The following is a 72,089-nucleotide window of genomic DNA, read 5'->3' as shown; positions in this document are numbered from 1 at the left end:
TCCTCCCTGCTTCGTATTCGCCAAGAGAGTCTCAACGTGGGGAAATATGCCTTATGGTTCCGTACCCTCGATTCTGAGCTTGCCTGGGACAGCGAGGCCCTGTCCATCTTCTGGGAGGGTCTTTCCGGTCGGATTAAGGACGAGTTAGCCGGTCGGGACATTCCTACCACCCTGGATGATCTGGTGTCGCTAGCTACCCGGATTGACATCCGTTTCATGGAACGTGCTAAAGAGACTACCCGGGAGCGAAGATTTCCTCGTCTTGCTCCCTCCTACTTTCCAGAAACCTGCCTCTCAATTAGCAACTCCCCGGGCACGCTCGCCCGAACCCATGCAGGTCGACCAGACCAAGATGGTTGAATCTCGCCAAGAGTCACGCCGAGCCGAGGGGAGCTGTTTCTACTATGGCAGTAAGAAGCACTTCATCCGTTCCTGCCCGGTGAAGCCGGGAAACGCCAGTGTCTAGGACCGCTCGGAGAGGTCATCCTAGGCAAAAGTAAACCCTCTCCTTCCCTGACTTTGTCTGTCTCCATCTCCTGGGGAGAGAACCACTACTTTGAAATTGCACACCTAGATTCCAGAGCTGCTGGGAACCTCATTTCCCAGTCCCTGGTAGAGAAATATCACATTCCCACCAAACCTCTGGCTGAACCATTGGCAGTCGCCTCCATGTATGGAAGACTTCTTCCGGTGACCATCCTGCTCGTCACTGAACCTATAACCCTGCAGGTGGGAATGCTGCACTCTTAGAGGATCTCCTTCCATGTGCTTTCCGGTCTCTCTCACTCCCTATTGCTAGGTATACCCTGGCTTCAGAAACATGAACCTGTGCTGAATTGGCAATCCGGTGAAGTTCTCCGTTGGGGGCAGGATTGCCATAAGACCTGCCTGGTCCCGGTCCGCCCGGTTCGTCCTCCACTCACCCCGGCCAATCTACCTGGTTTACCGGCACCTTACTGGTCCTATGCAGATGTCTTTGACAAAAAGGAAGCAGAGACACTGCCACCTCATAGGCCATATGATTGCCCGATCGACCTGGTACCCGGAGCCACTCCACCCCATGGGCGTATTTACCTGTTGTCGTCGGCCGAAACCCGGGCCATGTCGGAGTACATTGAGGAGAATCTGGCTAGGGCAGGGGTCCTCAAACTTTTTAAACACGGGGCCAGTTCACTGTCCCTCAGACCATTGGAGGGCCGGAATATATATTTTTTAAAAAACTATGAACAAATTCCTATGCACACTGCACATATCTTATTTTGACGTAAAAAAAAACAATACAGGAACAAATACAATATTTAAAATGAAGAACAAGTAAAGTTAGATAAACCGGTATTTCAATAGGCAGGTAAATGTCCCCAATAGGCAGCATAGGTCCCCAATAGGCAGGTAAATATCCCCAATAGGCAGCATAGGTCCCCAATAGGCAGGTAAATGTCCCCAATAGGCAGGTAAATATCCCCAATAGGCAGCATAGGTCCTCAATGGGGAGGTAAATGTCCCCAATAGGCAGCATAGGTCCTCAATGTGCAGGTAAATGTCCCCAATAGGCAGCATAGGTCCTCAATAGGCAGGCTATTTCCCCCTTATAATGCCCCATGCAGGCTGTTCCCCTGTTATAATGCCCCATGCAGGATGTCACCCCCCATATAATGCCCCATGCAGGATGTCCCTGTCTCCCACCATATAATGCCCCATGCAAGATATCACTCCCCTGTCTTTATAATGCCCCATGCAGGATGTCACCCCCCCATATAATGCCCCATGCAGGATGTCACTCCCCTGTCGTTATAATGCCCTATTCAGGATGTCACCCCCCCATATAATGCGCCACACAGGATATCACTCCCCTGTCGTTATAATGCCCCTTTCAGGATGTCACCCCCCCATATAATGCGCCACGCAGGATATCACTCCCCTGTCATTATAATGCCCCTTTCAGGATGTCACCCCCCCCCCCCATATAATGCCCCATGCAGCATGTCACTCCCTCATATAATGCCCCATGCAGGATATCACTCCCCAGTCGTTATAATGCCCCATTCAGGATGTCACCCCCCCATATAATGCCCCATGCAGCATGTCACCCCCCCATATAATGCCCCATGCAGCATGTTACCCCTAATATTATGTCCCATGCCTCCATACATTAAAAAAAATGCAATACCCACCTCCCTCCTCCTCACCTGCTGCCGCTGCTCAGGTCTGTACTCCAGCGTCGCCCCGCTCTGCGCTGCCTATGATGGCTCAGGGGAGGGCGCGGTGTAAAGACGTCACCGCACCCTCTGACCTAAGATGTCACAGGGAGCGCGCACCAGGAAGACAGCAGATCTGCGGAGGCACGAGGAGAGGTAAGTATCCGGCTGCCGGGGCCCTGAGCGAGCGGGAGGGAGCGGGCCATGACACCGCTCTCCTCTGCCCACAGCCCGGCGGGCCGGATAAAAATCCTCCGCGGGCCGCATATGGCACGCAGGCCGTAGTTTGAGGGCCCCTGGGCTAGGGGATTCATCTGGAAATCTACCTCCCCTGCTGGAGCCGGATTCTTCTTCGTTAAGAAGAAGGATGGCTCGCTACGTCCCTGTATTGACTATAGAGGACTCAATCAAATCACGGTCAAAAACAAATACCCCCTGCCGCTCATCTCCGAGTTATTTGACCGCCTTAAGGGTGCCAGGATCTTTTCCAAGCTGGATCTACGTGGGGAGTATAACCTGGTCCGAATCTGTCAAGGAGACGAGTGGAAGACGGCATTCAATACCCGGGACGGTCACTATGAATACCGTGTGATGCCCTTCGGTCTCTGCAATGCTCCCGCCGTCTTCCAAGAATTGGTCAACGACATCTTCTGTGATCCTCTTTACTCTTGCGTGGTGGTGTACCTGGACGATATCTTGGTCTTCTCTCCGGATCTTCCCACACACCGGAGGGATGTTCGTCAGGTCCTGCTTAGGCTCAGGCAGAATCACCTCTATGCAAAATTCGAGAAGTGCCTCTTCGAGCAGACCTCTCTTCCATTCCTGGGCTATGTTATCTCCCAGACAGGCCTACGAATGGATCCCGAGAAGCTCTCTGCTGTCCTAAAGTGGCCCCGTCCGGAGGGGTTGAAGGCGATTCAGCAATTCCTGGGCTTCGCCAGCTACTATCGTCTCCTCATCCCGCACTTCTCTTCCCGGACTGCTCCCATATCTGCGCTCACCCGTAAGGGAGCAAATCCCAAGGAATGGGCGCCCGAAGCGGAGGAGGCCTTCCTTTCCTTAAAGCAAGCCTTCTCCTCTGCCCCAGTGCTGCACCGTCCGGACTGCAAAAAACAGTTCTTCCTGGAGGTTGATGCTTCCTCCTCCGGAGCTGGAGCGGTGCTCACCCAAAAGTCTTCATCCGGGAGAATGGTAACCTGCAGCTTCTTCTCCAAACTCTTCTCCTCGTCTGAGCGCAACTACTCCATAGGAGACCGAGAACTGTTAGCCGTTAAATTGGCGCTGGAGGAGTGGCGTTACCTGCTTGAAGGGGCGCTATACCTGGTGATCATCTGTACGGATCACAAAAACCAGGCTTATCTCCAGAATGCCCAAAGACTCAATCCGCGTCAGGCCCGGTGGTCTTTGTTCTTCGCCCGCTTCGACTTCGTCCTACATTTCCGCCCGGCGGACAAGAATGTCAAAGCCGACGCCTTGTCCCGATCCTTCCTGTCCTCCGATCAAGCGGAGGAGCCTATGCACATCATCGACCCCTCCAAAGTAATGAATGTGGCCCCCTTGGATCTGACTCGTCTTCCACCCGGTAAGACGTTTGTAGCAGTACCAGATCGTGAGAAGGTTCTTCACTGGGGTCATTCATCTAAACTAGCCGGCCATGCTGGCCAAAAGAAGACCTTCCTGCTCATTACCCGGCATTACTGGTGGCCTACCCTGCGCAAGGATGTGGTAGACTTCGTCTCGGCCTGTTCATCCTGTGCCCGCAACAAAGTTCCCAGACATCTTCCAGCCGGTCGCCTCCTGCCTCTTCCCGTACCTGCTGCCCCGTGGCAGCACATTGCCATGGACTTTATTACTGTTCTCCCTGTTTCTGCCGGTTGTACAGTCATTTGGGTGGTCACCGACCGCTTCTCTAAAATGGCCCACTTCATCCCTCTGCCTGGTCTCCCGTCTGCATCGGAGCTGGCCAAGGATTTCTTACGTCATATCTTCCGTCTCCATGGCCTACCCCTCCACATTGTGTCGGATCGAGGGGTTCAGTTCACCTCACGTTTCTGGAGAGCTACCTGTAAGCTACTGGATGTCACCCTGGATTTCTCCTCCGCCTACCATCCACAGTCCAATGGCCTAGTGGAGTGAATCAACCAAATCCTTACCAGCTACCTCCGGCACTTTGTTAACGCTCACCATACCGATTGGGTGGAGCTCCTACCATGGGCCGAATTCTCCTACAACAACCATGAGAGCGAATCTACTTCTAAATCCCCGTTCTTCGTGGTCTACGGTCAACTTCCTCGGATTCCGTTTCCCATCTCCGCCTCGGTGGACAACCCTGCCGCGGAGGCTCTTGTCAGCGAATTCTCCTCCATTTGGGAAGATACTAGGTCTGCACTTCTTCAGTCCTCCGAGCGGATGAAGAAACATGCTGACAAGAGACGTCTGGATCCGCCTCAATTCCGCCCAGGAGATAAAGTCTGGCTCTCTTCCAAACATGTCCGACTCAAAATACCCTCCTATAAGTTGGGTCCTCGGTTCATGGGTCCATTTGAAGTTCTCAAACAAATCAACCCAGTGGCCTACAAGTTAAAATTCCCGGCCACCTTACGGATTCCCAACTCCTTCCATGTATCTCTCCCCAAACCAGTTGTGTTTAACTCTTTTTCCCACAATCCAGGTACTCCCCCTGCTCCGGTTTCCGCTGAGGACGTTTTTGAGATAGAGAACATTCTGGCCACTAAGAGGGTAAGAGGAAAAACCCTTTTTCTAGTGGATTGGAAGGGGTTTGGCCCAGAGGAGAGAACTTGGGAACCCAGGGAGAACATTCATGGCCCGCTTCTCCTTGAAAAATTCCTTTCTGGCCTAAAAAAGAGGGGGCGTAAAGGGGGGGGTACTGTAGCATCGGCGTCTCTGCCCCCTGCCAGGCAGAGACGCCGTCCCAGTCTCCTCCTCGCTCCCCGCTCTGCGTTCTCCAGCGCTCCTCTTCCTGCTGCCAGCGCGCACAGCTCCCCGGGCACTGTGCTTAGGGCGCGCGCGCGATCCCTCCCTCTTACAGGGGCCGCGCACGCCGTCCTAAGGAGTCCCCGACCAATAGCCGAGGGTCCTCCCATATATAAGGCACCTCCTCCAAAATGGAGGTGCCCGAGCAATAGTTGTCGCATAGTGTCACTTACCTCTGCTTCAGCCCTCAGGTCCCTCTGCTTGCCTGACTACTTGTCCTGCCAGCCTGTTACCTGCCTGTTACCTGCCTGGTACCTGCCCGGTTCCTGTCGTGTCTGCCAGCCCGCTTACCTGGAAGCACCTGTCTGTTACCTGTCTGTTACCTGCCGTGCCTACCTGGAGGCCCCTGCTGTCACTTGCCATGACCACCTGTCAGCCTTCCCGGAGGCTCCTGCCCGTCACTTGCCGTGACCACCTGACAGCCTACCTAGAGGCTCCTGCCATCACTTGCTGTGACCACCTGTCAGCCTACCTGGAGGCTCCTGCCCGTCACTTGCCGTGACCACCTGACAGCCTACCTAGAGGCTCCTGCCTGTCACCTGCCGTGACCACCTGACAGCCTACCTAGGGGCTCCCGCATGTCGCCTGCCGTGTCTGCCAGTTCATCCACCAGGACCACTCGTCAGCCTGCCTGCTGTGCCCATCCGCTATACCAGTCAGTCCCAGCTATCTGACCCGTGGGAGTCACCGGCTCTCTTACAAGGTCGTCCCCAGAGTAGCACCTGGTCCCTCGGCTCGGTCCCTCCCAGGTCACGGAGTCGTTAGCCGCCGTACGACCTGGGTCGGTCCGAGTTGATACTTAGATACGCCCCTCTGGGTCCCTCCTTGCACCGCAGAACAGAGGTTCCACCTCCCGGATCCGTAACAGTAGCTCCCAGAGAGATAAACTGAATTAGAACAACATGGCTTTCCACTGCTAAAGGTCTTCACTGCGACACATGCAGTATTCCATTTAATCAAGCTTTTTTTCTGAGGCTGTCATTTTGAATTAACCCTGGCTTGGGTAACATGTTCTCACTATCCATGGCATATTGCAGTGTTTAGGAAGGAAACCATACTTATCAAAGCAAAAGTACTATGCATGGTTGTGTACCTAATATGCTATATAACTGTCATGGCAACTCCCAGAGAGATATACTGAAGCCCATTATGACATTATGGCTTTCCACTGCTGAATGTCTTCATTGTGACACCTACATTGTTCCATAAATATGCTTTTTTTTTGTGGAGGCTACCATTTTGAATTAACCCTGGCCTGGGTAATATGTTCCCATTAATCATGGCATACAGTGTTTAAGAAGGAAACTAAACTTAATAAAATAAAAGTACAATGCATGACTGTGTCACCTAATATGCAAAGTAACTGTCATGGCAGCTCCCAGAGAGATATACTGACTTCCGTTATGACATCATGGCTTTCCACTGCTTAACATCTTCATTGTGACACGTGCAGATTTCCATTTAAACAAGCTTTTTTGTGGAGGCTGCCATTTTGATTTAACCATGGCCTGGTTAACATGTTCTCATTAACCATGGCATCTTGTAGTGTTTAAGAAGGAAACCATACTTATCAAAGAAAAAGTACTATGCATAGTTGTGTTACCTCATATGCTATGCAATTGTCATGGCAGTTACCAGAGAGATAAACTGAAGCCTATTATGACATCATGGTTTTCCACTGCTAAAGATCATTGTAACACGTGCAGAATTCCATTTAAACAAGCTTTTTTTTCCGGAGGTTCTCATTAACTATGGCATCTTACAGTTTTTAAGAAGGAAAGCATACGTAATAAAACAAAAATACTATACATGGCTGTGCCACTTAATAAGCAATGTACCAATCATGGCTGCTCCCAGAGAGATAAACTGAAGCCAATTATGACATCATGGCTTTTAACTCAAGGTCTTCATTGTGACAGGTGCAGGGTTGCATTTAAAAAAGCTTTTTTGCTGGAAGCTGCCATTTTGAATTAACCCTTGTTTGGGTAACATGTTCTCATTACCCATGGCATATTGCAGTGTTTAAGAAGGAAACCATACTTAACAAAACAAAAGTACTATGCATGGTTGTGTCACTTAATAAGCAATGGCAGCTCTCCGAGAGATAAAGTGAAGGCCATTATGACATCATGGCTTTTCACTCTTGAAGGTCTTCCTTGTTAGAGATGAGCAACTATTTCAATATTCGGTTCGGATTACAATCGTCAAAATTACAATATTTGCCGATTTATTTGTTGTATATACGCCAAACATAGCTGAACCCCATTGGATTCAATGGGGGCAAAACCAAACGCATAGGCAACGCCTTCAAACAGGCCCAAAAGCTGCCAAAACACATTAAATTAGGGGTAGACACCAGGAAAGTGGCCTCAATTGACCTACAGTACAAATTTTATTTTGGCACAACAGCAATCGGTCATGTGCCATGCATGAGGTATCAGGGTCTGGGCCAGCATTTTCAGCTTTGAATTGAAGTTCAAATTAAGATGAGGTGGGTGAGGGATCGGTATAGGTCTGCTGTGCTGGGATCCCTGACACCACATGCAACAGCTCAACTTGCTTTTATGCTCAGCCACACTCAGATGGCAGAAGAATCAGCTTCATAGATTAGTACTGGTACAAAAATTTAAGGATAGTAACACGGGTGACTGGAAGTAAGTGGAGGCCTGCCGGTCTCAGAAGCCTATTGCTATAGGCAACACACATGAAGGAGACCCAACAAGGAGTCTCCCCATTTCCAAAAATTAAAGGCTGACACCACCAAAGTGGCATCAATTTCACCACAGTAGAAATATTATAATTAGGACTATAATAATATAATAATAATAAAATAACAAAGCCCAAATCTGTTCTCCCTCTGATATCTAACAAACAGGTCATGCTGGAGAAACTTGCACCTACTACCCCTCAGTGTCTTCAGCTCCTTTGTGAGAAACTAATCTTTGGGCAGTGTAAGGTAGCTAACGGACACATAGTTGATGGGAGGTATGTATCCCAGAGATGACTGTCGTCTAAGCACTAAGAGAATTCTTTGGTGCATCTAGGCCCAGGTTTTACGGGTAGCCGGAGAGATGGGCGGGTCTTGCTACCCACATACCTCACTTCTGGGTGTGGTTAAAAAGTTAAATGGAGTCCCGTTGTTTGACATATGGTCTCTGTGTGAGGAGGAAGAGGTCCTCCTGTGTGGTATCTGCAAACTGAGCCGGTGTACTGGATACTTTCCAGTCGGTGTGACTAGGACTGGTTCTCAAAAGACTTTGCCTAAAGAACTGTTTACTTTGCCTAAACTGAAGGCCGTTTATTTTCCTTTGCTTATGGCTGATTTATGACACCGCAATAAACCAGAATGGACTTTTAAATGGAAACGCTTCCTGTTTTGCCTACCAACGCTCCCAAGGGAGTAGAAACCCCACAGCAGCCAGTCTACCAAATAAAATTCCTGAGATATGGAAATTGTGGATGACTTTGCTTCTGGTACTGGGTGCTAATACCAAACCATGACGTGCCATTCACTGGATATTCCTGGCTGGTTGGAGACAAACTCATTCCCACAGAAAAGTACCAGCAAGCTAAACAGATGATGGCCTCTGTCATGGAGGAGTTTGCTTGTTGTCTAGAGGACCAACCACTGCTGCTGTCTACCTTGTGAACATTGTGTTGAAGCTTGCAATGATTAAAAGGTTAAATTGGCATGTCTGTTTTTTTCTACTAAAGATCCTGCAGTGTTTTTATAGTTTGTTTTTTATTTATTTGGCCTTATGTACAAGTCATGACCCTGAAAAGAATGTTTGTTAACATTTCTTTCAGAAAAATGCATTTTAGCTTAGGTTTTGTATGTTTTGTCAGTCCGTAAAAGTGGCGTAATACTCTGACAACATTGTTCACAGATATGCTATTGGTTAGCGACCAACTGTGAATAGGCTTGAGCACACACTTGCCAGATTTTAAATAGAGTATAATATTTGACACATTCCCAAAAATGTCAGGATTATTACGGCAGTAATATGGGATCACATCTGATGACCACGGTTTTAGGAAGTAGCCTTTGTGGTAGATAGACTCACTCGGCTTCATAAAGAGGCAGACAAGGAACCGTTTCTATTAAAAGTGCGGCTGATTTATTGCAGTCCTCATCAATCACGTCACCAGAAAACATAAATACAGCCTTTGTCCGGCAGAAGGTAAAACATAAAATAACAAGTCCATAAGTCCATACAATAGTGCTGGTTAGCCCACCTGGCTTAGAGTCTACTTTCAATGTCCGTTAACAAAGGGATTCACACCAGGAGACATGCAATCTCCATATAATCAGCATGTGTGAAACAAACATCTCAGAGCTTTCACCTCCAGCCCACCCCCACACCAAATGCTCTCAAGGCTGGGATTTTATCCTCTGACCTCCACCCTTCTACAGGTGTTCAATCACCCTAGCACCCAAGATGGCTGTTTAACCCACTCGTGTGCTGGAACCTTTTTCCTATTTTTAATTACTGGAGCTAACAACCTTAGTGCTACATATCTCCCCTCCAGTACTTTGCCAGTGACTTTGTCACACCTTATATATGTGGTATTGGTCAGCGACCAAGTGTGAACAGGTTCAACAAAACACAGCTGACTGACTTTAAATGGACTGTAATATTTGGCACGCTCCACAAAATGGCTGTATTATTTCCGCAGTAATATGGGATCACATCTGAAAAGTTTCTCTGCTTCCACAATATAGCAATGCGAATAAAATAAAAAAATCTGGCTGTATTCTTCTAACAAGCAAATGGAGCAGTAAAATGGTGCACTGTATTACTTTTTAAGCAAATAATCAAGATTAAGAGCAAAAAAAAAAATAGATCTGATATGTAGGGCTATGGATATCTGTAACAGCAGGAGCAGACAGAACATGCAATGTACCCTATTGTGCTGTATACACTGTCCACAAACCCTGCCTGCATAACTAATGCTATCACCAGTAAGATATGCAACTGGATTAGATCTCAGAAAAAATGTTAGTTCAGATGAATATACAGTGGGTACGGAAAATATTCAGACCCCTTTAAATTTTTCACTCTTTGTTTCATTGCAGCCATTTGGTAAATTCTAAAAAGTTCATTTTTTCTCATTAAAGTACACTCTGCACCCCATCTTAACTGAAAAAAAAAAACAGAAAAAGGGTGCTTCTACTCAATACTGAGCAAAGGGTCTGAATACTTATGACCCTTTGCTCAGTACTGAGTAGAAGCACCTTTTTGAGCTAGTACAGCCATGAGTCCAGGTTTTTCACACCTGGATTTGGGAATCCTCTGCCATTCTTCCTTGCAGATCCTCTCCAGTTCCGTCAGGTTGGATGGTGAACGTTGGTGGACAGCCATTTTCAGGTCTCTATAGAGATGCTCAATTAGGTTTAGGTCAGGGCTCTGGCTGGACCAGTCAAGAATGGTCACAGAGTTGTTCTGAAGCCACTCCTTTGTTATTTTAGCTGTGTGCTTAGGGTCATTGTCTTGTTGGAAGGTGAACCTTCGGCCAAGTCTGAGGTCCAGAGCACTCTGGAAGAGCTTTTCATCCAGGATATCTCTGTACTTGGCCGCATTCATGTTTCCTTCAATTGCAACCAGTCATCCTGTCCCTGCAGCTGAAAAACACCCCCATAGCATGATGCTGCCACCACCATGTTTCACTGTTGGGATTGTATTGGGCAGGTGATGAGCAGTGCCTGGTTTTCTCCACACATACCGCTTAGAATTATCACCAAAAAGTTCTATCTTTGTCTCATCAGATCAGAGAATCTTATTTCTCATAGTCTGGGAGTCCTTCATGTGTTTTTGAGCAAACTCTATGTGGGCTTTCATATGTCTTGCACTGAGAAGAGGCTTCCGTTGGGCCACTCTGCCATAAAGGCCCAACTGCTGGAGGGCTGCAGTGATAGTTGACTTTGTGGAACTTTCTCCCTTCTCCCTACTGCATCTCTGGAGCTCAGCCACAGTGATCTTGGGGTTCTTCTTTACCTCTCTCACCAAGGCTCTTCTCCCACGATTGCGCAGTTTGGCTGGACGGCCAGGTCTAGGAAGACTTCTGGTGGTCCCAAACTTCTTTCATTTAAGGATTATAGAGGCCACTGTGCTCTTAGGAACCTTGCGTAATGCAGAAATTCTTTTATAAACTTGGCCTGATCTGTGCCTTGCCACAATTCTGTCTCTGAGCTTCTTGGACAGTTCCTTTGAGCTCATGATTCTCATTTGGTCTGACATGCACTGTGAGCTGTGAGGTCTTATATAGACTGGTGTGTGCCTTTCCAAATAAAGTCCTATCAGTTTAATTAAACACAACTGGACTCCAATGAAGGAGTAGAACCATCTCAAGGATGATCACAAGGAAATGGACAGCATGTGACTTAAATATAAGTGTCTGAGCAAAGGGTCTGAATACTTATGACCATGTGATATGTCAGCTTTTCTTTTTTAATAAATTTGCAAAAATTTCTACATTTCTGTTTTTTTTCAGTCAAGATGGGATGCAGAGTGTACTTTAATGAGAAAAAAATGAAATTTTTAGAATTTACCAAATGGCAGCAATGAAACAAAGAGTGAAAAATTTAAAGGGGTCTGAATACTTTCCGTACCCACTGTATATCCTGCTATGGAATACCTATACCTAACTATTAAACCACCAATTCTATCCCTCATTCAGCAGCACCTCTCCCTACTCTGCCTTTTTCTGGGTTAGACTGTGACGAGCATAGGGTCACCGGGTCTTATATATACCCGATGACGCTATGCGGCTAGCCAATCACTGTAATGCCATAACCAACATAGGTACGGCATTACAGTGCATGACAGGCGAGCTCAGGCCACTCATCCATTTTTGAAGACCAAAATGTAAAAGGGTCCAAACCCTCCCTGATGGAGTTGATATTGAGCTCTAGATATTCTTGCACGATCCTCTCCAGTCGTTCACCACGTGTCAGACTTGTACTCTGTTGTGCTGCTGCACGAGCTGGTGTAAAAAATTTGGGAAAGGAATCACAGAAATTATTTCTGCCATTTACACTGCTGCTGCTTCTGCTAATGTTTTGGCGTTGATGAATTGACGAGCCGGAGGTTGAAAGTCTATAGCTGCGATGCACACTGTTTGCCTCACAGCTGTCTTGGGGAAAACCTCTTTTAAGGTTGTGTAAAAGCTTGTTTTGATAGTCCAGCACTCGCGGGTCCCTTTCCAGGGCGGGAAGCATCTGGCAAAATTTACTATTGTAACATGGATCTAACAGAGTGGCAACCCAGTAGTCATCACTATTTGGAATCATAACTATATGAGGATCATGTTACAGATAATGCAGGAACAAGGCGCTCATATGTCGGGCTCTTCCATGAGATCTAAGCCCATGCTGTGTTGGTGGCTGGGTAACACTGATGCATGTTTCCTCTGTCCCCTCCCGCCAACCACGCACAACAGAGAGGGGATGATTATCCTCTTCATCTTCTGACTGTTGATCGTCCATCACCTCTTCCTCCTTTTGTTCCTCTTCTCTTGCACCTTCACTAACAGTATGTCTGGTATCACCAGCCCCCCCTCGATCGCAGTAATCCACCTCCCTTTGCATCCGCCTATGTGATGATAGTCTGGAACTTTGAGACATTTTTATCCCTTCCGCAGTCTCCTCTTCTTCTGTGACCACCACCTCCTGCCGCAGGCTATTCAAGGTCTGCTCCAGCATGTAGATGACCGGAATAGTGATGCTGATGATGGCATTGTCAGTGCTAACCATCTTAGTAGCCATTTCAAAACTGTGCAGAAGGGTGCAGAGGTCCTTAATCTGTGCCCACTCCATAAACGTGATATGCCCCACGTCCGTACTGCATTGGCCCTGGCTATGCAACATGACATACTGCGTCAGGGCTCGTTGCTGCTACCACAGTCATTGCAACATGTGCAGAGTGGAATTCCACTGTGTCGGCACATCGCATATCAACCTGTTAACTGGCACGGACAAAGACCTCTGTATCGATGCAAGTCGATGACTTGAGGGGTGCGAACGACAGAAGTGAGCACACAGCTTCCGTGCTTTCTGCAGCAGCTCATTCAGGCCAGGATAGTGGCGGAGAAATCGATGCACCACTAGGTTGAGGACGTGAGCCATGCAAGGGACGTGTGTGAGCTCGCCTCGGCATAAGGCTGCCACCAGGTTCACACCGTTATTGCACACTGCCTTCCCTGGCTCCAGATTCAGCGGAGACAGCCATTGCTCAAACTCAGCCTGGAGAGCTATCCACTACTCTTCAGCTGTATGACTACAATCTCCAAGGCATATTAATTTTAACACTGCCTGATTGCGGTGAGCCCTGGTTGCGCAGTACGGAGGTAGTGTGGATCCCCCCTGCATTGTTGAAACGCGTGTCTCATTAAGGCAGAGGTTGAGTGCACAGGTGGAGGTCCTAGAGGAGGTGGAGGAGGCAGAAACAGTGGAGGAAGTGTGAAATACAGAGGTTTGTTCTGCAAGTCTTGGGGATTCCATTACAGCTGACGGGCTCTCAGCCTGACTGGAGAGGGTAGAGAACCGGAAGTTCTGTGGTCGGAGACCTGCGTGACAGTACATGGCACCGTAACAGAGAGGGAAGAAGAAGCAGCAGATGCGGTTGATGGGGAGGTTGATGGTTGTTGAGGTCCGCTGGTCCGCATTTTATCGCAGTGAGATTGCCAGTGTAACGAATGTTGTTTGCTCATGTGAAGGTTCATGCATGTACTAGTCAAATTATTGCACTATTTCCTTCTACTGAGTTTTATATAGCAAAGTTTGCAGATAACGCGAGTTGGCTCATCCTTTGCGGTGTCATTAAAAAAAAGGCCCAGGCCAGGCAACCCTTACCGCCCCTGCGAGCTGCAGCCCCACGACCGCTGCTGGCCACAACCACAGTTGTGGCTAAGGATGCAGTGCTCCTCGAGCTTACATCACTCCGTGTCTGCGTCATAGGATGCAACATAACCTCCTCGTCTTCCTCCTCCTCCACCACCTCCTCCTCCTCCTCAGATGAGCTACTCAGCTGCATGCCTCCTCTGGGTTCACAGCAAGTGGGATCTACAACCTCATCATCATACAATCTGCTATCTCATTTCTCGCCCTGAGTCACCCTTCTCCACTTCTTGCCCTGACAGCACAGTATAGTCCGCGTGAGCCTCAGGTATCTGAGTCTCATCAGGATCACCACTCCCCCGGGTGTCAACGTCTGGTGACGAGGGTCAGGAAACTGCTTGTACCCTACTTCGTCCTGCCCCGAATTCAACTTAAAAAAAATTTGGGGCATCGGTGCAGATGCTTTCCTCCTCTTGACTCTGTGAAACTTTGGAGTGCACTTCTGATGCCCATGGCATAGAATGTGTGAATAGTTCTGCAGAACCACCCATCTGTGGTTCCCTACAGTCAGTTGGGCAGTTTGACAGTTGTGACAAAGGGAGGGGGGGGGGGGTAACTGGGGTGCCACCTCTGTGGACTGTACTGTGTGTGATGGTGAGGTGGAGGAAGAGGAGGAGAGGCCACTTGCAGCAGCGCTTTGCCATTCACTGGAGCACATGCTCTTTCTGACCCTCATCAACAAGGAGTACTGCTGTGCGGCTGCCAAAGAAAAGGAGTGGAGTAGCCCGTCCAGTAACAGAAGTTGTCTTTGGATAGGACGTGACTGTGTTGGTTCACTAGTGCTTTTACTAACATTACCACCTGCCCCACATATACCTTGAACACAAAGCCTGTTCCCCCTTCCACCACGACCTCTCTTTTTCCCACTCATGTTGCTCAGATAGTGTGGGAGGAGGACACTATTAGCAACAAAAAAAAAATTAGGGTTTTTACTCTGCATACAGATGAATTTCAGTGGCACTAAATGACAAGGTGAGATCTTCCCTACTGTATCAAGTTAGTCACAGAAGAAAGTATTTTTTTTGTGTGGATGAGGCCTGTATAACATACAAGATATGCTCTAAACAATTTCAAACTCAGATCGAGCCGGCTGAATCACGTTTGTCACAGAAAAAAAATAGATTGTTACTCTGCATACAGCTTAATTTCACTGCCACAAAATGACAAGGTGGCCTATGGCGTGATGCACCACGTTTGTCACAGAAAAAATATATTTTTTTTTTTACTCTGGTTAGCAACAGAAATTTTTTTTATTTTTTACTCAGTCTGCACACAGCTGAATTTCAACAACACAAAATGACAAGGTGGGCTATTCTGGCTTGCTGTATCACATAAGCAACTGAAAAAAAAATAGATTTTTAAAGGTGTACTCGTGATTGGAGCACAATAAAAGCAGTGTACAACAGACTTCTAGGACATATGCCCTGCTGTCTTTGTGTGGACCTCAGTAAGGGCACAAGAAAAAAAAATCTGTTGGAAGGTCGATTTTACAGCCCCATAGGACACTAGCTACCTAAACTATCTGACTTAGAAGTTACCACCTAATTAGCTAACATCTCAGTATGCAGGAGCACCGTCAGCAGCAGCCTCTGTGATCTGTTGTAATCACAAAATGGCGCTAACACAACATGTCCGCTCTTTATATAGAGAGGGACATGTGATTTCAGCAGCCAATGGCACAAGCCCTTGTGTCTGGACAGTGTGAATGCTTTGTGTGTCCTGATTGGATAGCCACAATTTGCACACAAAGATAGAGGGGGAAAAAAAAAAAAATTACAAGCACGCTGCTGCTCTGAGCTTCTGTGAGCTCTCCCCAGCCCCTCCCCTCTTCAAGCACGTACCCCCACTAATCATACACCACCACTATGCTAGCCAAAGTGTTAAAAATACTTTAGTTGCAATGCAATAATTTCCCGTACTTTTTCACCCAATTTTACAGATTTTTGCAGATTTTAAGAAAAAATGCTTGTCTTTCCTATCACGAATCCGAATGTACCATATTCGTGCCGAATTTGAAACTAGCGATCCTTTTGCAAGCATATTCAGTCATCACTATTCCTTGTGACACGTGCAGATTTCCATTTAAACAAGATTTTTTTCTGGAGGCTGCCATTTTGAATTAACCCTGGCCTGGGTAACATGTTCTCATTAACCATGGAATATTGCAGTTTTTAAGAAGGAAACTATACTTATCAATGCAAAAGTACTATGCATGGCTAGGGCACTTAATAAGCAATGTAGCTGTCATGGCAGCTCCCAGAGAGCTAAATTGAAGCCTATTATGACATCATGGCCTTTCACTACTGAAGGTCTTCATTCCTTGTGACACGTGCAGTGTTCCATTTAAAAAAAGCTTTTTTTCTGGAGGCTGCCATTTTGAATTAACCCTGGCCTGGGTAACATCTGCTCAAAAAAATGTGTAAAAGGGGTTCAACAAGATATGTAAAAAGGTTAAAAAAAAAATAATCTTCAAAATCTGTTTGGCCAATAAAAATAAAGCTTTTTTTCTAAAAACAAAAAAACAAACAAGACACATAATTGGTATAACTGCATCCGGAACTACATGAATTATAAAACTATCAAGTTATTTAACCCATATAGTAAACATTGAAAAAAAGAAATAAAAAAACAGCAAGTAAGTTTTTCATCAGACTGATACCCATAGAATGGAATAAAATATGATCAAAAAGTGGTATGCCTAAAAAAAAAAAAAAAAAGAAAAGAAAAAAAAAAATGGTATCAATGAAAACACCCTGCAAAAAACAAGCCTTGGGATATGGTGATAATATTTTTTTTTAAAAAATTGTGTTTTTAGTGTGTAAAACTAGCAGAGCATAAAAACCTATATTAACGTTGTATCATTGTAATCTTCTTTATCCAAAGAATAAAGCTGTCTTATCACTGGTGCTGCATATTGAATGATGTAAAAAAAAAAAAATTAAAAATAAAAATGAATAAAATGCAATCCTAAATTACCGTATGTACCCAAAATGCTGTTAATAAAAGCATAAACTCATCCAGCTCAAGCCCTACTAGAGAGATGTAGCCAAAAAATACACATTATCAAAAATAATTTAGTGTGTAAAAGTAGCAAAACATAAAAAAAATATAAAAATCAGGTAATTCTATAATCCTACTGACCCACAGAATAAGGCTGCGTGCCCACAGTGAATTTTTGTCACATATTTTCCCTGCGTCTTACATTTCCAGAAAAGTGGATGGGATTTATAGGACTCTCATGCCCAATGTTTTTTTTTTTTTAACTCAGTGTAAACGGACCTGTGGTGCATGTTCTAGATCTGCAATGTCAATTTCTCTTGCAGGTATGCTGCATTTTTTGTGCAGAATTTCACCTTACACTTGCATTAGGTGCCGAAAATCGTAGGTAAAAAATATTAAATTGCATTTTTAGTGCAATTCTGTTAATCTGCACCAAGCTTTGTCAAAGCCACATACAAGGAAGTATCAAAAACAAAGCAGCTTTTAGTTAACCCCTTCGCAACCCTGGGATTTTCTGTTTTTTACTCCCCTTCTTCCCAGAGCCATAGCATTTTTATTTTTTGGTCAATATGGCCGTGTGAGGGCTTATTTTGTGCGGGACGAGTTGTGCTTTTCAACGCCATTACTAGTTTTACCATATCCTGTACGGGAAAAATTTCCAAGTGCGTTGAAATTGCAAAAAAAGTGCAATACCACAGATTTTTTTTTTTTTTTTAACACGTTCACTGGATGCTAAAACTGACCTGCCATTCTTATTCTCCAGGTCATTACGAGTTCGTATATACCAAACATGTATAGGTTCTTTTTGATTTAAGTGGTGAAATTTTTTTCCAAAGTTTGGTGTAAAAAAAAAAACAAAAACATAGCGTCTCCCATTTTTCAGGATCTGGGGCCGGGTGAGGGCTTATTTTTTGCGCACCGAGCTGAAGTTTTTATTGATACCATTTTGGGGTAGATCCGATGTTTTGATCACCCGTTATTGCATTTTAGTGCAATGTTGCGGCAACCAAAAAACACAATTCTAGCGTTTAGAATTTTTTCTTGTTACGCCGTTTACCGATCGGATTAATTCTTTTTTTATATTGATAGATCAGGTGATTCTGAACGTGGCGATACCAAATATGTGTGTTTTTTTTTATTATTTTATTTTGAATAGGGCGAAAGGGGGGTGATTTAAACTTTTCTATTTTTTTAATATTTTTAAAAACTTTTTCACTTTTTGCTTGCTTCTATAGTCTCCATAGGAGACTAGAAGCAGCACTTGTCTGATCGCCTCTGCTACATACAGATGATCAGCAGATCACCTCTATGTAGCAGAAATGGTCCTGTGCTATAAGCGCCGACCACTAGGTGGCGCTCATAGCGACCAGCTCATGACAACCACTGGAGTCTGCTGCAGACCCTGGGTTGTCATGCCCACCCATCGGTGACCCGCGATCACGTGACTGGGTCACCGATGGGCGGGGTGAGATTGACAGTGGCATTTAACATGTTAACAGGCTGTAACACGTTATACGGCACAGGCTGTAAAATGGTTGAACAGGACATAACAAAAAGTGTAGCACCAAAAATGCAATGAAAAAAAACACAAGTAACGTAATTCGCATGATAGGTGCAGAAAATCTACAAAATTAAAACTCACTAAATGCTTGGCGTGGGAACGTAGCCTAAAGCTGGACTTGTCACTTTTACCCAGGGACTATTCTAGCTCTTCTCCAGCCTTAGGTGAAAATTGAAATGGCGCCTCTCACAATGCAATATATAAATAAACGGAATTGCATTTTTTTTTTTTTATTAAGGAGTGGGTGGGGGGGGTAATGTTTATTACATGCTTTATATCAAAACCCAAAAAAATTAAATGGAATATAAGTTGGTATACATGCAACGTGTAGGAGCCCCTTTACCCATGAAGGCTATTTGCACGTTAATGACCAGGACAATTTTTACAATTCTGACCACTGTCACTTTATGAGGTAATAACTCTGGAACGCTTCAACAGATCCCACTGATTGAGTGTTTTTTTCGTGACATATTTCATATGACTTGCATTTGTGAAAACGGAAATGTGGCGAAAATTTCGCAATTTTCAAACTTTGAATTTTCATGCCCTTAAATCAGAGAGATGTCACACAAAATAGTTAATAAATAACATTTCCCACATGTCTACTTCACATCAGCACAATTTTGGGACAGACATTTTTTCTTAGGAAGTTATAAGGGTTAAAGATTGACCACCGATTTCTAATTTTTCCAACAAAATTTACCAAACCAATTTTTAGGGACATCACATTTGAAGTGACTTTGAGGGGTCTTTATAACAGAAAATACCCCAAAGTGACACCATTCTAAAAACTGCACCCCTCAAGATGCTCAAAACTGCATTCAAGAAGTTTAAACCATTCAGATGCTTCATAGGAATTTTTGAAATGTGGAAGAAAAAAATGAACATTTAACTTTTTTTCACAAAAATGTTACTTTAGACCCATTTTCTTTTTTATTTTAGCAAGGGTAACAGGGAAAAAAATGGACCCCAAAATATGTTGTGCAATTTCTCCTGAACACGCAGATACCCCCGTATGTGGGGGAAAACCACTGTTTGAGCACATGGCATGGCTTAGAAGGGAAGGAGCGCCATTAGACTTTTTGAATGTAAAATTTGCTTCAATAATTAGCAGACGCCATGTTGCGTTTGGAGAGCCCCTGATGTGCCTAAACAGTGGAAACCCCCCACAAGTGACACCATTTTGGAAACTAGACCCCTTGAGGAATTTTTTTAGATGTGTGGTGAACACCTTGAACCCACAGGTGTTTCACAGAATTTTACAACGTGGATCTGTAGAAATGGAAAAAATATATTTTAACCACAAAAATGTTTTGGCCCTCAATATTTTCATTTTCACAAGAATAGCAGGAAAAAATGTACCCCAAAATTTGTTGTGCAATTTCTCCTGAGTACGCCGATACCCCATATGTGGTCGAAAACTTCTTTTGAGGCACAGTGCAAAGCTCAGAAGGGAAGAAGCACCATATTGGAGTTTCTATTTGGCTGGGCTACTATTACAGTGCCATGTCACACTGGCAGAGGCCCTAAAGTGCCAGAACAGCAGAACTCCCCTTAAGAGACCCCATTTTACAAACTACATCTCTTAATAAATTCATTTAGGGGTGCAGTGAGCATGTTGACACCACCGTGCCTCTCAGAATTTTACACCATTGGTCGGTCAAGAAAGAATAATTACATTTTCAATCACCAAAGTTTTGTTTTAGCCCCAGATTTTACATTTTCACATTGGAAAATGGGTAAAAATGGCACCAAAATTCGTCACACAATTTTTGCCGAATGTAGAAATGCCCTATATCTGGTTGTACAGTATTGCTTAGCCACACAGCGAGACTCGGGAGGGACGGAGAGCTATTTGCCTCTTGGAGCGCAGATATTCCTGGAATAGTATGCAGACTCCACATACACAGCTCCTAAGTGCCAAGAGCACAATCCCTCCTAAAGTGAACCCATTTTCGAAATTACCCATTTTGCAGATGCACCGGACCATAAGATGCACCCCAAATTTTGGGGCGGAAAATTAGGGGCACACATGTGGTGTTCCATCAAAACAAGTTTTTTTTTCTTGAGGCTGCTATTTTGCATTAATCCTGGCCTAGGTAACATGTTCTCAGTAACTATGACATCTTACAGTCTTTAAGGATACCATACTTAAAAAAAACAAAAGTACTAAGCATGGCTGTGTTACTTAATAGGCACTGTAACGGTCATGGCAGCTCCCAGAGAGATAAACTAAAGCCCATTATGACATCATGGCTTTTCACTGCTGAAGGTCTTCATTGCGACACAAGCAGTACTCCATTTAAAAAAGTCGAATCGGCATGAGAAAATAATTGCAGAGCTGCACTGCCCCATAGTATAACATTGGGCCGAGTGCTATCCGATAAAACATTGAAGAGCACTCAGCTGTGTTATAAGCCAGTGTGAGCGAGCCTAAAAAAAAGATGCCGATTGCTCATACCCAGCAGTCATCTTCGCAAAGTAGCTTCGCTGTCAAAATTATGGCAAAACTGCCATTGAAAATGCTTTAGGAAAAAGATCAGGCTTTTTCCTGAAGTAGCTTGGTTTAGAACACTGAGGCCTCGCCAAAGAAAAAAAAAATGTAGTGTGTACATGCCCTTACAATTCTCTTGTTTGAAGTGGATCCCCAAAAATATTATACATAAAAGTATGGAGCAGCTTCATAACGGAAAACATCTGAAGAGTGCCCCGTTCACTTCTTTTAACCGCTTGATGTTTTTAACACCTTGAAGCAGTTCGAAAACACTCAAAAGTTTGAACGTATGAACAACTATGGTACTTTTCAATAGAAATGATTGAGAAGTTTCTTTCAAGCATTTTGTGAACACTTTCTGCAGACATTCTTCAGGACAGATCCGCTCAAAAAAATTGTCTTAACATTCCCTTTAACACAGATTCAGGAAACACATCAAAAAATTATAAACTCCACCAGAAACTTTCCTGAAGCAGTTTCTGCTTGAAAAGCTTAATCCTGTCTTCCCAGGTATGTATCTACATTTGTTGGTTTTTTGGCAACGTTTTTATTTAATTAAACAGTTTACCTATTTTTATTTTTTTTTTCCTTATTCTGCTTTTTACCCCCAAAACTGCATAAAATATGTAATCACACAGCATATGTAGTCCACAAAAAAAAAGTCATGGTGCGATTTTAAACACAATTGCTGGTATGTCGTTAAAGTATTTTTAAGTACAGAATACCTATTAAAATAAAACCTTGAAAAATACATTTTGTTTTTTTCACTGGAAGTGAATGTGGGTGATTATCCCAAGTTATTTTGCAAGGTTATTTAAAGAAGTAGTTACTGACTCTCAGGGTCATGTTCCCAGGTGTAAAAAAAACAGCTTTTTTTCATCACGTATTTGCATCAATAGCCATCTGCTGGGATTATTGCATTCTTTCAAGGAATGTACCTTCATTCCTCAGTTAGAATCTGGACATTTCTTCACTTCACTTAGATAAATCAGCCAGGTAATAAAATATTTTTTATTAAGAGAGCAGTGACCCATTTCTCCACTAGTAAGCAGGGTTCATGATAAAACATACTTGTGGGCAAGGGGGTGGATTTAACCACTTCAGGACCGAGCAACTTTTTATTTTTGCGGGTTTTTTTTGTTTTGTTTTTTCTTCCCCTTATTCCACAAATTATTTTCCAATCGAAATAGCCATGTGAGGAGTTGTTACTTTTGAAAAACACAGTCCATTTTATCATGTGATGTACTGGAAAGTGGGAAAAAAATTCAAGTGTCGCGAAACAGCAAAAAAAAAAAAAAGCACAATTCTGCAATTTTTTTTTTATCTACAGCATTCATTTTACAATGAAAATGATCTGGCAATATGATTCTCCAGGTCAGTCTGATTCTGGAGATACAACACATACATAGGTTTTCCTTTACTTAAGTGGTGATTAAAATTCAGAAAATGTTGTATAAAAGTTAAATAGTTTGCTTGTGTGGCCATTTTCCGAGAGCCGTAACGTTTTACATTTTCGGGATGTATACAGCAAATATTATGGTCTCCTATGAACACCAGGCAAGGGCTGGCCTTCACATGATAAGTCGTGACATAACCCTGGCTGTCATGGCAAACCATCAGCACTCACCTGCCGGCACATTGTCAATGTCACAGATTCACAGCGGCATTTGGCAGGTTAACAGCCATGGGCGAAGCTCTGCTCCACTGGCGGCTTTTAGAGGCAGATGATGGTTGATTAAATCAGTCATCATCTGCCAGCAGAGATTCGGGCTCGGATTGGGAGCCCGCATCAGTCAGGGAGACTGCATATTATATATCCTGTGCGTCTATGTTGTTAAGTGGTTAAGGCGTAGATTTTAAATACATGTGATTACTATAAGTGAATAATGTGAAACTGGACAAATATGACTGTTTGGCTAGACACAATGCTCTACATTTCCTATGTAGTGTCACTTACCTTAACCCTCCCATTTTGAGAACCTCACACCATCCTCTACTAGGCCACAACTGCTGTCTGAACTGGCCTTGATGGCTGAGCAGCATTGGTATGAGTCACCTGGCCACCGTCATCCACTCCAGTTGACAACTGCAGAAGTCCCTATAGATGCAAAGTGGCACATGCCAGTGCTGCTCCATGGGCCAGCAATGACTGCTCAAGCTTTAGGCTCTGCATCTCCCAAAAAGTGAATTTTCATTTTTTTGCATTGAGTTTTGCATTAGAGCAATTGTTAGTAAAATACAGTAGGACTTTTACATAGCTAGATGTTTACAGCTTTCTTGTTTAAATCCTATACAAATACTTTCTATAGTTGTCATATAAACTTTACTCACGTGCTAATATATCGCAAGTAAAACGGACCTCTTATAAAAATAGTGACAATGATAAAACATACAGGTATGTGACATTTAAGTACAGCAAAATGAGGTTTGTCTGTTATAACCAAGGATTTTTATTCCACAATATAAACTGCAAATTTAATACAAGCTACAAGAAAAGCCAAAAACAAACAGGAAATAATAATTAATAGGGATTTAAGGGTAGCTGACGTACAGCTCAGTTTGCTAGGTCTAACACTCTGGCTGCCTTAAGCACCTACTCACCCCACATTTCTGTACAAGACCCTCATTTGGAAAGGGCTTTTAATTCAGAGCAAAAGGTTCAGCATTTGATTTAAGTTTTGGAATTTAAGAAAGAAAAGAAACAAAACCGAAGTTATTGCTCAGGAAAACTTTCCTACACAAAAACAAAAACACAGAAACTGAATGGTCTTAAATGGAACTGAAACTTCAAATCTTGGTACCTCACCCCAAGTGAAAGTTGATCTAGACTCCCTTGTGTCTGCACTGACCGGCAATCCATCATTATGAGGTACAAAAGCTCTTCAGAAACCAAACAACCTATAACAAAAACTAATTGTGCTGGAGAACCAGCTGATCTGTAACTTGTAACAGGAAAGTCATCTTCCAAAACAATTAATCTTTCAGTGAAGTCAGAGATCCCTGGAAGGAGCAATGGATGTATAGGGTCTGAGAAGCACCATTGGGAGCTGGATCTGGAAAGGAAACCTGGCATGTGTCTAAAGGAAAGTAAAAGAATCCTGAAGCTCCTGGGAGTATTGTTCATGAATCCCTCCCAGAGCTTGGGTAGGAGATTATAGTCTTTATTCACTGAGGGAGGGGACACTGCATTTATTTTAATGCAGCCATATTTGCTTCAATGCAGTGAGAGCAGACATAATCCTCCTTCTCGGCCGTTTCTGCGCATACACCCACACAGACCTGGTGAAACCAACGATTACAACTTCCGTCACATTGTACCCAGTCCACCTGCAACAGAAAAGTAAGGAAAATTATAAAGACAACTCTTGTACAGAGCCGTAATAGACCACCCATACAGGTGTATTCAGACTTGTCTGTACCTCTCTATAGGCCTCAGATTTAATACTGTTTTTCCCCTCTGGGTTTGTGTGCAAATTAACACAAAAAAGGACTAAGAGCTTTTAGGAAAGTACACAGAGCAGCAGTGATCCCATCTAGTTTTGTCACTAGCAAATTATGACACCATCAAGTGAACAGGTCACTTGATGCTGCCCAAACCGGCATGAATCAGAGCTGCAGTCTGACATGCTCCAGCGTCTTAGAGAAAGTTAGAAGATCCAGCCCAGGACTATAGCCAGAAACGAGAGTAGTCCAGCGTCTTGTGTGGTCAGCTTCTGACAGCGCCGCTCCAGGTGATTGACAAGTCTCCCATAATGACGGTGTTACAGAGAAAAATGTATGTGGCTGCAATCGTGCAGGCAGGCGCCGGTTCATGCTGCTCATGGTTTGGAGAGTATGAACCAGGTGACTGCTTCCCTTTAATATCCATTTCTTTCATATGGTTAACAAAAAAAGGTTTACTTACAAATATTTCTGTTTCCAGGATTTAAAGATAATTTTCAATCAAATAAAACCCAATTTTTCATATTTTAGCTTGACCAGGTAACCATGATTAAAGGGGTTGTCTGGTCTTAAACTACAAGTCTGCAGTCACTGTATGTGAGTGCAGACTTGTGAATCCTCACATCACGCACACTACACACTGAGGATTCTCTGGCGTCAGGAACGATTCATGTGACCGTAAGTTTGCATACACTCGGCCAATTCTGACTACATTGGCACGGCCTCACTGAAAGCAAGAGTACTGGGCATGGCCAGAAGCAGTCTAGTCAGAATGTGGCAGAGAGCATACCTGGGGTCACATGACAGTCGTTCCCGATGCCGGAGAATCCTCATAGTGTGCGCGATGTGAGGATTCACACGACTGCAGTCACATACAGTGACTTCAGATTTGTAGTTTAAGACCAGACAACCCCTTTAACCTCTTCACAGCCAGGCGATTTTCCTTCTCCCGCCTCCCAGTTTATGTTTTTTCTTCCCCTTCTTCCAAGAGTCATAACTTTATTTCTCGTCCACATAACCCTATGAGGGTTTGTTTTTTGCGGTACGAGTTGTTCTTTTGAATTACACCTTTCATTTTATCATGTGATGCGCTGAAAAGCGGGAAAAAAAATTCAAAGTATGTTAAAATTGCAAAAAAAAAAAAAAAAGTCCAATTGTATAATTTTGGGTGAGGGTGGGAGGGGGGTTTATTAATCATGTTCACTATATGGTAAAACTGACCTGGCAATATGATTCTCCAGGTCAGTATGTGTACGCATATACCACACGTCTAGTTTGGCAACCAATATAAAAAAAAAATAAATAAAAAAAACACAACAATTTTGGTCTTGATTTTCTTCCCGTTACATGGCTTACCGGTCGGATTAATTAATTTTATATTTTGCAAACGCAGCAATACCACATGTGTATTTTTTTTTTATTTTTTTTTACGGTGAAAGGAGGATGATTTACATTTTTTTTTATTTTAAAAGCTTTTTTTCACTGGATTTGTTAGTCCCCCTTAGGGGACTTGAAGCTGCGATTGTCTGATCACTTGTTATACATAGCAGTGCATGAGCATTGCTATGTATAGCTAAAATCACAATAGTCTATGAACACTGGCCACGGGCTTCCTTTCACAGGACGATCACAACGATAGCCACGGGGGTCATCAGTAGATCCCTGTCTGTCATGACAACCCATTGGCACTCCGCGATCACATGAGCATGGAAAGATGCACTCACTGCAGATACATGTTAAATTCCGCAGTCAGAGATTGACAGGTTAACAGCCACTGACAGAGCTCCGCTCCATCCACGGCTGTTAAAGGCACATGATGGCTAAGCAAATTAGCCATAATATGCGGAGAAAGGTGCAGGCTCGGCATGTGACAAAGGCAGGTACACTACTTTTGACGTACTTAGGGGAATCAGGGGTGCTATATGTAACAAAAATGAATTGGTATTTTGCCTGTAGACACTTCCTGGATGTTTTTCAGTATTTTAATACTGTATGATCAAATAAAGATTGAAGATTTTATTCCGCGTAGCAGGATTAATTCTCCCTTCCTTCTCATTAATTCTAAGCACGACTGAGCGTGACTTTCTAACATTGTATTCTAAGGATATTGTGACATGAAAGTAGGTAGGGCTGCATTTTCCTTCATGGTTACTTTTGTGATTATCTTAGGCTTTATAAAGGGGTTGTCTATACCTGACGAATCATACTGCCATGTAATGTAGACACTGATGAGATTCCGCTCTGCTTGGCGGTTCCAATGGTCGTCACATCGCCGCAAGTATGCAATTTGCATGATTGCTCAGTCAATGGTCACCAGCAGTGGACAAGCCCTTTAATGTTTTGGTTTACTGCATTTACCTACTAGTGCTCCAATAGTTTACGTATTTCAACACTATCTATTGCATCTTAGATGGCCAAGTTTTGAGCCATAAAGTTGTAAGCAATGATAGTTTTTATTTTACTGGTGGCAAACAAAGATCCTGAAGTGGTACAGAGTACAAAGAGTACAGAAAAGCCAGACAAGTAGAGTAAGCAGAGGTTTGGATGCCACTTAGATGTGATTTGCAAGGTTAAATAATTAATGTTGAATAGAATGAGAAAAAAAAAAAAATGTGAAAAGTTATTTTTTTTCCTCTTAATACAAAGCAGAAATCAACCCTACCAAACCCATGCCACTCCAGTACCAATTCCTGGGCATATTCAAGGAATGCTTCTCCGTGATTAGCTAAATGACCATTTGTTGCATTGCCTGGGAGGACCAGGAAACGGAAATTTGGGAATCCAGGAAGCTTCGGAATGGGAATCTCTTAAAACAAGTGTATTTTTTGTTATTATTTGTTGTTATTATTATTATTATTATTATTATTATTATTGCCACTTGCAGTCATTTAACAAGAGAAGAAAAAAAACATAGTAAAGAAAACCATATGCATTCGACATACTAGTTTTATCCTAAATGTCAAGTGCCCTTACCTCGTCACCTTCAGGCTCCATGCATTGGTCTGCAGGACAAACGGCATTATCATCCTCAGATTCGGATGTGAGAGAACACACGGAATCACTATCCGGGATTTCGAGATGTTGCTCTCTGCAGCACAGGTCTTTGGTCTGCAAGGATCGCACTCTCTTTTTACGTGGAGCTGACGTCTTCTTCAATCTGCCATCACTGTCCTCATGACGCCTTTTTAACTTTTTGTCTGTACACTCAGTCCTTTCCTTCTTCATTAAACAGGATACAACCTTGAAAATAAATAACTAAATGTAACCACAGTACTATTGTGAATAATTGTACATCACTGAGTTAAATACTTTTCATTTTATACAGCACCAACCCCCTCCCAAAAAAAAAAAATCTATCTCTCTTACTCAATTTTACAGGGGTCCAGGTTCTCGAGTCAATGGGCACTCTATCTAGATCACGTATTAGTGAAGATTTAAAGAGGAGGACCTCTTGGGAAGCATTTTTAATATACATTAGGAAATATTTCCCTATTTTGGTAACTTAAAGGGGATGTCCCATGAACAACTACATTTGAATTATTAGCTCGCGGAATAATAATAATTTCAACAACTGGAAAAATGTTCCTGTGCTGAGATAATCTTATAAATGTTCCCCTGCTGTGTACTGTGTAATGGCTGTGTCTGACTGTACAGGAACATGGTCTGATCATACCACAGCTCCTGGGCAGGGGAGAAAGCAAAGGAGTATACAGATATTACAGCCCGGGATCACAGAGGATTAATTTTGAGGTAAAACATTTCACTGCCTGTTTTTAACCCCTTTCCAACATGGTCAGTAATATTAAGCACCACGTCGGAAAGGCCGTTGCCACGGGGGCTCCGGTGCTGAGCCTACGCTGAACCGGGCACATCAGCTGATTCTTACAGCTGACATGTGCCCGCAACAGCTGCGGGTGGGATCGCAATCCACCCGCGGCTGTTAACCAGTTAAATGCCGCTTTCAATCTCCGACAGCGGCATTTAACTTGCACTTCCGGGAAGCGCGTCCTAGGCCCCGCCCATCGGTGATTGCGGGTCACCGATGGGTTGGCATGGCAACCCGGGGTCTGCAGCAGACCCCTGTGGTTGTTATGTCTTGATTGCTATGAGCGCCAACCAGTGGTCGGCGCTCATGACAAGTGAGCATTTCTACTACAGAGGCGATTTGCTCATCGCCTCTATGTAGCAGAGGCGATCGGACAGCTGCTGCTTCTAGTCTCCAATGGAGACTATATAAGCATGCAAAAAGGGTAAAAAAAAAATGTTTTTAAAAAAAATATAAAAAAGTTTAAATCACCCCCCTTTCGCCCCATTCAAAATAAAATAAAACATAAACCCCACATACACATATTTGGTATCGCAAAGTTCAGAATCGCCTGATCTCTCAAAATAAAAAATAATTAATCCGATCGGTAAACGGAATAATGGGAAAAAAAAAATTCCAAAATGCCAGAATTACGTTGTTTTGGTCGCCGCAACATTGCAAAATGCCCGGCACGCAAAAAATAAGCCGTCATCCGGCCCCAGATCCTGAAAAATGGAGACGCTACGGGTCTCGGAAAATGGGGGGTTTTTTTAAGCAAATTTTGGAATTTTTTTCACCACTTGAATAAAAAAGAACCTGTACATGTTTGGTGTCTACGAACTCGTAATGACCTGGAGAATTATAATGGCAGGTCACGTTGAGCATTTAGTGAACGTGGTAAAAAAAAACAAAACAAAACAACACAACTGTGGAATTGCATTTTTTTTTTGCAATTTCACCGCACTTGGAATTTTTTTTTCCCGTTTTCCAGTACACGATATGGTAAAACCAATGATGGCGTTTAAAAATACAACTCATCCCGCAAAAAATAAGCCCTCACATGGTCATATTAAACAAAAAATAAAAAAGTTCTGGCTCTGGAAATAAAGGGAGCAAAAAACGAAAACGCAAAAACGGAAAATGCTCCGGTCATTAAGGGGTAAAGCAATGTTTTACCTAAAAAAAAAAAAATAATCTGCAAATCATTTGTTCCCCCCCCTGTCCAGGAGATGTGGTATGATCAGACCATGTTCCTGCACGGTCAGACACAGCCATTACACAGTACACAGCAGGGGCACATTTATAAGATTATCTCAGCACAGGAACATTTTATTTAAACACAACCAATAGTAGAAATTTTTATTATTTCAAGATCCATTGATTAAAATAAACTTTGTTTGTGGGAAAACCCCTTTAAGCTCTTGCCCCTTAAGAGAAGGCTGGAGTCAGATGACATTGAGGCTCTCCACTATAACTATTTTGACAGCTCGGAGAGACTTCCTGTTTCTGAGTATGTAAACTTCTATATCTGAGTGCCTACCTCCAGTAGGTGTATGCGCCCGAAAATGATGCAAGACAGAGCACACATTGACTATGTTGGTACTATTAGTCTATGACACCGTCGGCATATATGCCCGAATTCTGTTGGTCAGGAAAGGGGGGGGGGTTCGGATGTGAGACGCAAAGCGACCAAAGAATGTGGGCAAAAATGCTGTGTGAAAGCAGTCTAAACATCAAGAGGATAAATGAAGAAGATAGGGAAGTAAATCTTGCTAGTTTTCTCTTCACGATGTAGTTAGACTCCGCAGCTATGTCCTTCTTTAGTAAATTAGCACTTTACAAGCAGCCATTTCCTAACCCTTTATCTTGGCTATACAGTACACATGGACAACAGTATTCTATTCTTTAAATGCATGCACCTGATGAAAGGTGGCAAAAAAAATTTTGCTTGCATTTTTTCGATTTGCTGTTTATTGGGATACATTGACGAATTCACCATGTTTGTACTTCACTTTTGACAAATTGAGAAAAATAGATTATAGAAAATGTCTCCCATTATATTCTGCCAGATCTATCTAGCATTCAGATGCTGTAAAGAATCAGTTCTGCCTCACAGAGTTGGTACCTCCCAGAGAAGAGATTCTCACCATACTCTCTGCCCACTCTGGCATCGTTAAATAAAACCTGTAATACTACATATAATATTATTAGCATTTACTAATGATATGCATTTGAGGAAAATCTAACAAATGTCATCTGCTGTCACTTGTGTTTTTTTCAGAAGTGATAGGTACTCCTCAAGCTATTACTGTCTTTACAACGCGACTGTGGAGTGACTGTCCAATCTGTGTGATAAAGGAATCTGTCACCAGGCTGTTGCCACCTAATCTGAGAGCAGCATAATGAAGAAAGAGAACCGGATTCCAGTGATTTATCACTTACTGGGCTGCTGCTGTAGTTTTTGTAAATAGCTTTGTTTTATCAGCAGGAGATCACCAGAGGACTAGTAAACCTTCTGTCATGTAGTCCTCTGTCATGACCCAATCGCTGATTGGCAGCTTCCTCTCTATGCAGTGTACACAGCTGTCAATCAGTGGTATGGGAGGATTTAGAGAGCTTAGTATGCAGAGAACTGATATATCTGCAGCAGATAAAACCGTGATTTTATCAAAATGACAGCATGCATCCCAGAAAGTGTTACATCGCTGGAATCAGGGTCTCTGCCCCTGTATTATGCTGCTCTCTGAGAAGAGTAGAGAAAAGCCTGGTGACAGATTCCCTATAAGATATTCTCTTCATACCTCAGAACGTGTTGTGTTCCATTCTGCTCCCTGCTGCTTACAGGGGGCCTTCTCTCTCCCAGTGCCTGTCGGGCTTAAGCTACGCTCAGGAGTCAGTGTGTTTGGCTGGGTAACAAGAGCCTGATAAAGTTCATGTACTTCAGGAAGTGACACTTGCAGAAGCTGAGCTTCCATAAGTAACTCATCTAATTCAGAACTTAAACCTAGAACAAAAATAAGAATAGGTAAAGAAAAATGTTAGTGGTAGGATTTTCGTTAGGTCTAAAACTTGAGTACACATTTGCACTGTAATCCTATATTTGCAAAGGTTACAGATATTTTGTATTATTCTCTACGTGACCAAGCTCGACACTTCTAACATGTACATTGCACTCGCCTCTTTGCAGTTCAGCTTTTTGTCCACTTCTGATCAGAAACCATTTGCAGTTTTAAATTTCACCCTGTTTTCTTACTCAATGCTATGCAATCAGTCCCATGATGCCTCACATCGCATTAAAAGGGCAGCATTTCCAGAGGTTACGTGAATGACGCGCACTGGTCATACATGCTCACAGCCACACACCAAAGCTTTCTGTGTACATTGTCTACTGATGGTGAAGGGGCAGAGTCGGACCACTACTCAGGGAGAACCAGTCTGACAGTGATAATCCCCAGGTGATAAAACCTTCACTGTAAGTAAACAGCGCACAGAACCAAAAGTGACACATACTTCAAGTATGTATTTCAGCCCCCATCTGCTGCTGTCTTCAGATTACATAGCAAAAACAGAGATTCCCTTTAAGCCAAAATCCTGGCACACGTAAAGCTGCATTCACACATCTGTCAGTGATTCATGGACTGGTCGTGGGTCTCCCAACTAAACAGTATCATAGGTATATATGAGGCTGTCAAGATCAGAGCAGGAAACTCACGGCCAGCCTCCGCATCGCGATCTGTACGTAGACCCTTACACACAATTGTGAATCTGACCTGTGTGTGATTAATAGGCCCAGGGGCTGAGGACCCATTTATACTGATTGTCCACAGAAAAGGTGATAAATGATTAACAGTTGGATGCTTGGTCAGACGATAAATATTTTTTTTTATGCATTGGGTGAAAAATACCCACATGCATGCCTTTTTGCAATTTTGCATAACTTCTAAAGCACAAATTTTTTTTGAAATATGCAAAAACAATTTTGCTAAATGTCTAATGCAAGCAGATATTTAAATGCACAATACCTAACTATCTCTACATGCACATCTTCACAGTCAACAGAAGTGAGAAACCACGATCCTGATGGCACTAAACACTTGAGTCACAGTCTCAGTTCTTTCTGCTTCAAGGTGAATTGTCCTTTAATATTACATTTAAAGCTTTCATCTTGATATTAAGTCAAGCTCTAGCCCTTATATTATAGCCATGATACTTGTTTACAGTCATGTCATAAATACATGCTGGGCAGTGAAAAGGTTAACACTATTCTACCAAAAGCTTGCTTGGTCTTTGGGTATTTGGTGCCATGTCATACAGATAAGCCTTTCCTGTCATCATGCATTACTGGTGCTGATGGTAAAGGACATGAAACCTACTGTTCAGGGGTATACAGTTCCGTCCAGGAGAAAATGGGGACTGGACATAGGCTGTCCTGTTGTCCCATTCATGAGACAAAGAGAAGGAAGTAGCCCCAACACTCTGTGATACCTACAGAAAAAAGGACATTTTGGATTATTATAACTGTAACCTACATAAAAATGTAATTTAACAAATAAGTTGTAACTCGATAAGGGGAAACTGTCTTGTGAGTGCTAACTTACATTGCAAGTATCAGAAAGTTGCCCAGCTGTGGCTTGCCATCTATTGTATAGCTGACTTGAACAGACTCTCTCTTGTGCAAGCTGTAGGTCTCCTGAAGACAGCATATGCTGTGCCCGATGCTGCCAACTGACTGTCCTCTCTATAAGGTAGCGCAAAGCATCGCCTTCTGGCAGTCGAACACGAAGACGTTGTAGAGATGCCAAAAGAGGGAGGATTTTTTCCAGTGGTGGTTTCTTTGAGCGGTGGCACTGTGGACACAGCCAGACTAGGGACCCAAGCCTTGGAGTTGTAATACAGCCAGTGTGGAAGCAAGCACGGCATAGCTCACACTGGATCATAGGAGCCATAGGTGCACCCTGACAAACACACACTTTCCAGTCACTCTGTTCTTCTCTTAACAACATTCTGTTTTCATTAGAGACCCGCACACTGTGTAAGGACTCCATCTCACGCAGTCTGGACTCACCGAGAGTAGCCATCTGTTAAAGCAGAGAATTACACATCTTTGTAGAAAGTATATATGAATAACTTATTCTGGGAGAAGTGGATCAGTACTTACAGCAGTAGCTGTATCTTTACTCTCAGACAAAGCCTTCTCCAACTCCAGAAGGCCATCGGGCTTGGGATATTTCTTCTTTCCTGCTAAAGCTGGCATATCCTTTATCTTTCTCATTTTTCTTTTCAAGCTAGAAGAGCCAACATCACATCGAGGGCACAGAACCTGCAAGATATAGAAGACAATAGAACAAATGTTTAGACCACTTATAGCCCTTGGCATAAGACTGAATTGCAAGCTCCAGTTTAGCCATTTTTGACTTGTGCGGCTACTCGTGTTAGTGGGAGAAGGCACTTATGTGGTGTAGTTAAGTAGGTGCCGGACAGCCCACGTGATATAATAGTATGGGTGTGAGCAATAGGCTATTACCCAGAATGGAGCAACACCTTGTGACTAGTACCTTATCTGCATGCATTTATAAGGCTATATGCAAATATGGCATATGCAGAGAGAAAGAGGACTAGAACGGTAGTGCCACCTATAGGCAGTAGCAATCCTAACGAGCCTTGCCCCATTAGATAGAAGCCAAACCAGAATTTCAATTTGCAAACAAGGGTTTCAGGGTGTTGCTCTTCCTCAAAGTATGAGATCTAATTTGGCCGTAAAAGAAGAGAATTGCACGGCCTATAAGCCTCCTTACCCTGGCCATTTACACTCCATAACGAGAAACATTATCCCTTAGACACCAGTCAGAGGTATCTCATACAGCCAAATAAGATCTCATGCTTTGCACTGAGGAAGGACAACACCCCAAAACACTTGTCTACAAATTGAGATTCTGGTTTGACTTTTATCCCAAGTCATGTGGCAAGGCTTGTTGAAAGAGTCGCTATGGACTTTTAGGATTGCTACTTCTAATAGATGACACTAGAGTTCATGTCCTTTTTCTCTTTGAAAAGTCAATTTTCATATTTAACTTCTCAGAGGAGCATTGCATGGCCTACAAGACACCTTTCCCTGGCATCTCACGCTGCATTTATAATACTAGGCATCTATGTCTCTCATGGATGATAGGTGTGTGAGTGGACGTTCATCAGTATATTGCACAAGTGCTACCTCAATTACATGCCACTAGACCTGACTGCATCCTGCAGGGAACAGGTGTTTTGACTATGTACTTGTAAGTATGGCCTTTTCTCAATGATTACCCAAATTTTGTATGATAATGATGAAACGCGTAACAAGACAGGTCTGCGCTGTGAGAAAAGCAAGAAGAAAAATGCACAGCAATTATCTACAAGCTGAAATAGATTTCACAGAAATCTGAGACTGTTTTTACCTCTAGCAAAGTGTAGGGAGAGTTGGATGTCAAAAACGTGCTTGTAGCGCATTCAGTCCAGGTACGGACTTCACCAACAAGGGCATCAAGTCTCGGCAGTGGACCAAGGTGGACTGGAATTGCTCGCCCATGATTCACGAGCTCAACCAAAGTGTCAAGTACTGGAACTCTGGAACCAGTCTAAAGAGATCACAATAAAATATTACTATTACTGGCCTATTACTACCTGTACATTTGAGATTAACAACCATGCTAACCTGCAATGTCTCAATCTTCTGTAACCATTTCTGTGCTCTTTGCACAGCATCCTTCAGAGACTCCACACTTGGAAGGTATGCTGGGACGTTCTCCACTTCCCGCAGTGCTACAGTCAGAGTGTCAAGATCATGACGTGGTCTATACAAAAAAATGTAGAAAGGAAACAGGAGCACAATTTTCCATTTTAAAAGTGAATCTCCACTTTTGATCGTTTAGAGCTTACATACAGAATTAATATTCATAAAAAGTTGAGTAATTAAATACATTGCATTATTCCAAGGTATAGCCTACATTATAGTGGGCTGCATTAACAAGTTTGCATTCTTTAGATATCAATATAGATAGGAAATAAGCTTAATTCTGCAGCAATTAAAAACAGCCATGGCCATATGGGAGAAGCATTAAACTAAAATGTCGATAATCTGGCATTTTTTTGCATTTCTAAGCCGGCTCAGTCACTTTCCTAAAAAGAAGAGGGATGGACTTCACAGACGAGGATGTGGTCAACCGGAGCCCAACAGATCCACTATCATTTATGCCAAAATATCTTGGTAATTATAGCGGAAATGTACCCCAGCAAAGATTTCATGCAAGACAGGTTTATTAAGAGTGGTTTTATGAAATGTAAATCTTGGGGAGTCAGCTTAGAATGAGAATGATGCTGGCGTAAAGGCTACATATCCGGATTAGTGTATGCACAAACAAGTCATTTAAAAAGAAAATATGACTGCTACAAAAGGTGATTGATACTACACCTGGCTTTAAGAAGACTCTTGCACTTGTCATCCCAATGTTCCGACATTGTCAGCAATTCCTGAAGTTTAGCCATGGCTTTCTCCACAGTTGTATGAGGTGCGAGTCCTACACCTAAATCTATAAGTCGCCTCATGACATCTATTGTAAGTGTCCCAGGATCGTGGCATGCTTGCTGCTGCTCCTCCAACCAACGAGCCTGTTCCAATCGCTCTCGGAGACTTCCCAAGGGTAATTCCAAGTCAAACTGAAAACTGGAATCAAGAAGTTGCTGCAGTTCACTAGCTTGTGGCATTTCTGCTGCTAAGAGCTTCTGGCTCCGTGCCTGAAATTCTTCCACTCGACTCAGTAAGTCCTTACAGTCATAGATAAGATTAAAATTAAACAACAAAAACTTAAACAATTAAAAAAAAAATAACACTTTACAGCAGTGGAATTTTTTTTACCTTGAGTTGAGGTGTCTGGGTAATGCTACATGGCAATGAATGAAGCTGCTTTACAAATGACCTGAGTTCTCCTACAGTAAGCAGATTCTGGGACTTTCCACCACCCGACCGAAATCTACAGTGAGAAGAAAACAGAAACATACTGTCTATTAGAGGGAACCATTCACCAGTTCTGACCACCCCCAACCCGCTCAAAATGTCTGACAGCATTATATAGATGAGACATATATGCAAGGAATCCGCCAGGTTGTATGACCAAGGAAGTTTTTATACCCCACATATTGCAATCACAGGAGCCCAAGATAGTCTCTTCATGCAAAGTGTCCTGGGCCACCTGCACTCACACCTAAGTAACTGCTAAAGTGACAATTGTCTCATGTGGATGCATTATCTGCCATTGGGTGGGTTTGGGAAACATTCAATGAAGACAGACAGGACAATGTACACAAGAAATATCATCTCAGGGGGACCCGAGGTCACAGTGGCAGGGAAATTAAAACGTACAAACCCGCATGCCAATTGGTATGTTTCAACTGCTCTAGCCATCACCGGTATAGCACTATCAGGAGTTTTGAGGCGTTAAAATGGTCCTGGACAACCCTTTTATTTTTTATTTACTGTGGGCCTAAAAACTAACAGGCAGGCAGTTGCTAACAGAGTCGACTACCTACCTGTTCTACCAAACACCGGCTTAGAGCGGTCACCAACCTCTCCTACTGCTCCACGTCAGAGCAGCTTCTTCTTCCAGTCTGCTCTGTCAATGGGGCACGACTGCCGACGTCATGCTGATTGACAGCCGGCTCCCCGGAGATATATTAACCAGTTCATGACCTGGCCATTTACCTTCCGTTCTGAACTTTTAATGGCTCTATAATTTTTTTATCGTTCGGATATTCAAATAATTTTTGCCTTTTTTTTTTTCACGACACATCAAGCTTAAATTTTTTTTATTTTATTTTTTTGCCATCTAGAAAAATGTAAAAAAAATAAAAATAAAAAAAAATAGGAACCATGTCTATTTTTCGCTTACAACCACAAAGAACCACTAAAAAATGTTTAAAATTGTATTCCCCATTTGATAGAATTTATTTTTATATATTGGACATATTTTTTTCAATGGGGGAGAGCTAGAAACAGCGATTTAGGCTGCAGTATATTTTTTTTGTTGTTGTTGTTTTTTTTTAATTACCTGGTCTGACGTTTCCCATTTAGCAGCTGCTGTGCCAGTGCCCCACACTTTTCCGCATCCTGTACTACAGCTTGTAAATGTCGCAGGAGGTCATTGTCAGGAAATTTCTTGGATTCAGATTCGTCTACAAGCTTTCGAAGACATGAAAGGCCTACAAAGTAACAAGAAAAGCTAAATGGAAGGTAAACGCCAAAGTACATAGTAAAATCATGGGTCGAGTCACATATATTATTGTAATGGGGTTAGAAAAATGAAGAAAGATATGAATACCAAGGGGGAAATTTACCAAGACTGGCTCCAGGCTTATACCACAATAAGTTGGGAGTAAAATGGGAAAAAAATGTTAATTGTAGCATCAAAGGTTGCCGGTGTCGAAATCCATGTCATAATGGCTGTATGATCCCCGAATTAGAACTGGACTGCAATTTTAATATCAAACAGGGAAACTTTAGCATTTGATGATATAGCCATTCTATCATGGATTTTAACAATAAGTCCACCAGCCTTGTCAGGTCTAACAGACCCATTTAAAAATTGTCTGCATTCTGTATAGTGACGCCACATATACACCCGAGCGTGCTCGCCGAAAGGGTTAATAATACACGCTCGATCATCACTAATTGTTATGCGTCCGTCACAACACACATACATTAGGAACTTTTCCCAGTCTATACATTAAGCAGAGGCATAGGCCATTAATGGAATGTGTACATTGCCCAATTAAAAAAAAAAAAACTTATACGAGAAAAAGCTGCAGTTCCCTTATGTAACTTCATCACATCAGAAGCCTTGATCACCATTTCTCACAGCTCAAAACACAGAGGATCTGTTCCATGGAGTCATATGAAAATGAAGCTCTAGATCTAAAACAAATCTTTAGGGGAAGGGGGTGAAGTGAAATGTCCATCAATCAGTGATACGTCTGGAGTTCTTAGCTCAAATGTAAGGACTGAATCCAAACAAGAAACCAACACGGTAGATGCATTTGCACCTATAATTCCAGTTGGTGTGAAGTCTGGGACATGCTACAGAAATACTGGAACATTCTGTAATTGGATAATACACTGAGGCAATATCTACCAACACAGTATCAATTACCTATTGCAGGGTGAACAATCTGAGGGGCATATTGCCCCACAGTCATTACAATGGTAATCATCCCAACTAACTAGGAAGTGGGGATGTAAAGCATGTGGTGGTTGTGTAGCATGCAGAACTATTGAAGAGGCTTTTTTATTTTTGGATTAATCAGGCTCTCATGAATACAAAATTATCCAATTTCATGCAACATGAGTGGCGTAATCATTACACAACCTGTCCCATGTAACCTTATCTATGTAGGGATGACCAGAAGAAAATTGTGCAGACTTGTGAGGGAACAAGATCTTGGTGTTGAGGCCTCCCAGGATCAAAAAGATCCTTAAACATTTGAAACTATTTCACAAGTCACACAGCTGCCTCTTGAAGGTGAAGGGGCATCGATTCTGGTAAATGCCAGGGGGGATAATTTGTGGAGAATATTAGCCCACCGTGAAGTGAACTGGACTGTCACTCTGGACAGTGTCACCTCCAAAAGATTGAATGCCTGGGCTCCTCTAACTTTTATAGGCTAGCAGTCGGTTTCCTAATATACATATTAATACATTGAACATTGATCCCTTCATTTTTAATCACGTGTTATAGATATGGTTAACAGTCTTTTTTGTTCATTCTATTAGGTTTATGTCTAGAGGGAAGAAATGAAAGCCATCGAAGTTCAGGTGCCACCTATCCAATACGAGACGTAAAAGGGTTCTCTGACAAGAATACATTTTTTCCAAAAAGTACTATTAATTCTGCATATTGCACAAATATGTCCAAATTTTTTTTTATTTTTTTTTAAATACCATTTGTAGTCCCCTTATTCAAGTGTTAAAAGTTGTGAGCAGCCATCCCCTTGTGTCTGTGTCTCTGATTTTGCACCCTTCTCTCAGAATTTCTTCCCCCCTGCACTCAGTACTACCCGTTCTGCTGTCCAGTGTGGCAGTGAGATCTCAGCCATCCCCTTGTGTCTGTATCCTGGATTTTGCACCCTTCTCTCAGCATTTCTTCCCCCCTGCACTCAGTACTGCCCGGTCTCCTGTCCAGTGTGGCAGTGAGATCCCAGCCACCCCCTTGTGTCGGTGTCCCGGATTTTGCACCCTTCTCTCAGCATTTCTTCCCCCCTGCACTCAGTACTGCCCGGTCTCCTGTCCAGTGTGGCAGTGAGATCCCAGCCACCCCCTTGTGTCGGTGTCCCGGATTTTGCACCCTTCTCTCAGCATTTCTTCCCCCCTGCACTCAGTACTACCCGTTCTGCTGTCCAGTGTGGCAGTGAGATCCCAGCCTTCCCCTTGTGTCTGTGTCTCGGATTTTCCACCCTTCTCTCAGCATTTCTTCCCCCCTGCACTCAGTACTACCCGTTCTGCTGTCCAGTGTGGCAGTGAGATCCCAGCCATCCCGCTTCCCTTTTGTGTCACTCTCACTCCTGTCTCTGTTGCTCGGTGTGCAGAGATTTGACAGTCCTCTTCCTTCCTCCTGTGGCACACTGTGTGATTTTGCATCCTTCTGCCATCATACAGCTTCTTCTCCTTGTACTTTATCAGGTTCATTCCTATGTGCAGTGCGCTCCCAGTCCTTCCCATCCCTCCTGTATCTGATGTCACATAAAAAGCTCCCATGGTCAGGTTAAAAATTTTTTAAAGAAGGTAGCCATATCTAGAGAAGGATGAGGCATTTTTAAAGGGAACCTGTCGTGAGAACTGCATGCCTCAAACTAATGACCTGTTTGTACAAGTGCTTTCTGCTGATTAAATCCATATCTAGATAGTAGAAATCAGTTTTGACATTTTTTAACAATCCAGCGCTGAAATCTAATGCACTGAGCAGCAAGTGCTTGGGGTGGTACATTGCACTTGCAGCTCTCCTGCCCTTCCTCACTACTACACTACAAATTAAGTTGAATTAACACCTTCTCTACATTAGTTTTCATTTTTTCCTCACCCTCTCAAAGTCATATTCTTTTAAACTTTTTCCATCAAAAAAGCCATATGAGGCTTGTTTTTTGCAGGACAATTTGTAGTTTGGAAATGTGCTGGAAAACAAAAAAAATCCCAAGTCCGGTGAAATGATGGAGGAAAAAAAAAACAAAAAAAAAAAACAAACATGATTCTGGCAGTTTTTGAGGATTATTTCTACAAAGAGTACTGAGTTGTAAAAATTAACTAGCAACAAGATTTTCCAGATCAGTAGGACTATGGCGTTATTTAACTTTTTTTTTTCAAATGTGGTAAAATAAATTAGGAAATATTTTCCCCCTCCACCTCCACCATGGCAACTTATGAATCATAGCAAAACACTTTATTAGGCAGAGAAAGGGTCAGCTTCTAGATCTCACTAAATCTGGGGTAAGCCAGATGGAGGAGCTTGTTCTGATGAGCACAAGACTCAGAAGAGGCCGATGCCGACCCTTTCACTGCCATCATCTGTACTCCAAATGTGTACGTTCTGCTGTCAATGCAGCTGAAGGTCGGAAAATACTGTGAAAAACAGGTGTTTGGAAATCACATGCACGTATTTTTTACTTTTTTTTTTTCAATAATGAAGGTAAATCCACAAAAAGTGATTTACAAAGTTGCATGAACATCCATGCCGGACCTAATTATTTAAAAAAAAGTAAACTCTAACCTGTTTACAACATCGAGATTTTCCGTTATTTTTTTTTATTTATTTATTTTTTTAAGTTCTCTCTCCCCTTCTTCTAACAGCCATAACTTTATTATTTTTCCATCAATATAGCCCTATGATGGCTTGTTTTTAGCTGGACAAGTTGTCGTTTTGAAAGACACCATTCATTCCACCAAATAATGTACTGGAAAATGGGAAAAAATTACAAGGGTAGTGTGACAATTGGTAAATAAAAAAAAAACATGTTCACTATATGGTAAAACTAACCTGGACAAATGGTTCTCCAGGTCAGTACGATTACACAGATACCAATCGTATAGAGGTTTTTTTGTTGTTGTTGTTTTAAGTGGTGAAAAAAATTCGGAAATTTGCAACAAACAATAATTTTGCTTGTGTCACCATTTTCCAAGACCGGTTACGTTTTCAATTTTCGAGATATGGAGCTTTGTGAGGGCTTATTATCTGTGCCCTTAGCTGACGTTTTTGGGTAGATACAATGTTTTGATTAGCTCATGTTGCATTTTATTGCAATGTTGCTGCAGCAAAAAACCCTCAAAACATAATTCTGGTGTTTTGATATTTTTTTTTCGTTACGCCGTTTATTTATGGGATTAACTTCTTCGATTTTGATAGATTGAACTTTTACAAACTCCGCAATACCAAATATATGTATTTTCTTGATAATTTTTAATGGTGCAAAAGGGAGTTGATTTGAAGGGGTTTTTATTTTTTTCATATTAAATTTTTTTATTTTTTTTTTTTACTATATTTAATAGTCACCTTAAGGGACTTGAAGCTGTGATCGCATGATCGCTTGTACTATACATTGCAGTGCATCAGCATTGCTATGTACAGAGAAAATTACAATCTTCTATGACGGGCAGCCACAGGCAAGGGGTGTTCAGGAGACCCCCAGCTGTCATGACAACCCTTCGGTGCCCCAAGAGCACACCACAGTCGTGCCGATGGGAGCATGGAACACCACCCCCCCTGCCGGTGCGTGTTAAATGCCACTGTCAGAGATAGAAAGTGGGATTTAATAGGTTAACAGCCACGGCGGAGCTCCGCTACACTCCACCCACAGCTGTTAAAGGCACATGATGGCTAATTAAATCAGCCATCATGTACGGGGAAAGGTGGGGGCTCGGTGTGAGCTCACATCAAATGCAGGGACACGACATATGACATAAGTTTATGTCATATGTTGTGGAGGGGTTACAGTATTGCTTTGAATGTAGAGAATGGGATGCAAAGACAAAATGTTTAAAAGATATATACTCATGGAAACTAGCTAGAGCATACTACATGTACTGACAAAAGTTATCTTGATAGCTGTAAATCCCAGTAAATAAAAAAATGTGCACAAGTTTCCACAGATAATTCTTCGAATAATGAGCAATTAGCCAATTCTGCTTGGCTGATATAGCCCTGATCAGGAGGAAAAAAATTAAATAAAACAAGACATGTTGATTAAAGCAACAAACCTTTTTTACTGCCTGAGGTTTTCAGAGCATCAATAACTTCAGAAGCCCAGTTATCATAGGATTCTGCACGAAATTTCACAGCATTCATCATGGGATACAAATCATCCAAGGTGTAACGATATCTGTTACAGAAACAAGAACTAGGCTATAAAGTCATAGCACTACAATACTATAGCGATTTACTGTAAAAACATAGGACTTGTATATCATTTAATTACTTTGTCTCAATCATGGAATAAAACTAGCTAACCTAATCGATATAACCAAAAGCTATGCATGAGTTAACAAGCAGTACCGTGCAAAACGTGACAGTCCACAGCCATGCCCAGGTTGTAATAAATATGTAGATCAGGAGGTCGGTATACGGGCCTTACCCCAGCTTATACTTGTAGGTTGGACACGAGCACAGAGCATCAACATGGTGCAGACAGACAAGAACTCCAGGGCTGCAGGGGCAGTATACTGCAGATGTGAAGCAGGTCGTTTTACACTTCACACATTGACGTTCATCGTCAGCTACTATTTCAAGATTGATCTTTTCAGATTCCACAACCCCCTAGAAAAAGGAAATTTAGGATGGTCATTATTAACTTTTGTTACTATGTAATCAAATGTGTGAGTCTATGTAAAAGCATGTATTCGTAATGCAAGGTAGCTAACTGCATGACAAGTTACTAGGAGTTTTGCATGACAGCCAAAGAAAAGGTCAGCCATACACATGGGCATATGCCTATGCCAGCAAACTTGTATTGCAGACAGGAAAGGAAACTAAAGGATTCACTCTTAAAATGCAGCCAAATCTAAGCTTCCCTCACAAGAGAGGTGGGGACTGTTAGACTGTGTGATACAGCGTTTTCAAAGGATCTGCTGAGAAGTCTAACGTGTATGGCCAGCTCAGATCCAAGGAGCAATAGGTATCTTGAAGGGGCATTTCCAAACCAGACATATAAAAGGTATCCCATGGATATGTCTGAACCTAAGAAAACCCCACTTACGTTTTTGCTTAATTTCAAAGGCCCATGATCTATAATGAAGGGAACCGGAGTCAGAGTCAGATGATAGAGCGAGACAACAAAAGGATTCTACCTATGACTACAGGTTGGTCTCACAGTTGGGACCTCCCACGATTACTACAATGGTAGTTCTGAGTTTCCTATTCCTCTTTACTGCACAATTACAGCGAGGTGTCTGAACAGAGAGCCGGTGGAGCATGTCAAGTGGCTGTGCGATGCCATATTCAGAAGTCCCACAGGCTTTGAATGGAGGGGCAGCACACATACTTGGCAGTCGACATAGTCAAATAAATCCTCAACATGACTGTCCAATGAAGGGAGACAGACTACATGGGACCTCCTGTTCTAGTTATCAATGGGGGTGCAGCAATAATCACACATTTATCATCTTTCCTATGGTGTATAATAACAGAATACAAAAACTGTGTGTAATTAATTACCAAGGTAACACGAACTCTTACCAATTTTCGGACAGTCTCTCTAAGAGATTTCTCCTCATCAATCATAATAGCTAGATCTTTCTGTACAGAGGATGCCAAAACAATATCCAGTTCTTCTGCTTTACAGGCCATCTTGCAGATCATCTCATCATGAGAGAACACACAGTACCGGTTCAGGGCTCGATAATGTTCCACACACTGGCGCCCAAGAGGCAGCTGGAAGGAAAGGACACAAGCTTTTAACAATTTTGGATTGGAAATCTAGAAACCATTACACAATCCTACTAGCTGCTACTCAAAGCAGTCATCAAGCCAATCAATACTCACACTAACAGCTACTCTAAGGCTATGTTCACACACAAAACAGATCCCACCAGGATTTAGGTGAAGATTGTTAGGATTTAGGTGCACAATCTCTTACTCTCTTGCCCTAAAATAATGTAAACAGGGCATTTAATTCCTATGGAATAATAAACGCACTGTGAACTTTAAAATCCATAGTATGTCTATTATGCAGACTGCATGCTTAAAAACAGGTTTTTCCTAGTTCAGACAGTGAAAGGTGGATTGCTGGCACCTTCCTGAATGCAAATTCCCAGATAAACTATGTAGCCACAGAGTCAGCTAAGAACACATGGAAATGTCAGCTCTGAAGACGGTGAATGCTGCTGAGAAGTGTGATAAGTGCCGTAAAGTAGGATCAGAATAAGGAACTAGTTATGCAACATATCTTCACACACATCAATATTATATATCAATGGAAAGATTTTTGTACTGAGACATTTGCCCATACCCAGTCCACTGTGCAAAAATTGACAGCTTCTGCAAAGTTGAAGCCCTGATTAAATCCACTGTGATATGCCCGAGGAAAAGTGATTACAAATTCACCAGCACACTGATTAGTTCGATATATCTGCAAGAAAAAAAAAGTAATAAGAAAAACCCAAAGAGAAACCTAGCCAAACAAATCCAACCAGAACTATTATACCATAAGATAGGTAAAGTGAGAGGACAATGACAAAGGCAACCCCCTAGAGTGCTGCGCAGCACAATTTTACCAGAGTCACAACACAGAATAGTCACATTAATAAAAGTAAAACAAATAAAATGGTGTCTGCTACGGTTCAGCTTTTTCGTTCATTCAGAATCCAATTGCAAATGTAGTGACAATAAATGCAACCAAGGTTAGGAGACATACCGGCACACCATGTGACATCAACGTGTTTGGATTCATGATGGTGACCAACTGATGGAGGAGATCGGGTTGAGAAATAAATAACTCTGGAGCCAGTTTCTTCATCACCTCCTCTAGCTGTTCTGCAGCATAGCCAGGAGCACCATACCAAGTCTTAGGCTCACCCCTATCAAAACAGCAATGGAAAACTAAGCCAATGGTAATTAGGTGCTATATTACTTGGATGATTACAGGTGACGCCCTACCAGTGTAAGTAATTAATAGAATAGCTCCAATGATCTTCAATATGCCAACAAAAAGAAGAGAAGCACATCCCCACATAAAGCCAGGGCAACTTCATCCCACAGATATCAGCAGTTATATGGGCCAAGACAGACGCATCCATCACAGGCATATTATTCAAATTCCATCCACAGTCCAGGTATTCCTACGAAGAATAAGAAAAATTAGCGCTATAGAATTGATATTGTCACAGTTCAAGGTTATTTCCAAAAAGATATTTACCTCATCTTCTTGTTTTACACGAAATCTTCCATCTCGCACAGGAAATCCACTTCCAAATTCTTTTGAAGCAATATCTGCTCCATACTCAACCGTCACATCTTCCTCTATTGTGCTTACTAGACGCCAAAACTCTTTCTCCACCAGCTCTGTCGGCACCATCTGGTAGATGAAAGGGAAGAACTATATTCTGCTCTTAAAAACAAGAAGATGCCACGATATATACACAAAATATACTTACGTGCACAGGCATATTAAAGTAGTCGGACTTGAAATTGTCGGCCATTTCTCCAAACATACGTAGAGTATAATCTCTAGCTGCTTGCTCAAAACCAAAAGCTTCCTGTGGCTTACTGCACTCCTAAAGGGAAGAAGAAAAAAATCTAAGAAAAACAACTGGAAAACTGAGAATTCATTTACTCTATTATGCTATTCGAATAAAAAGCACAAACATTGTTGGATAGTAATGTAGCACTATGGTGCAAACTTATTACTCTGCAGGAACTAGAAAAAGACAAAAACAGAAGACTGGATGACTTATGGCTCATTCAGAAATACGATTTTTGCGCACGATAGGATAGTCTATGGAACTGTTCACATGTCTGATTTGTTTTGCGGACTGAGTGGTCTGCGCAAAAATCAGAGAGACATGTCCAGTATTGACCCAAATGTCTGATCATAATTGGTGATGCAAGTTTAGGGGTCCATGAAGAAAAAACAAATACGACAGCACTCGAATGCTAGATAGGAAAAGGTATAAAACTTTTCATTTTTTTTTTGTTTCTTATCCAAGAAAAACGTATGAAGCTCAGATGAAACCAGGACTGTTTTTCTCATCTGCGGAAGAAAAACGACCGTCTGATTTAGTTTGAAAGAGCAAGAGTAAATGTGTTTATATATGCATGCTGATGGTGGTAAAACTTTAGGCTTTCAGTCAACTTCCAGCATCTCCAGATACAATAGCACATCCAGCCATCGGCAGTGTACGTTATAGGTCTTTCGTTAGAGAGATCTCCAAACAGAAGCCTGCAATGCAGAATTCAATTGCAAGAAAAAAGGAAGAAAAAAAAAAAAAGTCTTGAGAAAGAGGGACTTGACACATGCGAAAAGTACACTTGGCCGATGCAGTATAAGACCCTTAAAGCTAGTAAGTGGTTCTTCACATTCTGATTCTAGGCGACGTCCTTGTTTGTTTATGCACTATTCAGGTCATAAGATTTACAGCTCATATCTTATACACAACTAACATTTACGCAGGGATGTGAAACTCAAATACACAGGGGGCCAAAATTAAAAACTTGGGACAAATTTGCGGGCCAACCTTGATATTTATTAATAAAATGTCTACAATTGAAGACGTTTTTCCAGATCATAAAATATAATGATGAAACTTTTCATATGGAAACAAACTTAGAAGGCTTGTCCTACGAACAAAGTACATTTTAATTAATAGATAGTGGAATAAAATAAGCACATAATCACAAATGGGGCATACTGGAATAATATAATATGTTATGTAAGAGCAGTAAAACGCATATGGTCCAATGGCCTAATTTAAATATGCAATAACAAAAGATAAAAAACCTTGAATTAATAAATACAGATAAAGTATGATGCCTACTAAAGTGCCCGCCAAGCACAGTATGATTACCCCCACAGTACCCTCCACATACACGGTATGATGTCCCTACTGTACCCACCCAGCAAAGTATGGTAACCCATCACAGCATAATGCCCCAACTGTGATCCCCACAGTATTAAGGGCCCCCCCGCATAGTCCTCCATACAGTATTAAGGGCCCCCCCCGCATAGTCCTCCATACAGTATTAAGGGCCCCCCCGCATAGTCCCCGACACAGTATTAAGGGCCCCCCCGCATAGTCCCCGACACAGTATTAAGGGCCCCCCCGCATAGTCCCCGACACAGTATTAAGGGCCCCCCCGCATAGTCCCCGACACAGTATTAAGGGCCCCCCCGCATAGTCCCCGACACAGTATTAAGGGCCCCCCCGCATAGTCCTCCATACAGTATTAAGGGCCCCCCCGCATAGTCCTCCATACAGTATTAAGGGCCCCCCCGCATAGTCCTCCATACAGTATTAAGGGCCCCCCCGCATAGTCCTCCATACAGTATTAAGGGCCCCCCCGCATAGTCCTCCATACAGTATTAAGGGCCCCCCCGCATAGTCCTCCATACAGTATTAAGGGCCCCCCCGCATAGTCCTCCATACAGTATTAAGGGCCCCCCCGCATAGTCCTCCATACAGTATTAAGGGCCCGCCCGCATAGTCCTCCATACAGTATTAAGGGCCCCCCCCGCATAGTCCTCCATACAGTATTAAGGGCCCCCCCGCATAGTCCTCCATACAGTATTAAGGGCCCCCCGCATAGTCCTCCATACAGTATTAAGGGCCCCCCGCATAGTCCCCCATACAGTATTAAGGGCCCCCCCGCATAGTCCTCCATACAGTATTAAGGGCCCCCCCGCATAGTCCTCCATACAGTATTAAGGGCCCCCCGCATAGTCCTCCATACAGTATTAAGGGCCCCCCCGCATAGTCCCCGACATGGCAGGACAAATATAATCACCCTGAGGGCCAGATATTGCCCATGGGCTAGAGTCTGACATGTGTGACTTATGCCATATCCTTGTGACACAAAACTACATTCTGTAAATTAAGGGTACGGTGTGCATATAAATATTTGATCACTGTATACATATTTGGAATCTGGCTTTTTATCAGTGTTAAAAGGTGTTAACATTTGATATTTGGTCTGTGATCACATTGACCAAAACAGACTATGGGAGCTGTGTTGGAAAGAACTAAAAGGACCAGAACTCTACAACAGCAGCACCAACACCACTAAGGCAGATACTATGGATGTAGTCTTCACAATCGGCTCGCATGGACGAATTTTAACTTTAGTCTTGTCATTATGTTTTGACCCCTTGGGTGTGCATTTGTCTTAATTGCCAAAAGTAAAAAAAAAAAATAATAATAATCTGATCATAAAATTGAAGCTTTAGTCACCACTAGGTGAATAATATTCCCTTATTGCACTGTCATTCACAGTTCTATGCAGTAACCTTCTAAATAATAATTCAGATAATTTATATATATTAAAAAAATGGTATCACTGAAAACGTCAACTTGTTCCACAGAAAGTGCGTCCCCATACAGCTATGACAGGGGGTGGGGTTTGAGGATTTATCGCTATCAGAATATGGTAAAAATAAGATTTTACTGTGCAAAATAGCAAAACAAAGAAATCTATATACATCACGGTAATCATACTACCCCAAAGGATAAAATGGTCTTATCACTTTTACCACATGGAGAAGAGTATAAAAAAAAAAAAAAAATTATGTAGTACTGTTTTATGTTCCCTCTGCAACCCAAAAATCAAAAAAAAAAAAATAACATAGTATGTTCTTGGAAAAAATGAAAATCAGTGGAGGCTGTGGCAGTACCTGCGCCAGACATTTTGGGCATCTCCAATCTCCTTTGGGCACATCATGCAGTGGTGGAATAAGACAGAAAGTATGGTAACTGTCATCACAACCATCACACAGAAGGAGGCGGTCTTCATCACTTCCACTCCCACACAGAAAGCAAACATATAAATCCACCTTAAAAAAAGATAAAACACAGCTTAGATTTAGTGAATTCATAACTTGACTACGGACAATAACATGCAATCTGATAGGACATCGTGCACCTCGGTGAAACCATTTTACATTTCCACCATGCTCTGTAAGCAAATAAACGAGAGGTGCATAAAACAATTTATCTCCTACTTACTGGACTTCGGCTTTTCTTCGATTTCGATCTTGGCTTCTCTATAACAGATTCTACTGGCTCTCGTTTGACTGTTATTTGACTTTCTTCTATAGGAAATAAACACAAGACTTAGTTCTGAAACACAATCAAGACAGTACATCTCACTAAGCGAGACGTATGCTTTAAAACTGGAGTATAACAAAAAGAAAAAAGAAGGGGGGGAGCAGATGGCCGTAGATCTATAGACCCGCACCCAATTCATGTATTCCGTATTGGCGTCTCTGCTGCTAAAGATGGATTATGACTGACAATAAGCAGCAGACATGATGGAAGAGACAGGAGACATCTAGGAGCCGGAACTTAAAGGGAACCCGTCAGGTCCCCCAGGCCCTCCAACCCAGCAGAATTCACAGATGTATCGCTAAATTCCCTGCCTAACTAGCCCTTTATAATGTTATTCAGTTAAAGCAATGTTTAAAAAAAACATTTATGAGGTCCGTTTTTCCTATGCTAATTAGGGCTTAGACTAGTCGGCCCTCTTTCCATGCTATCACACCCCTGTGGGCGTGATAACATAATTTGTAAGATCAGAAGTCCATACCAGCTCCCTACACATCTTACACATTTGCACGGCTCATTTCGTCAGCGTCACTGGGCCTCTGTAGCCAGGAGTACGCTTCCCGGCTGCAGAGGCGCACTATGCAACACCGAGAGCAGTCTTCTGAACTTCAGATCATGCGCAGTGCACCTCATAAGCGTCCACCCGGCTACAGAGACGCAGTGATGCTGGCGAAATGAGCCGATCATGCGCGAGATGTGCCGGAGCTCATGCAAATTATGTTATCACGCCCACAGTGGTGTTATAACCTGGAAAGAGGGCCAACTAGTCTGGGGCAACTAACACCCCATCAACTAGTCAAAGACATTATTAGCATAGGAAAAGCGGACCTCATAAATGCTTTTTTATAACACTTATTTAACTGAATAACAATATAAAAAGCTGGTTAAGGCCATGTGCCCACGATGGAGAAATGCTCCAGATTTTTTCCTGAGCGTTTCTGCATCTCCCTGGCAGAAAAAACGCATGCGGATTGTACATGCGGATTGTACATGCGGATTGTACATGCTTTTTCCTGCCAGGGACAAGCGGATGTGAAGCGTTCTTCACATGCATTTCCGCATGCGGATTGTACATGCGTTTTTACTGCCAGGGACAAACGGAAGTGAAGTGTTCTTCATATGCGTCTCCGCATGCGGGTTGTCAAGCGCTTTCCAAGCGATTTTAGCATCATTTGGAAAGTGCTTGACAACTAGGTCACACTATATAAATCCATGCAAACAGCATGGATTTATATAGTGTGACCCGAGAGAATGGTTAAAAATAAAAAATTAAAGCTATACTTACCTTCTGATGGCCCCTCGAGACTGCTGCGCTCCTGTGCTGGCTGCCAGCAGATCGCGGTGCTCAGTACTGAAGGACCAGCCGTCACATGACTGACGTCAGCGCAGGTCCTACAGATCAGCCCGCAAGCACAGAGAAGGAGTCCGGAGGCCGTCGGAAGGTGAATATAATCTTTATTTTTTTATTTTATTCTTTTAATGGTACCTGGGTGTGGAGGAGAGTCTCCTGTCCTCCACACCCGGGTACCATCCGCACATTAGAACGCGCCAATTACGCAAGTACAAATGCAGTCTTGTGGAATTGGCGCGTTCTAATGCAAGTCAATGGCGGCGAAAACGCAGCGCTGCCGCAAAATTAATGGACATGCTGCGGATTTTTGAGCGCAGCATAAACGCTGCGGAAAAATAAGCAGCATGGACATTGAAAGTGCGGAATTGCATTGGAGAACATGGGGGAAGGTTTACCAAGCGTTTCCCAAGCGCTTACGCTGCAGAAAGTCCGCAGCATAAACGCTTGAAAAACACATCGTGGGCACCCAGCCTAATAGTTCTGCCTACAGTGCTAATTTAAAGTTGCTTAAAGGGGTCCTCCGGGAAAAGAAAAAATAAAGAAAAGGTCACTTTTAAATAAATACCTCAATACATTTAATTATCAAATCCCAATCATTTTATCTAAGGAGGTAAATCACTATAGAATTAAAATGTCTGCCGTCCTGTTACACTGACAGAAATCTATCTAATGTTAGGACACATGCATGTGAGCATGTGCAGTAGATGGGTCCAGTGCAGTGACCTGGAGATACATATACCATGTACTATCAGACAAACAGGGTGGACAGCAGTGTGAGCGGTCTCTTCTTACCTCAACACCTTTGCAGTCTCCAGTATTAGATCAGATAGATAGGATAGACAGCAGTGTGAGCGGTCTCTTCTTACCTCAACACCTTTGCAGTCTCCAGTATTAGATCAGATAGATAGGATGGACAGCAGTGTGAGCGGTCTCTTCTTACCTCAACACCTTTGCAGTCTCCAGTATTAGATCAGATAGATAGGATGGACAGCAGTGTGAGCAGCCTCTTCTTACCTCAACACCTTTGCAGTCTCCAGTATTAGATCAGATAGATAGGATGGACAGCAGTGTGAGCGGTCTCTTCTTACCTCAACACCTTTGCAGTCTCCAGTATTAGATCAGATAGATAGGGTGGACAGCAGTTTGAGCAGCCTCTTCTTATCTCAACACCTTTGCAGTCTCCAGTATTAGATCAGATAGATAGGATGGACAGCAGTGTGAGCGGTCTCTTCTTACCTCAACACCTTTGCAGTCTCCAGTATTAGATCAGATAGATAGGATGGACAGCAGTGTGAGCGGTCTCTTCTTACCTCAACACCTTTGCAGTCTCCAGTATTAGATCAGATAGATAGGATGGACAGCAGTGTGAGCAGCCTCTTCTTACCTCAACACCTCTGCAGTCTCCAGTATTAGATCAGATAGATAGGATGGACAGCAGTGTGAGCGGTCTCTTCTTACCTCAACACCTCTGCAGTCTCCAGTATTAGATCAGATACACATGGTGGACAGCAGTGTTAGGGGCCTCTTACCTCTCACTTCAAGTATCCCCAGTAAAGACCATAATATCCACTGGAAGTGGGGAACTTCTATTGCATATGCTCAAAGACATCTGTCCAAACATTTTCGGACAGGTTTCTGGGAGTATAATAAGGTGGCAGACATTTTAATTCTATAGCGATCACCTCTTTCGACAAAACAACTGTGATTTGATAATTAAATGTATTTAGGAATTTATTGATAATATTTCCTTCAGTTATTTTGTTTCTATTCCTGGAAAACCCCTTAATTAGAACTTCATTAGTGTAAGAAACACATTACTCCCCCATATTACTAGCTGCACACTACTTCTCTGCATACAGCAAGCCGTGAAGCTCATATAGTCATTTGACAGCCGGAGGTCTGGAAACCAAGGCGTTACACACCAGGCGGCCGCACCTCGTTAAAGGCTGATGAACAATAATGGGAACAAAGTAATACCATAATACTGATAACAGATCACCCAATGGACAAGCGTTTTGCTCGTTCAGAGTGTGATCCATGGCATGTTTACAGTGGCAGATAATCAAGAATCTATGTTCGATGATTATCCAATAGCCTAAATGCATTATAAGTCTCTGTACCTACCATTTTCACACATGGAGGGTGTGGAGCCCATCCTTCGGCGTAAAGTACGAGGTCTAAATTCTTGCGCTTCGTCTGGTTCAACTTTAATCTTAACAGCCTGAATGGGAAGTAAATATGGTCTAGGTCTAAATAGAGTAATTATCTTAGAGGTTTACGTCAAGGAGAAGAAGAATGGCACCTACTTCTGCACGCATACGTTTAGCTCGTCGGGCACAGTTCTCTGAAGGTTGGACAGACTGCCTCTGTGGGATATCATGAGGTTTATACTCCTTATCTTTAACATCAGGAACAAACGTTGGTTTCTACAATTTACAATAAACACATATTGCTTTATTAAAGGATAAAGGTTACAAAACTAGACTAGGACGAGCCATCATGACTTCCATTTGCAACATTAATGTGGATGCAGTGGATAAAGAAGCTCCATCAGTGTTGGGTTCCCTTATATGCCGCTTAGCAGCCTGTACCCCAGGTCAGAAGAACTATTCATATAGTATGGATATATTAGACTATATTAGCCATGCTCCCTGACCTGTGACTTAGCAAGGGAGAAGGGAGGGGGAGCACTCAGGAGCAGCATCAGAGTCAGGCTAGGTTCAACGGCCATACGAAAACTTCAGTCACAGCTATTTGCTAGTCCGAATATCAGACAAATGTAGTAGCTGCCAGCCATTTACATGATCTATTCTAGTCCATTAATCGGACCAAAGTAGTGCATGCTTCAATTTTTTTCACTTAATAAAAAAAAATAAAAAATTAGTCATCTGACTTAAAAGGGTCAGGGTGCGGTCTGTGTGATCTCAGATTTAAAACTGGATAGCACAGATCAGATTTATATGCTCATCTGAGCGAACCTTCACAAAATAATTCTAAATAGCACATAAAGTTACAATTGAAAATAATAATATGGATCTGAGCCTATAAAGTCTATGTGAGCCCACGTTCACGTGTTCAGTATTTTACATCAGTATTTGTGTTTCAATCATTTTTATTGAATTTTTAACTATTTAGAAATATAGATAGAGGGGAGGAAAAGATAGTATGGAGAGAAAAAAAAATTGTTTATTTACATCAGTATTTGTAAGCCAAAACCAGGAGTGGGTGATAAATACAGAAGTGGTGATGTGTTTCTATATTATACTGATTGCTCCACTCCTGGTTTTGGCTTACAAATACTGATGTAAAATACTGACCAAATACTGAACGTGTGCACGTTGCCTTATGCTGATTATGGGTTTTAATAACCCAGGAGTACCCCTTTAAGCTTTTGAACAGATTTTTCAAGTTAGCTCTCTTTAAGAGGACTTAAAAGCAATACTTGAAACAAGTCCACACATTCCATACCTTATCAAAATTAACATGGTCATTAAATCCAAGCAGCTTAGTGCACGACTCTGAAGTCTGAAGAGTAAAAAATAGAAAATTATTTCAACATTTTAAAATGGAAATAAAACTAAAGATGGATAGTAAAAGAGTAAAAGATTAGAAATAGCAGTTGATTTATATTATTACATCATTTGAGACAGCATTGTGAAAGAAAGTTATAAAGGAAAAAAAACGTTAAAAAAAATTACAAAAAAAAAAAAGACTACCGTAAGACGCACTTTTTTTCCCCGAAATTTGGGAGGAAATGGGGGGGTGCGTCTTATGGTCCTAAAGTAACTTATCAGTGGTGGTGGAGCGGGATCAGCGGCGGCAGAAGAGGTGTCTGCCTGGGAGCCGGGGCCTTGCCCGGTACCGGACCCGGTTTCTTGATGTGAGCTGCTTTCGGTGAACGCGGCCATCTTTCTGAAGCTGATCTACAGGAAAATGGCCACCGGAGCAGAGACATGCGCTTTGCTACACTGGCGACCATTTTCCTGTAGATCTCAGCTTCAGAAAGATGGGCGCGAGCATAAGAAGCCGCTCTGCCACGCTACTCACAGCAAGACACCGGCCCCGGTACCATGCCCCAGGGCCCCAGCCACCACTCACCCAGGCCCCAAACCCCAGGAATTTTTTTTTCCTATTTTCCACCCCAAAATTTGGGGTGCGTCTTATGGTCCGGTGCATCTTATATAGTCTGAAAAATACGGTATATATATTTTTTTTTAAAGGGGAACCTGTCAAAAATAACAGCATCACCCTTGCAATCCTTTAATGGGGTTACCCGGGACTATTTTACTTTTTTCTTATGGGGCAAAGAACTTACATGTAGGAAGTAGCCATCTACCTACCTCTTGTGCCCGGCATCGATCCCTGCCAGCTCCAATTGGTGACATCACGTCGACAGAGAAACTGCTTCTCTTCCGGTCTACTCTGTTGATGGGGTGTGACTACTGATGTGATGTTGATCAACAGCCGACTCCCGGCTGCATAACTGCAGGGAGACAGCCATCAAATCAACATGACGTCAGCAGTCACATCCCTTTAACAGAACAGCTCTGAAGAGGAACAGCTACTCTGTTTACGTGAACCACCAAAATCGCCAGCTAATATTATTCTTACACCTACTACATAATGGGATGGAATCTTGGGAGATGGGAATACCCCTTTAACGGATGTTTAAAATTATATAGGTAGTGAGATTTTGATGATTTTTACAACATAAAAGTATACATAAAAGTTGATGCTTACCAGTGAACTAGTTCCAGACTGGAACAAGTTGTAGGGGTAGAGTATACGTTCATAATGGCCCCGGATATGAGAGCCAATGGCTTTTCCTGTTGAAAAGCCCATATTTACAGCAATCTTAGTCCATTTTCTCTCTCTGCAGACCAAATCAAATCCACCTTCGTCAGCTACCAACTGTAGTGAAGAGAAAATGTAGTCAACCATGGTGCTTTTACTGTATCTCAGACACCTACTTACTATTCCAAGCTATTCTTATTCTCACCTTGTTTAGCTGAAATAAATCCAGTATTTTCCGTTCAACATGAGGTATTTTCAGAGTACATCCCTGCAGTTCCCAGAACTTGGCAATCTGATCTAAGAAATTCAACTTCACCCTGGTTTGAGCCTGAAGAAACCCCAAATTAATCATGTTACTTATCTAAGGCTAACAAGTTTGGAAGGAAAAAATACATGTACATCATCATCTACATCATCATCATGGGAAAAGTACACAAACATGTAAAAATCCAGGTCACCGGCAGGTTGTGTCCCTGTGGGATAGTAGCATATGTTCAGCCACACCTTCATACAACGCTTCCCTACTTCTGAGGTGCTGGTGGGGTCGTATAGGGATTAAATGTTAATCACCAGAATACATTTTCCAAAACTAAAACTGGAGAAGGGACAGATCTGGTGTCAATCTGCTCTCATCTAAAGGTGCATTTACTCTGTGCCGGGCATGTTGCTGTTTGTTAATGGCCCGTTTGTGCAGGCCATCCCTGCTGCAGATGCACACTGAACCATCAGTATTACAATTCTCAGTGCATTAAGGCTGCCATTCTTCTCGGCAGCACAGGTGCTATTTACACAGGACGATGCGCTACTGAGAACGATCATTTGTTCTGTGTAAACAAAAAAAATAATTTCACCCAACGAACAAAAGCTTTGCTCATTGGTCAGATGATCAGCAGTCTGTTTAGACTGCACAATTATTATGAATCAAGCCTTCTTAGGAAGTTGACAGCAATTTCTCATGAGTGAAGCCTTAGACTAGAGCTCCATGACATTCTATTACCAGTGACTTATTGCACTGCGATCCATTTCAAGACTTGAATGTAACATTAGCGGAGATTAGCACTCATTAGGAACCTGTAATAAGTATAAGGCTTATTCACATGTCAGTATTTCATTAGTATTTATAAAAAAAAAACAACTAGTCCAACGGGAGAAAACAGGAGTGAATCTTTCAATTATAGCTTTTCTCTCTGCAGCGTCCACTGCTTACTTTGGCTTACATACTGACATGGAAATAATGCCTACGGCAGGTTTCAGACATCTGTGCATCACCATCTGAGTATGGATCGTGATATAAGGACCTGCCGTGTGTCTCCTGACAGGCCTATGAGGCTGTAGACTTATGGCCACTAAGAGCATTACGGTCTGCACTTGGCCTGTCAACCACTGAGGCACGTATATTTGCCATATAATGTGTTCTTGCTAGTTTTAAGGGGCCCTGATGCTATTTTTTCCAGCTAAGTGGGAGTTAGACACTGTGCATGGATTGCAATTTACATGTAGGGCAACGAGAATCGGTTCTTTGGCTAGGAGCTACTAAAAAGACATGCCTTGTCATCTCACCAATAAGCAGTGAGGACTTGTGCTAGTGATATGCCATGACTTCATACAGACTATGCCTTTGATAGAGCAGATAATAAGGGAGTGGAGCGATTACACCAGCGCAGGATTAGAAGACTGAAAGAAACTGGTACAAACAACAAAGCACATTACCTCAAGTTCATTAAGTCTTTGGATACGTGGGGTGAAGTGAAGTTTATCAACATCACAAGCAAATGGAGGTTGCCAGTCCTGCAGAGAACAATTGAAAGAGGTTATTAAATCTAGAAAATGAGAAGAAACCCATTCCCTGCATCTGTACATAAAGCAATACTTCTATACTCAAACACCAGCCACCGTTTCCCCAAGAATTGCAATCTTTTTGCTATATACATGGCAACAGAGTTCCTTTGTTATTGCTCTGCTTTTTCCGTTCCTAACATATGCATTATATAAAGGATTCTTAGATGTATCTACAATAATAGATCTCCCAAATGTGGTCTTAGTTACACAGTACGCTAAAAGTGGCCCCTCCAAGCACTGCACGTGCTCAGACGCTCCTGCAGAACTCCAGAGGTGTCAGTCATCAGAGGGCAGAAGAGCTGGTGCCACACACAGGCCGTAGCATTGCACAGGGAGACAATGACCTACAGCCTAGATTATGTGCAATGCATCAGCACACCTGACATTACCTGGCCACTCATTACTTTTCCATGCTGTGCTACCATTCGCTCATGCACTCTTTGGTAGCAGCAGATGGGCGTCACCGACAGCAGAACACGCCAGGCACACCATGAGATTGCAGCCTATTAAGCCTTGTGTCTGTGTCCAGGACAAGGTTTTGATCTGGTCAAAAGGCAGGCAGCGGACCATGCACATTATTGAACAAACACGCTCCCATGTGCACACGACAGATATTTCCTCTAGAGGATTCCAACGTATACTTGCAAAGAAATCCATGCCAGGACTGCAGTTTGAACGGTCACAGGTTTGCACATAGATCAGCAATACAATCAGGCTAAAGTATATGTGGATAAGTAACAGGTCACCCATTTTTACCCGAGAAGTGGTTTCCAAATCCGGGGTGGAAAATGCTACTGCCATATTACTGGTTATGTGACTTTCCAATTGAAAACCACGGGAGACAGTTTGTGGGCAGAACTGATGCAGATTTCCACTTGGAAATCGAGTCAAATCCCTTTAAAACGCCATGTTCACAAGCTGCGTCACTGCATCATCTGATGGCTTATCCACACACACAAAAAATAAAATCACAGCAGCCAGATGTAACATTTCAGTCAATGAAACATTATAAAAACTCATTCACACATTACAATTGAAGCTTAGCTATTTTTGTCCCCTTCATTCAATGGGAATAATGTTACTGAAAAATGACTGGTTTTAGGCCTCATTTACACGTGTTTTGGATGTATGCGTTGTATTCGTTTTATTTCATGGACATAACATGTTCCCAATTTAATCTATGTTGCTGTTCACATGTCCGTGTTTTTTCATGGACCTTGTGAACGTGCAAAACACTCGGAGATATGTCCATTTTTTCCAGCAGTATGGATGACAAGAGTCAATACAAGTCTTAGAGTCCGTGAAAAGCACGTACAGCACACGGGTGGCTTCAGGGTAATATCCATGTGCTGCCTGTGCGCTGCAAAGGATAGGGGAAGCTGTCATTTATTTCTTCATCCACCCATGAAAAATACTGGATGATAAAAACAGACACACACTGATCCAAAACACTGATGACACTAGTAACATTTTTTCACGTATATGTTTAAAAAAGGACTTGGGAATGAGTGAGGTCTTAGGTTTAGTAAAGGGACTCGCCTGTAAGGCTGGTTTCACACACTGTTGGTTTATGGTCCGTGCACAGACTGTAAAGTACAGACCTAAACTCAGACTCATAAGATCAGGAAACATGCGCCATTCTCTACTTGGACCATGTGTGAAACCAGCCTTAGCCTGAATGAGTACGTAGCAGTTGTGCACTAATCAAATAACTGCATTTTTCTCATGTACAAGTTCCATGGCCAAAACTTTATAGGAATATGGTATGTATAGTAGTCACCTGATAATCAGCTTTCCTGGTGGTTTACTAGTATGCATTTTAGCATACTCCCCCTATAATAAAATAAGAATCGTCTGTGATTGGCTGTGGTGTGTTTGTAGAGGGAAGAACGGCACTCCTAATAGGATCCCAATCCATCTAATATAGCAATTCAATAGAATCCGACACTCATTTGAAGGTATTTATTATTTGCATTTACACTACAGTGTATATACAAATCGCCGTTTCAGTCTCTATGACCTTCTTCAGTTTATACGCTAAAGATTATTTCAAGCATGCACAAATGAAAAATATATATGGATTAAGGCTCAACAGAACTCAAGCAACAGCCCCTATACGATCCCAGGTTCCAGGGTATTAAATGTAAGGTGCACTGGCGACATGTGTTGTGGAGTGTGCGGAAAACAGTCTAAGGTTCCCCCATGGACCTGGATCAGGGTTCGGAGAGTACAGAAGAAATGCCTAGAGTATATCTCTATCTTTAGTGCATTGTCAAAGTATTTGGCCCCCTTGAATTTTTCTACCTTTTGCCACATTTTTGGCTTCAAACATAAAGATATAAAATTCTAATTTTTTGGGAAGAATCAACAACAAGTGGGACACAATTGTGAAGTGGAACGAAATTTATTGGATATTTTAAACTTTAACAAATTAAAAACTGAAAAGTGGGGCGTGCAATATTATTCGACCCCTTTACTTTTAGTGCAGAAGATCAGTGAGGATCTCTGAATGATCCAATGTTGTCCTAAATGACTGGTAATAAGTAGAATCCACCTGTGTGTAATAAAGTCTCCGTATAAATGCACCGGCTCTGTGATAGTCTCAGGGTTCTGTTTCAAGTGCAGAGAGCATCATGGAGACCAAGGAACACACCAGGCAGGTCCGAGATACTGTTGTGGCGAAGTTTAAAGCTGGACTTGGATACAAAAGGATTTCCCAAGTTTTAAACATCTCAAGTAGCACTGTGCAAGCGATCATATTGAAATGGAAGGAGTATCAGACCACTGCAAATCTACCAAGACCCGGCCGTCCCTCTAAACTTTCATCTCGAACAAGGAGAAGACTGATCAGAGATGCAGCCAAAAGGCCCATGATCACTCTGGATGAACAGCAGAGATCTACAGCTGAGGTGGGAGAGTCTGTCCATAGGACAACAATCAGTCGTACACTGCACAAATCTGGCCTTTATGGAAGAGTGGCAAGAAGAAAGCCATTTCTCAAAGATATCCATAAAAAAGGCTTGTTTGAAGTTTGCCACAAGCCACCTGGGAGACACACCAAACATGTGGAATAAGGTGCTCTGGTCAGATGAAACCAAAATCTAACTTTTTGGCCACAATGCAAAATGATATGTTTGGAGTAAAAGCAACACAGCTTATCACCCTCAAAACACCATCCCCACTGTCAAACATGGTGGTGGCAGCATCATGGTTTTGGCCTGCTTTTCTTCAGCAGGGACAGGGAAGATGGTTAAAATTGATGGGAAGATGGACGGAGCCAAATACAGGACCATTCTGGAAGAAAACCTGTTGGAGTCTGCAAAAGACCTGAGACTGGGATGGAGATTTATCTTCCAACAAGACAATGATAGCAAACATAAAGCAAAATCTACAATGGAATGGTTCAAAAATAAACGTATCCAGGTTTTAGAATGGCCAAGTCAAAGTCCAGACCTGAATCCAATCGAGAATCTGTGGAAAGAGCTGAAAACTGCTGTTCACAAACGCCCTCCATCCAACCTCAATGAGCTAGAGCTGTTTTGCAAGGAAGAATGGGCAAGAATTTCAGCCTCTCGATGTGCAAAACTGATAGAGACATACCCCAAGCGACTTGCAGCGGTAATCGCAGCAAAAGGTGGCGCTACAAAGTATTAACTCAAGGGGGCCTAATAATATCGCACGCCCCACTTTTCAGCTTTTAATTTGTTAAAAACGTTTAAAATATCCAATAAATTTCGTTCCACTTCACGATTGTGTCCCACTTGTTGATTCTTCCCCCAAAAATTAGAATTTTATATCTTTATGTTTGAAGCCAGAAATGTGGCAAAAGGTAGAAAAGTTCAAGGCGGCCAAGTACTTTCACAATGTACTGTATATATATGCAGCGCAAACTGACCTGCGGTGCATGTTTGACATCCACAACGCTCAGATTTCAAATTCCAGGAAATATCAAAAACAAAGCAGCATCAATTAAAACATGTCATACCAAAAAAAAACTGCAGCGTCACAAAAGTGCCTGAAAAAAAAGCAAGTAACCTCGTTTAGCTAATAGGTGGAGAAAATCTGCAACATCAAAAACTCACTAAATACTCTGTGTGAACTTAGCCTAAAAAAAGACAATATTCATGGACTCTACCGAAATGGTATTTAGGAGTTTAGTATTGAGAGTTCAAGGTGCCAAAACAACAGCCATGCACTGTTGTAAAATTGTCATAAAAAAATAAACCCATACTATTTACAGGGTTATACAATTAATAAAAATTGAACCACCATCTATTGTGCTCAGTATCAGTGCACACACAAAGTAGCTCAGTCCTGTCATCTGGATCCCCTTGTACACTATTGTGTAACTAATCAGATGGCGAGAGGGGGCTTATTTCTGCAGTGGTACTGAACACATCAGGCATCATTTATCAGAGCTGTCTAATAAAACCGGTTCTGGTAAAATGAAGACATCTCCCATCTTTACGGACTCCGGCCAGTGTCGTACGTGTAATATAGGTAAACGTCAGCGTCCATATTCTGGGCATAAGTCACTCCCAGAACTAATAGAATTATTGGGGTCTACATTAGTGTCGGTTTGGGTCATATCCCCAGCTGTTGGGCTGGGACAAATGGCAAACTTGAGGGAACACATCGCAATGCTATCCACTGGATTATTGGAAAAAATCCTGCTTAGGAAGAATAAGTACCATGTAACACCTCATTTCTGGCAACTCCAGGAGAAATATGAGGTCCATCTTTGCCAGAAGAAAAGCAATTGTCACCATGTTACAACGATCCCTTCCATTAAAATATATAAAACACTATAAGGTATAAAAGCTATACTGGTGGGGGTGCCAACCAAGTGGACCCCCAAAAGGACGGCTCCCTTGTGTGACACCTCTTATGGACGGGCGTGGTGGGGAGGGGTTGCACAGAGCACGTACTTCTTCTATACTAGTCTACAGGAGAACCAGCAGGTGGACACTGTGCTATATATGGGCAGAAAATTTAATGCACACCTTTAATTAAATGGCTATAGAACATTAGATGGAAGGCTTACAGATCAATAAGCCAACATTAACAGGTCAGATTGTGTAGTGCTGATGCCCAATACTGAGATATTAACACCTTCTAGTCTAGCATCCTTATATGCTTCTCTTACAATATGGAAGTTTCTTGTACAATCTCTACATTGCACCAAAAGATCAGGTAAAAGAAATGAAGGTGGTGGTGTCAGAGAATATATGGTAGTTCCCAGGCAGCATCCCTGCTGCTTCCAGCTCATGTGTGACTGTGTGTAAAATGGTGGACGGGGCTGAAGGAGAAAGATGGAGGAAAGTCAGCCAATAACATGGATGGCCTACAAGTACAAACTAGTCTGTAAAGCAAGCCAGGGTCTGACCACATCCTGCACTCCACTAATAAAAGACGACAATGACAATATGGCTCTGCTGTAATCCTGTGCTGAGGGTGCACTTCTAGCTCTGCCTGACACACAAAAGCCCCTGAACTGAAATCCTGCCCCATAGGATCCACTCAAGAATTCTCCAAATAGCAGACAGCAGCTCACACCGATGGAAAAGCAGAACACAGAGAAACCTGAGAAGAGCCTGCTGTGCTCATAGTGACATTACTACAGGGACAGATTACCAAGGAAAGCAATGGATGGGAACAAAAACATTGCAGGAGCAACTAGGAAAGCAATAGATGGGTACAAAACCCTATAAAAGATGAGCAAAAACATTGCAGGAGCAACTAGGAAAGCAATAGATGGGAACAAAACCCTATAAAAGAGGGGCATAAACATATTACAGGAGCAGATTACTAAGGAAGTGATAGATGCGTACATAACCCTATAAAAGAGAAGCAATAACATTGCAGGAGCAACTAGGAAAGCAATGGATGGGTACAAAATCCTATAAAAGAGGGGCAAAAATAAAAGGACTGTTTCCAAATCAGCCTCACTATGAAACTCATGAAAGCACAAGGAGCATGTACATAAAGCCACACAAGATGGAGCGCTCTCTAGGATACCAGGATGAGTAAGGTGAGATTTTATAGTCACCGAGCTGGTTACTGGCCTCCTAGAAGTTGTAAAGATGGCTAACCAGCAGGGTGTGATCTTCATCTATCCTTGTGTAATGGGATTACCAAAGCACAGCAAGAACAAAACAGAGCACAGTGATCAGGGCACAGAAAATGTGAGGAAAAAGCAGCAGAAAGGAGAATCAGAAGTAGCCAGAGGCACAATAGAGGAGGGCAGGGCTGCCCTGGGGCCTCTGGCCAGGCAACACAGGTTTTGTCCTTGACATGAGCCCCTGTACTGTCTGAGGCTCAGGGGGGCTTCCATGTCAGCCATCAGCCCTATAGGTCTCCATGAAGATGGCCACTGCATTGTCCCAGCCACCATGATGGCCACACACTGTCTCCAGGAGGACGGGGTCTCCAGAACTTTCTGCACTCCTGGGGTCATGGCAGCTGCTGTGTCACCCACTGTTATGCTCTAGTACGCCCCCCCTCAGCACACAAAGGATTGGGGGCTCGGGCGCCATATTGAATACTTCCTGGAGGCCCCCCAAGAACACAACTACTGAGGGGGCACATAAAAGAGAGCTGACTTCCGGGAGCTCACACTAAGGGGACGCCGGCCCCCGGCTGCAGGGGCTCCCCGAGACCCCGCAGGTAATGGGGGCAGCTCCTCGTGTTTACACCGTGACGGCTCTTAAATGGGGGGCATGTGATTGCGGCCAGTGAGCCGAGCTCCCCCGATACTCACCGGCGGCGGCCGGACCTTACAGATGCCCGTGCGCTCTGCTATCGGCCGGATCTTATTGATGTAGGCATAGGGGTCCGCGAACTCCTCTCTGCTGGGCTCGAACACCGGACACTCCGGAGGCGGCACGAACTCCATGACGCCGCTCCCACAGTGTACACACAGAAGCAGAGCCCCCGGTAACAGCGGCTGAACAGTCCACGAGGGAGGCGGAGCGACACGTACCAACCGACAGAACGAGAGAGCGAGGCCGCGGGGCGCACGGAGGGGAGGTGTGCGTCCGCGGAGTAGGGGTGGCAGAAGACAAGTAGTCCCGTGCGCTGGCTCCGGAGCACTGCTGGGGCCCCGCCAGGCTCAGCGGCTCAACCACAAGGCGCACGGCTTATCGTGTGTTGGGGTGACATACACGGCGTCTCTATGTGAGGAGACCCAAGGTTTATTCATCAGCTTGACGTGACCGGGCAGATAATTGTGTAGTGGTGAGGGCTTAGCCCTCCTCCCAGCAGCGATTGGCGCTGCCCCTCACAAGTGACAGATCTCATCCCACCTCGACCAACTGGTTTCCAACCGTGGGATCCACTCCTTATGTTTACATGGGCGGATGGATTTGTATACAGCTGACTGCCACACCATCGCCGGGACTTCTTTTTTTAAAGAGCCTCATTCCGGCCGTGGATTGGTGAGAGGCGCTGGAGACGTCAGGGCTGGAGGGCGGCGCTGCCGAGCTCTATCTGGGAGTTCATTGTCCACAGTGTACACTCCACACCGTGTACTCCACAGTCAGCTTGTCAGCGGTCACGTGTGCCGGGGGCGTGGCCGAGGGCTGGGACTGGGCGTGCGCGATGGCACCCAGCGGCCGCCTTCTATTATGTGCAGGTCGGGAGAGCAGCAATGGCTGAGGAGAGGAGCAGAGGGCAGTGCTGAGCTGCCGCGGTGCAGCCTGGGAATGTGGCCCGGGTGTGTAGAGACAGGAGCACAGAGCAGACGCCAGCTCCATCACACGGGATGGCTTGTCATCTGCTGTTAAGGCCAGCAGTGATGCTTCCATGTTGGCAGAGCTCTGGCTCCTCGCTTCACTACTGGCTAAATCTGCAGCAGAATCCGCATCAAACGCACATTTCATTGCAGATTCTGCACATGCAACCTGCTGCATCCCCTGAACACTACAGGTTTTTATTCCGGTACATGTGGATGAGATTTTAACCCAATAACTCTGGAACGCTTGAACAGATACCCCTGATTCTGAGATTGTTTTCATGACATATTGTACTTCATGATAGTGGTAAAATTTATTTGATATGACTTACACTTATTTGTGAAAAAATCGGAAATTTGGCGAAAATTTCACAATTTTTAAACTGAATTTTCATGTCCTTAAATCAGAGAGATATTTCACACAAAAGAGTTAATAAATAACATTTCCCACATGTCTACTTTACATCAGCAAAATTTTGGAACCAAATTTTTTTTTGTTAGGGAGCTATAAGGGTTAAAAGTTGACCAGCGATTTCTCATTTTTACAGCAAAATTTACAAAACCTTTTTTTTAGGGACCACATCACATTTGACGTGACTTTGAGGGGCCTTTGACAGAAAATACTACAAAAATGACACCATTCTAAAAACTATACCCTCAAAACCACATTCAAGAAGTTTATTAACCCTTCAGGTGCTTCACAGAAGTTTTTGAAATGTGGAAGAAAACAATCAACATTTAACTTTTATTCACAAAAATGTTACTTTAAACCCGATTTTTTTATTATTATTATTATTATTATTTTCGCAAGGGTAACAGGAAAAAATGGACCCTAAAATTTGTTGTGCAATTTCTCCTGAACACGCCGATACCCCATATGTAGGGGCTAAACCTCTTGAATGTAACATTTGCTTGAATAATTAGCGGACTCCATGTTGCATTTGGGGAGCCCCTGATGTGCCTAAACAGTGGAAACCCCAGCACAAGTGACCCCATTTTGGAAACTAGACCTCTCAGGGAACTTATCTAGATGTGTGGTGAGCATCTTGAACCCCCAAGTGCTTCACAGAAGTTTATAACATAGAGCCATAAAAATAACATTTTCACATTTTCCCACAAAAATGTTTTTCAGCCCCCAATTTTGCATTCTCATAAGGGTAACAGGAGAAATTGCACCATATCATTTGTTGTGCAATTCCTCCTGAGCATGCCGATACCCCATATGTGGGGGAAAATACACTATTTGGGCGCACGGCAGGGTTGAGAAGGGAAGGAGCACTGTGTGACTTTTTGAACGCAAAATTGGCTGGAATCGAGAGCGGATGCCATGTCGCATTTGGAGAGCCCCTGATGTGCCTAAACAGTGGAAACCCCTCAAGGATTTCATCTAGGGGTCTAGTGACCATTTTGAACCCAGAGGTACGACACAGAATTTGATAACATTAGGTCATCAATATGTTGTCATTAATCTTCAGCGCAAGTGCTCGCTACTTGAATTTGCATAGGGTACTCAGGTATACACCATGTATCGCGGGTGCTCGAGTGACAAGCTTGAGTCCCTGCCCCCCATGTTTCACGGTTGTTAGACACCCACAAAAAAAAACATGCAGGGATTGATTGTGTATGGCAGGCAATCCCCACATGTTTTTTTTGGCTGTATAACAGCCGCGAACCATGCAGGGTGGGGACTCGAGAATGTCACTCAAGCTCCCGTGATACTCTGTGCATACCCAAGCACCCGATGCAAACTCAAGTAGCGAGCACTTGCACTCAACCAGGGCTGTGGAGACAGAATCAGAGTCGGTATAAAATGGATCGACTCCAGGTCCTAAATATATAATAAATTGGGTACAGTAGTTTAATGCAATTTGTGGGGAATATTTTTTTCATAAGAATTTGGGAAAGTTATGAAATATCTTACAAATGTCTGTCCTATTCGTGATATAAGGGTCTAGACCAGGGGTCTCAAACACGCGGGCCGCATGCGGCCCCTGAGGCTGCTTTATGCGGCCCGCAGGCACAGACCCCTTGATGATCCTGACCAGGTCCAGGAGGAGCCGCCGACAGCAGCGCTGCATTGCCGCACAGAGACTGTTTCCCAGCACTGCATTTCCAATGCCAGCCGCCGGCCAATCAGAGGCCAGCAGCTGATATCTGCGTGTCGGCGCAGTGAGTATGACGTCATTGCCATATGCAGATGTCAGCTGCTGGCCTCTGATTGGCCGGCGGCTGACATTGGAAATGCTGTGCTGGGAGATAGTCTCTGTGCGGCAATGCAGCGCTGCTGTCGGCGGCTCCTCCTGGACCAGGTCGGGATCGTCAAGGGGTCTGACACTCTGGTGCCTGCGGGCCTCATCTGCAGGAAGGACGCCGAGGGAACGGAGGACAGGTGAGAATCATTTTTTTTTTCTATTTTATGTGTGTGAAGAACAGCACAGGGAAAACATAGCCACAGGATGGGGACCTGGATGGGGCACATAGCCACAAGAGGGGACCTGGATGGGGCACATAGCCACAGGATGGGGACCTGGATGGGGCACATAGCCACAAGAGGGGACCTGGATGGGGCACATAGCCACAGGATGGGGACCTGGATGGGGCACATAGCCACAAGAGGGGACCTGGATGGGGCACATAGCCACAAGAGGGGACCTGGATGGGGCACATAGCCACAAGAGGGGACCTGGATGGGGCACATAGCCACAAGAGGGGACCTGGATGGGGCACATAGCCACAAGAGGGGACCTGGATGGGGCACATAGCCACAAGAGGGGACCTGGATGGGGCACATAGCCACAAGAGGGGACCTGGATGGGACACATAGCCACAAGAGGGGACCTGGATGGGACACATAGCCACAAGAGGGGACCTGGATGGGGCACATAGCCACAAGAGGGGACCTGGATGGGGCACATAGCCACAAGAGGGGACCTGGATGGGGCACATAGCCACAAGATGGGGACCTGGATGAGGCACATTAGTACAAGATGGGCGCCAGGATGGGGAACATTGCCAAAAGATGGGGACCTGGATGGAGCACATAGACACAAGATGGGGACCTGGATCGGGAACATTGCCACAGGATGGGGATCTGGATGGGGCAAATAGCCACAGGATGGGGACCTGGATGGGGTACATAGCCACAGGATGGGGTACATAGCCACAAGATGGGGACCTGGATGGGACACATAGCCACAGGATGGGGACCTGGATAGGGCACATAGCCACAGGATGGGGACCTGGATGGGGTACATAGCCACAAGATGGAGACCTGGATGGGGTACATAGCCACAAGATGGGGACCTGGATGGGACACATAGCCACAAGATGGGGACCTGGATGGGGCACATAGCCACAGGATGGGGACCTGGATGGGGTACATAGCCACAAGATGGAGACCTGGATGGGGTACATAGCCACAAGATGGGGACCTGGATGGGGCACATAGCCACAGGATGGGGACCTGGATGGGGCACATAGCCACAGGATGGGGACCTGGATGGGGTACATAGCCACAAGATGGAGACCTGGATGGGGTACATAGCCACAAGATGGGGACCTGGATGGGGCACATAGCCACAGGATGGGGACCTGGATGGGGCACATAGCCACAGGATGGGGACCTGGATGGGGCACATTAGTACAAGATGGGGACTTGGATGGGGAACATTACTACAAGATGTTTTCCATTATTACTATATGATGCTAATTGTAAGACAATATTACTGTATGTGGCCAATTGGGGGAAATAAAATTGTAAAAAAAATAAAAAATAAAATAAAGCATGAAAAAATATTGGGCACTAAAAATGCTGTTTTATATGTAAACTAAAGTAAACACAAAAAAGTGCACGTTTATTATCGCCACATCCATAACGACCCAAGCCATAAAAAATAAACACGGCAAAAATGTTCAAAAGGTGTATACAAAAAAAATGGTATCACTAAAAATGTCACATTGAACAAAGAATGCGGCCCCCCAAATTCAAATTTTTTCCATGTGCGGCCCATATACCCAGGCGAGTTTGAGACCCCTGCTCTAGACTTTTAGCTGAGATGAATCTTTGCTACAGTAAATTTATCACTTAAGCATGAGCCATATATGAGGGAGTCAGAGTCATGGAAACTGAGGAGTTGAAGGTTTGCTTACCGACTCCACAGCCCTGCGCTCAACACTAGCTGCCATATCATCATCATTTTTTTTTTCTTTACTTTTGAACCCCAACACAACCCTAATCCTAACATAACCCTAATCCTAACTGTAACCCTAACACAACCCTAACCCTATCCCGAGGAATCCATTCACTATAATGAGGCAGCAGAGTTACTCTGGACTCTGTCTGGCCACTGTTTAGCGGTGTCCTTTTTTTCAGAGGTTCACAAAACTGTGGCCGACGGCACTTTTATGCACGCCTGATAAATAGACAGACACCGTGGGATCACAGGCTAGACGTCAACTTTTTTTTTTTTTTTTTTACTTTTCTTTCATTTTTTTACCAGTCTTACTGGTGTTTTCCCCTCATGCTTCAAACATGCCTCGATCACACCCATCCTCAAAAATCCCTCCCTTGACATTTCCTCTCTGACTAGTTATCGCCCCATATCACTTCTCCCCTATGCCTCAAAACTACTGGAACAACATGTCCAATTTGAACTGTCCTCCCACCTCTCCTCCTACTCCCTCTTTGACCACTTACAATCTGGCTTCCGACCGCACCATTCTACTGAAACTGCCCTGACTAAAGTCACCAACGACCTATTACCTGCCAAATCCAAGCGACACTACTCTGTCCTCCTCCTCCTGGACCTGTCATCTGCCTTCGACACAGTGGACCATTCCCTCTTACTACCTGCTCTCTCATCTCTCGGCATCACAGACTAAGCCCTATCTTGGATCTCCTCATACCTAACAGACAGGACATTCAGTGTCTCCCACTTACACATCACCTCCTCATCTCTCCCCCTATCTGTCGGTGTTCCCCAAGGTTCAGTCCTAGGGCCCCTGCTTTTCTCCATTTACACCTTCGGCCTGGGACAACTTATAGAGTCTCACGGCTTTCAGTATCACCTCTATGCTGATGACACACAGATCTACCTCTCTGGACTTGATATCTCCTCTCCACTAACCAGAATCCCACAATGTCTGCTATTTCATCCTTCTTCTCTGCTAGATTTCTAAAACTTAACATGGATAAAACAGAATTCATCATCTTTCCACCATCTCACTCAATCCTACCATCTAACATATCTATCAACGTCAATGGCTGTCCACTCTCCCAAGTCCCCCAAGCTCGCTGCCTTGGGGTAACCCTGGACTCTAATCTCTCCTTGAAACCACATATCCAAGCCCTTTCCACTTCCTGCCGACTCCAACTCAAAAATATCTCCCGGATCTGCACATTCCTCAACCACGAATCTGCAAAAACACTAGTGCATGGCCTCATCATCTCCCGCCTCGAATATTGCAACCTCCTGCTCTGTGGCCTCCGTTCCAACACTCTCGCACCCGTCCACTCCTAAACTCTGCTGCCCGACTAATCCACCTGTCCCCTCTCTATTCCCCGACCTCTCCTCTCTGTCAATCCCTCCACTGGCTCCCATTGCCCAGAGACTCCAGTTCAAAACCCTAACCTTGTCATACAAAGCCATACACAACCTGTCTCCTCCATACATCTGTGACCTAGTCTCCAGGTACTTACCTGCACGCAACCTTCGATCCTCACAAGATCTCCTTCTCTACTCCCCTCTTATCTCCTCTTCCCACAATCACAAGATTTTTCCCGTGCATCCCACCTACTCTAGAACTCTCTACTCCAACATATCAGACTCTCGCCTACCGTGGAAACCTTCAAAAGGCACCATAAGACCCACTTCTTCCGACAAGCGTACAACCTGCAGTAACCCTTTCTCCACCATACCGCTTCACGACCAGCGCTGCCCTCACCTACTGTATCCTCACCCATCCCTTGTAGACTGTGAGCCCTCGCGGTCAGGGTCCTCTCTTCTCCTGTACCAGTAACCGTCACATTTCTGTTCATGACTATTGTAATTGTTTTTGCTATGTATACCTCTTTAATACACGTAAAGTGCCATGGAATAAATGGCGCTATAATAGTAATAATATAGCAATGCAGGATCACTGTTATACATTATAACCTGTCAGTGCTGCAGACCCAAGTTAGTTTGACCATGCACTGCGCATGATCAAACTAACTTGCTGGTGACCCGGATGTCGTCATGACAACCTCGGGTCACCATGGCAACGATCAGGACCTCGCACTGACAGTGCGTTGTCTCCGATCCAAGAGCAGAGGGGCTTTTGTCCCTGTGCTCGTGCGCTAAATGCTACGATCACAGCATTTAGGAGGTTAAATTGCTGGGAGCGGCTCCTGGCACTGAGTGCCGGGTGTCAACTGTCAGAATCAGCTGACACCCGGCGGCCATCCATAAGGCCCAGGGATGTATTATTACGTACCATGTCAGAAAAGGGTTAAATACTTTTGTAATCCGATTTGTGTGTGATGCATCAGCACTAAATAGTCTAGTTGGTGAAATGAAAAAAATACAGGCATAAAATAAATTCATGGCATCAAATACCTAAAAACTGGCATGTGCACAGTGTTAGAATCTATTTTGTTTTACTATCGGCCATCTTGTTGTGGTTTGCTG

At 43.4% G+C, this 72,089-nt stretch overlaps 1 protein-coding gene across 1 annotated transcript; it reads right to left on the bottom strand.

Annotated features, from left to right (window-relative positions):
* Positions 1-23,599: 23,599 nt before the first annotated feature.
* On the bottom strand, positions 23,600-64,988 carry KDM5B (lysine demethylase 5B). Its single transcript, XM_073666697.1, has 28 exons — positions 64,450-64,988; positions 57,561-57,638; positions 56,056-56,178; positions 55,797-55,967; positions 54,525-54,581; positions 53,363-53,482; positions 53,181-53,277; positions 49,607-49,692; positions 49,276-49,434; positions 46,046-46,165; positions 45,808-45,966; positions 45,549-45,730; positions 45,307-45,469; positions 44,902-45,021; positions 44,130-44,324; positions 43,030-43,211; positions 42,656-42,777; positions 37,467-37,617; positions 36,278-36,392; positions 35,834-36,186; positions 35,078-35,216; positions 34,821-35,000; positions 33,545-33,706; positions 32,985-33,464; positions 32,760-32,871; positions 31,188-31,390; positions 27,555-27,821; positions 23,600-24,467 (listed from the first exon to the last, which is right to left on the bottom strand). The coding sequence occupies exons 1-28, from the start codon at positions 64,582-64,584 to the stop codon at positions 24,330-24,332; spliced, it is 4,569 nt and encodes a 1,522-aa protein (XP_073522798.1). The 5' UTR covers positions 64,585-64,988; the 3' UTR covers positions 23,600-24,329.
* Positions 64,989-72,089: the final 7,101 nt, after the last annotated feature.

The sequence above is a fragment of the Phyllobates terribilis genome, unplaced genomic scaffold (assembly GCF_046119375.1).
Source record: "Phyllobates terribilis strain yellow unplaced genomic scaffold, ASM4611937v1 Scaffold_2__4_contigs__length_985480577, whole genome shotgun sequence".
Lineage (NCBI taxonomy): Eukaryota > Metazoa > Chordata > Amphibia > Anura > Dendrobatidae > Phyllobates > Phyllobates terribilis.
The sequence above is the reverse complement of the archived record's forward strand: the minus strand, read 5'-3'. Positions and strand labels throughout refer to the sequence as shown.

Excerpts from the sequence above, each read along its gene's own strand:
- KDM5B (XM_073666697.1), bottom strand. The coding sequence starts at position 64,584 with ATGGAGTTCGTGCCGCCTCCGGAGTGTCCGGTGTTCGAGCCCAGCAGA. Across the intron at positions 43,212-44,129 it reads GAGAGACTGTCCGAAAATTG|GGGGTTGTGGAATCTGAAAA; the intron begins GTAAGAGTTCGT and ends TCCTTTTTCTAG. Across the intron at positions 36,393-37,466 it reads AATGGGAAACGTCAGACCAG|ATTTCGGTCGGGTGGTGGAA; the intron begins GTAATTAAAAAA and ends TTCTCACTGTAG.